The following is a 64,659-nucleotide window of genomic DNA, read 5'->3' on the forward strand; positions in this document are numbered from 1 at the left end:
GATCCTTGGCTGATCTGAGCACAAAGCATGGTAAGTTTCAATAGAAAATAGTCTTGTTTAAAAACTCCTGAGCAGTGTTGGAAACACAAGTTTCATGTTGACCCATGCTGAAAGTGAAAATGAATGGAAACAAAGTGAAACTAACCATTCCAGTTGTAAGAAGGTAACGAAGCAAGTCTGTGCACCTTTACCTGGGATCTCTTACCTTCCCAGTATCCCTCTTTCCTTGTCTGTTAATGACCTGGCTGAGCTCCCTTGTTAAGGCTGTTTGTGCGGGAGAGGGGAAGTTCAGGTCTTAAATCACCAAGGATGGCAGCTGCATTTTCCTCCTGCTTTTCAGGTTCTTCAGTCCATCTTTTTCGCTTCCCTTGCAGGCTGAGCAGCAGAAAAAGGCAGCTGTCATTACTGCTGAGGGGGACTCCATCGCGGCCGAGCTGGTTGCCACCTCGCTGACCGCAGCTGGTGACGGCCTGATTGAACTCCGCAAGCTGGAGGCAGCCGAAGACATTGCTTACCAGCTCTCACGGTCTCGCAACATCACCTACCTGCCATCAGGCCAGTCGGTGCTGCTCCAGCTGCCCCAATGAACGTAGCTTTGCAGCCAGTCATTACCTAATCGCCTCTAAATAATCCCTTAAACAAAAAAAATCATTGAGATTTCCTGATTGGGTAAAGCAAAGGAAACAAAATTAAATGCATCCTCAATCGAGTCCTTAATCGCATAACGCTCGGCTCTCTTTGACGAGAATACTGAGTTTCTCCAACGGCCTTGTACACTCAGTGCAGAAGCTGCAATGGTCAGTAAACTAAATGGAAGAAATTGCCCCTTTTCCAGCAGTTTGAGGAGTGCCATGAGGGGAATGTCTTGTGTTCGCTTCTTGGATGAATCCATAGAAGCCCAGGCCATTCTCTGTTGACCACAGAAATTCTGTACCAATGAGATTTCACTGTCATACTTCACAAAGCATGGTCAATACAGGCAATGGCATGCATGCCTTGGACTACTGCTGTTTGTCCCTGCTGCCTGCAGAAAGGGAATGGGAGTGCTGAGGGCTTTCTTCCTTAGTCAGCCCAGTGTTTTGCAGGTGTGAGCTGACGCTAAGAGGACGTCTGTTGTCAGGTTAGCAGCTCTGCTCTGATTGGCTTTCTGAACTGTGGCATTGTAGGCAGGAGGTGTATCCTTATGGCATGTCTGCGGGTGTCGGAGCAGCTGAGTTCCACCCCAAAAGGTGGAACTTTCCTGATGTAGAAGTGAAGCTATTTCTACTATACAGGAAACATTCCTTCTGTGCATAATTAAATAGTTCCCTCTCCGCCTCCTCCCCCTCCTTGGTGCCCCGATTCCAGTGACTCCCTGTTGTACACGAGGTTGGGTCTCTACTAAGGTTGGTAAATGTGCTTGCATTTGTGTCTACTTTGGACAAAGAAGGTCTGACTTAATGTTCCACAGTTCAGACAGTCTGATCTTGGCAATATGATTTGCTGCAGCACCAGCGCTGTGTTTTTATTTAGGGAACCTGAATTACAATGAGGATGTGAAAGATGAAATTGTACAACCCAGCCTTCAATAAATGAAACCACAACCCTGCCCAGCTCTCTCATGTTCGTTTCTTAAAAGACTGAAGTTTTGAAGAAAGGTGCTTCTTGCTGTTGCTATTTCAGGACACGAAGCAAAAAGTCCCCAGCAGCAAGATTCTCTCTGGCTCAAAAGAAGGGTGTGCCTTGAACAGAACAAATTGCTTTTGGTTAAATAAAACTTAGCTTGAGCAATGGAGTTCTTGAATTAAAACTTGAGCCATCTTCCACCAGAAAATACTAACCTTCATATATCCGTTGCTGGGCTTCCTGTTTGTACTTAGTGTGAGAATCAAAATGCCCTGAGAAGCTGGGGTGAGACTCTTCGCTGAAACCAGTGAATAGAAGACATCTTGCAAGGCTTCCGCTGCAAAGATGCACCAATGGGATTTCCAGAGGTTAGAGGACTAATGCATCTCAATTCTGGGGGTAGAGCACTGGACTGGGAATTGGACTTGGGGTCTAGTACCAGCTGTGCCATTGATCTACTGTGTAGCCTTGGGCAAGTAACTTCACCTCCCTGCACATCAGTTTGTCCATCTGTTAAGTGACTCTTATCACCTTCCTTCAGACAGTGCGTGGCAAAGCTCTAAGATCTATTAGTTGTAGGCAGCACCCAAAACTCCCAGGCCTGGACCATGCCGCCATTGTGCTAAGTGTGTACAAACCTAGAACAAAGAGACAGCCACACAGAGCTTACATATAATACACTGACTACATCTCACTCCCCAGAGTAAAAACAATTCCTGGCTGGTTGCTGGAGCTCAGAAAGGGAGAGCCCTTTCTCTTTGTATACAGTCCAGCTCAGTTCTAACCTGAGAATTTCTACAGGCCAAAAAAGGGTATTTCTGTGGCTGAATGGCTTTCTCCCAGGTGAAAACTACCCCCATGAGAGCATCACCCCACCTTCCACTCCCAACTCTTTCCTCTGAGGACAAGAGTCAATTCCACATCGGTATCAGCCTTCAAGGTGAAAGGCTTTTTAAAAAACTCATTAATTGCATGGTATCGTTTGGGCTACTGGTTACCTCACTGGCAACAAGCTCTGCAGGGTGGTACCACTTAAAGTTACTGCTCCAGATAGCTGAGACATCCTGATGGAATGGTGGCACTTGAAAAAACTAAGTTCTACAAGGCAGAACCAGCACAGAAGGGTTAAGTTTAAAATTACTTTGCCACAAGATATTGCAGTAGTAGCTCAAGAGACCCTTTCTTTTCCTCTTCCCCCACTTCTTATCTGATGTGGAGCTTGCCTTATTTGCCACCACCTCATCAGCAAAGTGTGGAGCCCTCAGACCACCCTCAAATCTGGTCAGAGAGCAGTTGTGAGTGATGTGACATTATCCGTCTTTGGCCGCAGCCACAGGTGGCATCCTTTCATTAGCCTCTAGTGTGAAGGCTAGCTGCATATAGACCCCAGCCCATTCAAAATCGGTTCAGAAGGGCCCAGGACCGGCACGGCAAATCAAAGCCAGGTACACACATGGTCAGGTCAGTTACAAGAGACTCGTTTCTGACGTCCACTACAGATTACCTCTACACTACAGAACATTCTTCTCGCTCCAGTGATATCACAGAGAAATCCGAGCAGGGCAAGTGGGCCCACAATGGGTACCTCGCTGATAAGTGCCCTCTTGGGTGGTCAAAGCAGCTTGGGTTTGCTTTGATCTTCTCAACCATTCTGGCTGTAGCATCCTCACGCCAGATGTGTGGAGGAGCGATGTTGCTTAATATGGGGAACCACGATATTCGTTTGGGTCGAATCGTGCCAGTTACAAAGCGCATGGTTGAATATAGTTGTGTGTCACCAACTTGACGTGGGATGAATGGAGCCAGACTGGAGCACCATATGCTGCTGCAGAGTATCAGGGCTAAAGCAGATGATTGGAGAGTTTGAGCGTTTGCTCCCCATAGAGCAAACCTGTTTGCTGACCAATTTGTTTAGCAGATGGTTACATGACCTCACCAGGATGCAGTTTTCCTCAGAAGGTTAAGATATGAGATCTATCTAGGGTTATTCCAAGGTAGACTGGGTGGGATGTGTTTCAAGTGATGACCATTGAGAAAGCTATTCAGTTCTTTTGCTGTTCTGGCACTGTAAAGATGAAACATACTTGAAACTGTCTTAGTCACATTTAGTTGTCAGTGCCACCAACCACGGTATTTGGCCATCTTAATCACATCAACGTTTAGAGCGTCTTCAAGTCTGGGGCATGACCGTGCTTGGATGCCAAAACAAATATCTCCCCCACTGACAGTGTCTCCTTTGTTCTAAAGGAAGCACCCATTAGGCATGAGTGAAGTACAGTCTCAATGAAATGCTTTAGCACTGGCCCCTCTCACTCCACTACGTTTCTGTGGTGGTGTAAACACCTGGCTAGTAGGACCAGATCTGAGAATGCTGCCCTGATTTAATCTGATGGCCACTTTTGATCCTTGCAGTGGAATCCGCATTAAGGTAAAAAGGCTGCCTGTCCCATCCAGTCCTCTTTCTGCTGCCAAGGTAAGATCTTTCAGTGATGAAGTGCCTGAGCTTTCAAAGTATTTTAAACATCTGAGCAGAAAGGTACATAATTCCCAAATAACTTCCAGACCTGCTTTTCCCCTCTACTGGTCCCATTCTTTAGTTCTGGGTTTTATTGCTTTAGACAGTCTTTTAAGGAAGCTTCCACTCTTCTCCCATGGCCCTCTTTAAAGACCCTTAGTGCTTCCTGCATTTCTCTAGATTAAGTTTCATGCGCCAGGTGCTGGGCTCAGAACAGTGGATCTGAAATCCCTTTCTCAGCTTCTGTTGTTCTGTGTTACTTCTTCCTCCAGTTTCATGTTTTCAGTGAAGTGGAACGCTTCCTGCTGCTTTTGCTGTTAGCCTCGCTGGAGGAGATGATTGAAGGCCCGAATGGTGGCCTCTGGGCCTTATTACTCACTATTTCCTCCACTTTTGAATGTAATTCTTTTCACAAATGTTCTCTAGCTGTTAACTGCCCTGTTACCCTACCTCCAGCTGCCTCTGGTTCTAAGCCAGAGCTGCCAGGAGCCTGAGAATTTCAAAGCTCCTCTTGAAAGCTGCATCTGTCCCACCACGTGCAGGGAGAATCTCTTGGCTATCCCGTGCCTACAGTAGTTTCCCAGGTTGGTAGAACATGTGGCATCATGTCTCCTGGCCAAGCTCCAGCAGTGGGCAATGACCCCAAAATCAGGGACATGAGAAAAATAGCAGCATAGAAAGCTTGAAATGAGGGCTGGGTAAGTGGGTGGCTTGGGGGATCAGGGTAGGATACAGAGCCTCTATGCTGATGGATGCTGCTTTGATTGAGTTCAGCTGTAACAAAGCCATGGGCATCTTGTGGGCTATGAAACCAAGCTTGGAGCTGTCAGCCCAGTTCTGTGTACAGTTGTCCATGTCACCCCAAAACACCACCCTAATTAGCAGCCTCCCTGACAGTCTCAGCAGAGAACTCCAGGCCTGAATTGAGCCAAAGACTGATCTTCACTCCTCTCTTCGCTTCCCCACCCCCCGAGGCTGGGAGCTTCTATAACCAAGGTTAAGATGCTGGCAGGGCAGGCTGGAGGACACTTGCAGTGCCATGACCCATTCTGTACTTGGCCTGAGGGGTTTAGAGAAGACTTCAGGCTCAGGTTGCATCAAGCCAGCAACTCCCAGCAGAATTCTTGTAAAAATCAGCAGCCCAATACCCTCTTGAAGAATGTGGCTTTCTCTTGGTTCAGCATTTATGATGTAAATAACAAATAATAAAAGTGAAACACCAGCAAGGACTAAGATGCAAGAAAGTCAAAAAATGGGGACAGGTTAGAAGCATGTACATCTTGAGCTTCTCAGTGCAACGTGGGTTATTTTGTTACCCCGATCTCCAGTTAAAGCACACTGTTTCTTATTCCCCTCTCTTCTTTCTGTTAACACCCTCCTCCAGCTACTGAGGAGTCTTATGGGAGCCCCCCCTAGGCTTACTTTGGCTTGAGTTGCTAGACCCACCTGTCTCTACCCTTTCCTACCTAAGAAAGGGATTCTGTATTAGTGGAGAGACAGCCATAGCAGAGTGCATGCAATCATTGGGAAGTTATGAAAGAAGAACTGACTCAGTGGTAGTTAGAGGTGCTGGACTGGCACCCTTGAAGGAGGCAGTCCGATCTCTACTAACTAGCAGAACTGGTGCAACCTGGAAAGTCGCAGCACTAGCTTCCTCCATCTTGCCTCACCAACATGCTTGAAGCCTGTTCCTGAGAGATCAGCCTTACGCAGCGAGGAAACAATGGTACTTGCCTATCATCCAAAGGTGCCAAGCATGGAGGTAATTTTGTGCTAGAATCCAACATGAGTAAGTGGTGACCAAAGATGGATGGTGGTTGGGTGAGCTAGCTGAAATGAAGTTGAAAGACCTCTAGTTAATTCTCAGTAGATAAGGTGTCTGCAATCAAAAACCACTATCACCACTAATGGGCATCCTTCTCAGAAAAGGGGATTGACCGAACCATGAAGACTCAACTCCCTTCTCCCTGCCATATTTGGTCTCTCCACCAGGTATGTGTCCACCTCACATCAGTGCATCTGTTCTGTGAATGTTGGAGGGAACTCCAGGCACGTCACTATCGCTAAAAATATACTAGAAACAAAAACGGAAGTTGCTCAAAGCAATGCCCAGTCCAGAATCTTTCCTGTTTATTGTTCCATACCAACAACAAAAAATGCCTCTCTGTTTCTCCAAAGTCTCCCTGTAGCTACCTACCCCACTGACTGACACGGATAGCGACATCGTGTTCGGACAAAATCCATGGCTCCTCCAGTTTCTTACGGGTATCTGTGAAGATAGTTTAGATGGTGAAAGTCAGGGGGGCTCTTTCACCAGATGGGAAATGAGGGCTGCAGCCTCCAGCCAGGACAGGCCATTTCATTCACCGAAAAGCACAGATCTACAGAGGGAACAATACGTTTTTCACAGACCCGCACTGTGTTGGTAGAGCAGGGGCGGCAGTCATGATCAGGCCTTGTCCTTTTAGCACCACTAGATGGCAGCAATAAATCTTAGGAGCAGAGCAGAACTTGTGGCCAGGGAAGGAAAAGAAAAGAAAGAAGGTGTATCCCTTGCAATCAGGGCAGGTGAGTAAATAGGTCAAGGTACCCTCAGAGGAGAAAGGTTCTTCCCAGACCTTGAGGGCAAACACAATACTGAGAAAGTGCTGGGCCAGCACTAAACATGCAAACCACTGGTGTGAAATCTGTCACACGGTCATGTACAAACAAAGTTTGGGTGCTCAGCTGCCTGTTTAACCCCTTCTGTGCCAGGCTATCCCATTAAACTCGTGATACCAGACGCCTTGCCAGGGCAGGCTTTTCCATACCAGTCTCCCTTGCTCATTTCACTGGTTTACTGCTACTCTACTAAGGCGTCTCATTCAAGCTATGCTGCCCTTTTCCCTGTTTAATACATCTCGTGCCACGCTTTTGGTAGCTACAACAGTTGTATCTTTCAGAGTAACAGCCGTGTTAGTCTGTATTTGCAAAAAGAACAGGAGGACTTGTGGCACCTTAGAGACTAACCAATTTATTTGAGCATAAGCTTTCGTGAGCTACATCCGATGAAGTGAGCTGTAGCTCACGAAAGCTTATGCTCAAATAAACTGGTTAGTCTCTGAGGTGCCACAAGTCCTCCTTTTCTAGTTGTATCTTTGGTCACATCTACACAGCACAGAGAACCCGCGCCTGGGCACTCGCACGTGAAACCTGTACTTGCCAAGCATATTGCATTGGTACGTCCTCCACTACCAGAGTAGCTGCATCTACTCTGGAAGTGCAGGCTCCTGTCTGATGCTCGGGCTCCTGCGGACATACATGTGGCAGGGTTCTTCACGCCTCACTAGCAGGTGCCATTCTAGGATTTGTTTATGGATTGTGGGAGACCTTGTCTGTCCTGCCTGTGTGGAACTGTTCTCAGCTCTCCAAAACCGTCAATAGCCAGCTCCTTGTTTAATCCTCCTTTCCCCTGCCAATTTCCATGCCCGACATGGCAGCATCCCCTGTGCACGCTGATTCTGGAGATACAATATTTCTCACAACAGCTGCCTCACACCTTATCCCTAGTGGTGAATTCAGTTGCAGGAAGTTTCTTGCACCCAGTGTCCAGGAGCAAATCCAGCTGCAAGATTTTTGCCTGATGGTGAATCCACAAGCAGGAAGAAAAGAGGTGGTGTTGAAAGCATGTTGTTCTTGCACGTCCAATGCAGCACCTCTCATTCCACAGTAGACTGTGGCTTGGAATCTACGTGGGATCTTCTCACAGCTGCTCCATAGAGGGATAGAAATGATAAAACCAAGAGCTGGAGAGGAGAAATTTTAAGCTGTGCAGGGATTACACCAATCCTGTTGTGCTGGAGTCCTGCTGCCTACAGTTAATTTATCAGCGGCAGAGGAATCCACCAGGACCCAGTACTCTCATTTATTTGATCCGTTCTACACAATTTGTTTAAATGAATGTAGAACTGGTAGACAGTGCTAGCCTGGAAGCCTTTAAGACCAGGGGTTTCAAACACGCAGTGTTATTTCCTGTGGCCCGCCATAGGCGCCGACTCCACCAGCAGCCAAGCTCCCCTCACCCCCAGCCCCCCCTCCTCCACCCCCCCAAGCATGCCGCGTCCCCGCTCCTCCGCCTACCTCCCAGTGCTTCCCGCCGCCAAACAGCTGTTTGGCAGTGCTTAGCATTTTCCGGGGGGGGAGGAGCAGGGATGTAGCAAGCTCAGGGGAAGAAGAGGTAGGGCTGGGGTGGGGATCTGGGGAAGGGGTTGGAATAGGGGCAGGGAGGGGGCAGAGTTTGGGCGGGGACTTTGGGACAGGGGTTGGAATGGGGATGACCACAGGGTGGGAAGTGGCGGGACAGGGGTGGGGCCTCATGGACTAGACGAGCAGTCTGAGATACAAAGTTCAGCATGTATGATTCTTTGCTGTGAGTAGTTGGGAAGATGTTTGTTAAAAGTGGCAATGTATTTTGTACGAATAGTTACTTTAAAAAGTTCCTGCCATTACAGCGATGTTGATAGACTGTTAGTGTAGATCATCATCAGTGTTACTGACCACATAAGGAATAGTTACAGATGTTTATATTTTATTAAAACCCCTCTTCACATTACAGTTTTAAAAAAGTGAATACATTGACTTTTAATAACATACTATATTACTCTTCATTTTTTTCATTTTTGACTATACTTTTGTATCGCTGTGTGAAAAGGTTTCAGTGATGCGGCCCTCAGGCCAATGTACTAGTCCTCGTGTGGCCTTCGTGGTGATTTGAGTTTGAAATCCCTGGTCTGGGGGTTAAAGAACAAGGTGGACCTCGAGATCCAGAGCTATTCCACTGACCTTAGGTATTGGTTTCCATCTTCCCATTTTTAATGATGTTGACCAAACTAATGAGGGGACTGTGAGAATTCATTAGTTTATGCCTGCATATGAGATTCTTGGGGTGGGGGGGAGTGCTAGCTAAGACAATGTATTAGGTTCACTGTTCTTGCCACTGGGTGACCTCAATAAAAATGTGGTCCACTTACAAGCCAAAAAAATGATACACATCAGTTCTCCTGCGATTTGAAAGTCCATCTGGGTTCTTTCTGCCCCAGACAGCCTTGCCAGTAATAACAATCCTGCACTCAGAGCACAGATGATGCATGAAGTGAAATGAAACCTACCTCATTCTCCTGTAGCCAGTTGGGGTCTGAGCCAATCAGGAAGGAGGGACAGACGTTGTGTGGCATTCGTATCTATTGTAGCCAATCAGGATCGAGGATTTAGGATGGAGGATTTATGGCTAATTGGAATTTGGTTTTCAAAACATGCTGGTGTATGAGGCATGTGGACAATGGAGCCTCTCTCTCTGAGAATTTCTCTCTTAGGCCCCCTATTAGGAAGCTAGTTATCCTAGCAGGACTGGTCTACAAGCACAGTTGCACCACCAGGTGTGACTCAAACACTGGTGCAACATTGGGCACAGACGCTCATATCAGTTTAAACCTGGCTTACAGCAGTTTAGCTCGTGTCTGTAAGCATGAGTGTCCACACACCAAGTTGCATCGGTTTAGCTTAAATCGGTTTTTAAACCAATTTAAGTTAAGTCAGGGCAACTTCTGTGGGTAGGCAAGCCCTTAGTGCTACGCCAACTATTTACTTTAAGACCAAGGTCCTGTATTTATTTAGCCACAGAACAGGGACAGCAGTGTATGCTTAATCCCAGCATTTTGCCACCAACATCTCTCAGGCCTGAGCTGGATGCCCCATATCTTGGGCCAGCGGAGACTTCCAACAAGAGACAACTGGGGCCAAGTGCACTGGGGCTTTTCCAAGGAGGAATTAGACTGAGAACTGCCAAACTTATTTCACAAAAGCTGCCTGTGGGCAATCATCTGGTCACTGGCTCCAGTCACTGCTGACCTAGGATGGGTGCAAGCTAAGGTGAAGGTCCCCATCCCTTCTCTCCCTTGTTTTAAGTGTCCCAAGATGATTTGATGGTTGAGATTTTTCATATGGAAGAAGATTTCAGTCTGCATCTTTATAATTTCTCTGATTAATGTTAATATGTTAATTTGCATAGCTGTGCTCTAGTCTCTTGAAGGCTGCTCGCAGGCTCACTTATCACTCAGAACAACCAAACACACTTTTGTTCAGCACAAACAAACAGGAAACTGCCTGATTTCCTCTCTGCCTCACCTCCCCTCCCGCCCCCCCTGATTTTTTAAAATAGATAACCAGTTCACCTGATTTGTGAAGAGAAGACCATGCGTAACCATACAGCCAGACATCATCAGAGCGGTTGTAACTTGGAACTTAGCCGTCAGACAGAAAACATGCTTCTTCTCTGTTGCAGCAGCTGCCAGAGCTGAACTCTATCCAGGTAAGGATGTTCCCTGGGTTTGCTGTACCGTGTATCATAGAGCACAGCTGAAGGGTATGTTTTATAGCCATTAGGGCTGGGGACTGTAAGGCAAGACCTAGGGTCTGGTTCATCGTTGCTTTGTAGCTGGTGGAGTAGTTCACAGTGGCAGTATAAAACACCACCACGCTGAGGTGCAGAGAGTGAGAAATACACTGCACTGGAAAAGTGGGGGAGAAGGGAGTGAGCAAAGCTCTGAACCTAGCTGTAACCAAATCTAACCTGGGGTGGCTAGATCTGAAGATCTTAAATTCTTGGGGCCTAATTCTGCATAGTCACACCAGTGTCAGTCAGGATTAACTCCACTGAAGTCTGATCCTAACTCCATCGATAGAACAGGCCTTGACTTTCCTACCACAACCGTTTTACAACAGCGTAACTCCACTGAGGTCAATGGAGCTACTCCTGATTTACGCCATGGAAAACAAAACTCAGGACTATCAGCCTTCCTGAGTGACCACATCTTTGCCTCAGTTTCCTAATCTGTAAAATGGAGGATCACTTTATTCTAGAGCGGTCGAGCAGGGTGTTAATGTTATTGATGGAGGGGCCAAAGCCTTCTCAGTCAATGAGATCTGGATGAAACCTGAATAGGAGATGACACGATCCTAGCAGACTGTAAGCCCCTTGGAGCAGAGACTGTTTGTGTGTTCTGTGTTTGTTTGTACAGCACCTAGCACAACGGGGTCCTGGTCTCTGACTGAAGCTCCTAGGTCAGTGGTCCCCAAACTTTTCAGGGCCGTGCCCCCCCCTTCCCCTATCTGCTCTCCCCAGAGCTGGCAGCAGCGCTGTGGCTCCCGGGGGAAAGGTGGGGGGAACCACAAACAGGAGTAAGGGTTGCATATGGGGCCAGGAGCATAGCTGAGAATGGAGCCTCTGCCAGGGGCTGAGGGTGGTTGCATGGCCAGGTGTGGAGCTGCTGCCAGGCTCCCTCCCCACCGCTGTGGGGGCTAGCTCAGGCCCTGCCACACACCCCTGAATGTTCAGGAGTGCGTCCCACACTTTGGGGACCTCTGCCCTAGGCTCTATGGTGATACAAACAGTAAACAGTAATCTGATCATCTTTAGAAAATACTGCAAAATCTTCCTCTTCAAGAAAGCCTTTTAACCATAGCACAAATGACTCTCACACCACTGACACCCACATCTACTCAGCCTAAAACAACCCAGATGGAAACAAAGGAAAACACCCCGCCCCAAGCAGAGCTCACACCCCCAAAAGGGAGAGGAGTCATTCCACTAGAGCCTTCGCTACTGATTTTTGGTCTGCCTTTGCTGCAGAGGGGACTCACGGGGGTTGCTCCTCTCGAGCTAGCCAAGCTCAAGCGAGAACAGCCCCACTGAGCGATAACCCTGGAGCGGCTGTCTCCACACTGACGCGGCACTCACTCGTGTCGGGCCCCTCATGTGAGGACACATCCCTGGGTTCTTTGTACGGCAATAAGCTGAACCACTCTATGAATTCTTTCCCAGTGACTTGGGGGATAACGTGTCTGTCCTTTCTGGGCACACAGGGGGAATTGTGGGAAGGCATAGGAGAACTAGCAGCGCTCCAGCAAAGCTAAGCTGCATCCACACTCCAGAGCAGTCGGGGGAGCAGCTGTCAAGTTGTGCTGACGGAACCTACACCCCTGGCAGGCCAGCCTTCTTGAGTGGAAAAGCACCCCTACCCTCCGGTGAAAGGATTTTGTGTGTGGACTGACTCAAGTTAGGGGCAACACTCAAATTAGTTCTAGCTCTTTACGTGGAAGAAGCCCAGACACTGCAGTGATGGGTGACAGCATAAAACCCAAAGATATAGAAAAAGTGCCATGATGAAGAACAAAGTAAAAATGCCACTGATGTGTTGTCATCCCATGAAATCAAAACCAGAGCTGTAAAGGATGGGCGCTGCAGGATGATAGAAGACACTTCACCCCAACGTGGGAGACAGTGTCACCAGATTGATAGAGGAAATTAATTAAAAAAAAACCTTTCCACTGACGAGGCAGCTTTTCATCTCTAGATGTAGAGGTACTCTGCAAGGCAAGCCTCACTATCCCCATTTGACACAGCTGTGAAATACTTGCTCAAGGTCACAGAAATGGCGAAGTCGAAAGGACACCCATGGTGGTGCAGCAAGACGAACAGAGAATGCCTAAGGTCACACAGCAAGACATCAGTAGAGAAGGTCTCATTACCCAAGGAGACCTGACTCTCAGCTCCATGGGTAGCAGCCGTAATAAGGAACAAGCTCCCTCCAGTCTCCTAGGAACTGCCCCAGAGTCCATCAGGAGCAGAGGGGAGCTATGGATGTTCAGGAGGGTTATGCGGAAGACTCAGGGTCCATGTACCACTGGCTAGATGCAAAATTTGTCCTCTCAGTTATAACTAAACTGGAGGGCAAAGAGTGGTGGCTGCAACAGGAAGGGTGGGACAAGGCTGGACAGAAGAGCACTCAACATGCCACCAAAGTACTAGGTTAAAAATACTCTTGTGTTCAAGAGAGGCAAGAACAGGAAGGAAGCAGGGGTTAAGTCTAAGCAAAATGAGCAAGTCCAAGAGAGATTAATTCAAACAAGTTCTTTGGAGGGGACAGGACTCCAGAGGCTAATTCTATACGGTGGGGAGCAAGAACCTATGGATTCTTTGTATTCCTCTTACCCCAAAAACTCCACCCTGGATTGGAGCCATTGGGTTAGGTGCTTTACAAACTCTTAGGTGCCTAAATACCTTGCGGAATCTGGGCCAAACTCCCATTAAAATCAATAGGAGTTAGGCATCTAAATACCTTGGAGGATCTGGGCCTTAGGGCTTGTCTAACCAGGGAAGTTATACTGGTATAAGGTAGGATGTGATTTTAAAGCACTGTAGTTATAGCAGTATAACCCCCGTGTGGACACTTATTCCAGTATAAGCAGGCTTGGTTTTGGTTTAGCTTGTTACTTGGGAAGGGGTTTAAGCTTACCCCTCTCCCCCAAAAGCCACTTAAATCAGAAAAAAAATGTGTCCGTGTGTGGAGTCATACCAGTACATCAGGTTAACTACATTGGTATAATTATACTGGTATAACTGGTCAAAACTTTAGAAGAGTTCATCCCTGCCCTGAAGTGCTTACAGTAAGGATAAGACAGACAGATACAAAAAACCAACATATTAACAAAGAGTCAACAGAAGAGAATTTGTAAGTTACAATTCCCCCCAACCCCTGCCAGATTCCCTTTCACACAATAGCTCTCCCATTCCCAGCCCTGTCCAGCTGCCACAGTCCCAGACTCATTAGCTTACTTTCAAGTGTTTAAAAGTGATATTAGACCAAAGATCCACACACGGACCCCCAGGGAATAACTGTTCATTTTCTGAGCATCACTACTGTGTCCAGCGCGGTGCAAACATATATGATAAGACACACTTTGCCCCAGTGAATTTACAGTTTAATTACCATGTGCTGATCCATTAGAGCTTCCATTATTATACTGGGTCTGTAGCTTCTTCCTCTCCCAAAGTGACAGCCAGCAAGGATGGCTTAGCAGTCTAAGCATTAGGTTTGAGACACCTGGGCTCCTTGACACCATCAGTTCTGATCCCAGCAGAGCTGACCTCAACCTTTTTTCCTTCCTAGGTAGATATAAAGTGTAGACCATTTAGTTTACTGGGTCATGGTAGGTGTCAAAACTGAGACCCTGCCTATGCCACAGGGATGTTTACGATCCCATTGCACTTCTTGTAAAAGTAGGAGCTTACCTCAGCGTGCTTGGCTTTCCCTTCCCACGCTGTTCTGCAGTATACTGCGTGGTGTTTGGTCACTGCTTTCCACCCCAGAGCCAGCTGCACCTCTGTGCTGCTGCTATAATTTGTTAAGTTTTGTAAAGCTCTTCAGGATTCTTTAATTTAAAAAAATGCTTCATATATAATAAATGTATGATAATATTAAAAATCCCAGGGCGTGTTTAATGATGCTAGCCTAATAATTACTTACATTTTTATAGCACCTTTCATCCCATGAGATCCCAAGGTGCTTTGCAGATTTAATGAGCTGATCAACAAACTATGCACAGGAAGCACTTCATCTACCACTGAAATGCAGCTACCTCTGGGGTGAGATAGAGCAGCTGTTTGGGAACCTTACACAACAGTCTAGGGCAGAACTATGTCATATCCATCTGAAACCATAGGGGGAATGTAGAAGATAATTACCCACACTGGAATTGCCCCAGGATATCTTGAGCCGTGCCACAGGATCTTCAGTGAGCACGTGGTCGGGGCTTATGATTTATATCCTTTCGGAGGACTGCGGGGGTTGCAGTACGGGTTACATACTGCTAGAGGTTGTACAATGAATGATGTGAAGGGAGACTGTAGAGGGAAGAGGACAATGAGGAAATCAGAGGGCTGATAAGGATCTGAGGCTGATTGGCAAGCATGCAGCTCCATGTGTTGAAGAAGCTCATATGGAGGCAGAGGTGTGGGTTTGGTTGTTTTTTTTTCCTTCCCCTGGCTGACATGTCTTTTCATGTCAAAACTTGGATCAAAGAGAAAAACAGAAGTAGCCAAAACAGAGTCCTTTGTGGGAATAGGAACTGAGTTTGGCAGCCAATGTCTCTGAGATATTCTTACTGGGGAAACTGAGAACCGTCAATGGGATTGGTCAATCACTAACAAAGAGAGTGTCCCGCAAGGCACTCGGGGCCTGCAGGAGATGTACAGGAGAGGGGCCCAAGGCTAGGAGAAAAGTCAAACTGCTCTAGAATGGTATCTTCTATAGGGCACCATTCAGCCTTTGTGGTACAGATAAGATGTTTGGGAAAGTATTTCATTCTCTTGAGAAACAGGCCTGAACTGGAAGACCAGATCAGAAACCCTTCCTTCCCTGAGATACCAAATCCAGTAGGCAGATCTCTTTGCTCATAGCCATCTCAATCATCCTGCTCTCTAAGCTGCAGGTTCCTACATTTTTGCATTTCAGTTGTAATTTTGGAGCACACACTGAGTTTATTTATAATTGAATTAATTCACACAGGCAGGTATTGCTCTTGCAAAGACAGACCACCCTTCACCTGAGCCGCCTTCTCCCTGTGGTCAAAAGAGGCAGCCCTGATTCTATTAGGCTGAGATTCTTCCCTGGCCACAGCAAGGGCTCCCTGACTCTCAAGTTAGGTCTACCTCAGCCTCAGTATAGATTAGAACAGCCTGGGGACAGCTCTGAACTGAGCCAGCTGGTAGGTTATGACTTCCAGGAACCGATGGGAGCAAAGATACTGCAGCCATGTCCCTATAGTGAGTGCAGTAGGCGGTGAGACACAAAAGTCAGCTATGCTGGCTGTATGCCACGGGGGGCTCTCCAACTTACTTGTCCCTTTTATTTGAGGTTTTAATTCAGTGATACTCAGACTGAGGCTCACGAGCCGCAAGGGGCTCTTTAATGCGTCTCCTGCAGCACATGCTATTAAAGCACTGTGTGATTTAATTATTAACCGATCAGGATGCTTTAACTATGCTATTCACCAACTGTAATTGATTAAAATAATAATACTTGGTCAGTCATTTTGCTGTGAGAACTTTGTATATTTATTAATATTTCCACGTCATACCATTTAAATATGAATATATAGTACTATAGTAAATGAAACAATTAATTCACACTTCTGTGGCTCTTTTGGATAATGCTGATCGCTAATTCGGCTCCTGAGCCACTGAGCTCTGAGTATCACTGTTGTAAATGAAAGATCTCAGGAGAGCTTTATTGTAACCCTGTATTAAAGCTCTGAGTCATTTTCATGCTGTACTAATTGTGACCAGGTCAAATCTGTTTGTAGGTAATTTACATACAAAAAGAATTGCTTAGAGAACCTCCCACCAAACTTCACCTGCTGTGCACAACAGACAAGGCAATACAAGAAACAACCCCAAGGACCAGAGGATACATGGTCAGAGGCGACACTCACTGTGGGTCACAACCCAACTGCTGAACCACAGGGAAAATGCTACCAGGAACCAGCTCAGGTTAATCATTTTGAACCCTCCCCTTTCCAGTTGCTCCCACTCCCTTGTCCTACCCTCTTTTACCCCCTAACCTGGTCACAGTGGAATTCTTGCCCCTCCTACACTGTGTTCCACTCTGGGGCAAGGGAAGTCATGTGTCTAAAGGCCATGGGAAAGGCTTCACAGCCTCTCAAAGCAGGGCCTCCCCGAGCACCGGGAGATGCAGGAGCAGGAAGAAAACAGCTCCACAGCAATCCAGCATCCTCTTCCAGCCCTATATCTCCCACCAGCCACCTGTAGTCAGCAGCCACCCACCCACCCACCCAGCAATAGCCCCACCAGCACCAAAGAGCCACCCCTTAGTTTCCTGCAGTGACCCTGTTCCCGCAAAGCACTGGGAAATTCAGGACACAGTAAGAAGCCATGGAAGAGTGCTATAAAGAATACATAGCTGTTATCTAGTGCTGCTCACCAGTAGAGCTTAAAGCACTTTACAAAGGAGGTCAGTATCATTATCTTCATTTTACCTGTGGGGAAACTGAGGCACAGCAAGGTCAAGTGACTTGTCCAAGAGCACCAAGAAGGCCAGGGGCAGAGCCAGGAATAGAACACAGGTCCCTGGGGTTGCAGTCCAGTGTGCTATCCACTAGAGGCAGAATTCTGCGGGGAGGAGGTTCTAGGTGGAAAAAGATTGAGAAACTTGGAGGTAGGGTTTGGAGCAGCAGACTGCAAATCAAGACTACTGTTTTTTCTTGCTGACTGCCAATGACATGGGTAAATCATAGAATCTCTCTCTGTCTCAATTACAAACCTAAAAAGTTTTACAATGCCTCTGTGAGAGAGATAAATACTTGTACTTTCATAGCGGCCTTCACAATACAATATGTTGCCCTTTTATAGCACTTTTCATCTGAGAATGTCAATGCACATTACAATATTAACTTAGCCTCACAACATCCCAGTAAGTTAAACGTTATTACCATTTTACCAACAGGGAAACTGAGGCAGAGCAAGGTTAGGTGATTTGGCCAAGGTTACACAGCAAACTGGTGGCAGAGATGTAACTAGAACAGAGTCTCCTGACTCCCAATCTGCTGTTATAACCACTAGGTGCTTTTCCAGCTGAGCTGCAACCAAATCTAACCTGGAGGCAGCTAGATCTGAAGATCTTAAATTCTTGGGGCCTAATTCTACGTAGTCACACCAGTGTCAAACTGGATTAACTCCACTGAAGTCTGATCCTAACTGCATTGACACAACAGGCCCTGACTTTCCTACCACAACTGTTTTACATCAGCGTAACTCCACTGAGGTCAATGCAGCTACTCCTGATTTACACCAAGGAAAACAAAACTCAGGACCATCAGCCTTCCTGAGTGACCACATCTTTGCCTCAGTTTCCCAATCTGTAAAATGGAGGATCACTTTATTCTAGAGAGGTCGAGCAGGGTGTTATTGTTATTGATGGAGGGGCCAAAGCCTTCTCAGTCAATGAAATCTGAACCAAACCTTGCAGGGGTAGAGTGCTACATGAACATAGAGCGGGACAAGGTGGATGAGGTAATATTTTTTAATTGGACCAACTTTTGTTGAGGAGGGAGACAAGCGGTCTTTCAGGACCTGAAGAACAGCTCTGTGTAAGCTTGCAAGTTTGTCTCTCTCACCAACAGCAGCTGGTCAAGTAAAAGATATTACCTCACCCACCTCTAATATCCTGGGACCAACACAGCTACAACACCACTGGAAACAATCAGAACACTTACTAATATTTGGCACTTGCCTTCAAAGCACATTAAAAGCATTCTTCTTCATAAGCCCTCTGGAATGTAGGTAATATATTACTATCTCCATTGTAGAGATGGGAAAACAGATACAGAAAGATCAAATGACTTGGCCAGTGCCATACAATGAGTCAGTAGCAGAGCTAGGAGAAAACTCAGGAGAGCTTCCGGTTCCCAGCCCTGTAACCAGACCACATCTCTCTCTACATGTACCTTTATGCTTCATATATTCCGTATCAATGTTAGGACACTTAAGTGCAACAAGCCCTTATTAAATGAAAATTGGGCAGCATTTGCATTATGCTAGAGGTTCATGCTTCCATGCACCTTTCAGTGAAGCTGACAGACAGGGGTCACTGCTGTTTCGAATATAAACCCTCATGCTGCTGAAGAGCAACTAAGCCCAGGATCCAGTCACTTTTACTCAGAGCCAAAAGACAATCTATGCGTGGGTTGGTGTTAGCCACAGTTCCTCAAAGCTCTCAGAGCATTGCCACAGCTCGCCCAGCTCAGATGACTTTAATTAAGTGAAATCTCACTGTAATTACCTAGCTGAGGACAATAGAGTAACGGTTGGTTTAGGCAGCCTGGGATCATTTACACGACTGCTTTATCCGTGCTGCAATCAGTCAGCATTAGCCTCTTTCTCCAACATAAGAGGTTCGAGGATGTGTAGGCATGCCAATACTAAGAAGGAACTGGGGGGATGGGGGCACAGAAATGCATGCATAGAGAGAAAGCATTTGAAAGTATTTTTTAATCTTGCTGCAGGAGAGACTGCGCACGCAGGTGCCAGCAGTGTGTCTGACTCTGTTCTTATTAGGAGTACTTGTGGCACCTTAGAGACTAACCAATTTATTTGAGCATGAGCTTTCCTGAGCTACAGCTCACTTCATCGTAGCTCACGAAAGCTTATGTTTAAATAAACTGGTTAGTCTGTAAGGTACCACAAGTCCTCCTTTTCTTTTTGCGAGTACAGACTCACACGGCTGTTACTCTGAAATCTGTTCTTATTGGAGTTTTGCCATAGCCCCCCTGGTTGCAGGATTCCATGCAGCAACAGAGGGATCCCAGAAAAATGAAATCACATATGCCTGCAAACAGTGCTGCGTTTGCAACAATTGCATGCAACACTTTTGCAATTTTGTGGCTTCTGTCTTTAGTGCTTGCCCTTATTAACCATGCTACAGGATTCTGTGGTCTCAGTGGCCCAGATTTTACGATGGCAAGACTTGCAGGTTTTTGCATCTTTGCGGTAGTTGTATAGTACAGTAGCTTTAGGTTTCTTAAGAGTGCAAAGAGTATTAATCATTAGCAATAATCATTAGCCCACCAACCCTCCTCCACAGCCAGGCAATCACTCCAGACTACGGAGCTCAGCACCTACCCCCCTGAACCCTACACTCATCCCCCTTCCATGCCTGGCACCCACTCCAACCCCCTGAGTATGGCACCCATCCCCCTTCAAAGCCTGGCGCCCCCCCCCAGCATAACCCCACTCCACTCCTGACCCCCCCCTTCACCCTGCTGAGCTCAGTATCCACCCCCTTCTCTGAGCACTGACTTCTACCCCTCTCCAACACCCAGCTTGCCCCCAGGGCGAGCCTCTCACGTGTGCACCGAACCCCCCTGCGCCCGCTTCCTCCCCTCCTGCTGGACTTCACTTGCTGGCAGAGGTGAGCACCGGGCCGCCCTACGGCGCATGCGCCAACTCCATCCTCCCCCCCGCCGCCGCCGCGCCTATGGGGCTGCGCGCGCGACAGGCTGAAAAGGCGGCGCGAGGCGCCTCGCGCGCGCTCCCTTTCACTCCCTTTTTCCCCCCCCCTCTCCCCTCCCTCCCCCCTCATCGCTCGCGCTCGAGCCTGAGTCGCGAGACTGGCTGCGGCGGCCACGTAGCGCTGCGGCGGCGGCGGCTGAGGGGAGCGGGAGCCGCGTCCGGCGGCGGCGGCGGGGCCTGGGCCTGAGGCGGCAGCTACGCGAGCGCCGCGGCGGCTTCGGGGGCTGAGCGGGAGGGAGGGCCCCTGGCGCCCGCCCCCCTCCCTCCCCTCTCCTCCCCTCCACCGCCCGGCATGGACGGCGGCGGAGGTGGCCCAGAGGGGCTCGGCCTGGGTGAGTACGGGCCGCCCGCCCGGCAGGGGACCCCGGCCGGGCCTGGGGGGCAGCCGGCTGGCAGCGCTAGGCCCGGCCTCGGTGGGGGGCGGGGGAAGGAACTTGGGCAGAGTCGGGAGGCGGCAGCAGCTGAAGCCCCCCCCCGGGGGGGCACCCTAGGGTGCGCGGGGCGTGCACCGGCTGCTGCACCTTGGGGGCGGAGGGGTGGTACGGGCGGGAGGGGGGGGGGGTTGCACCGGCTGTTTGCAGCCCGGGCAGGTGGGGGGCTGGGCTGCCCGAAGCAGGTAAACCTTCTCGTGCTGCCTCTTGCGTTGAGCAAGGGGGAGGGGGGGGTTACATTTCCGCACATCCCCTCCCTTCGCTCGGTGATGGGCCCGGGTCTCGCCGTCCTCCTTCCCGCGAGCGGCGGCATTGCGTGTGGGGCAATAGAGAGATCAGGTGCAACCTCTTCCCCGCTGTCACCTGCGGGCTGTGCATCCGCCACCCACTGGGTGTGCATGCCCCCCACCTCGGCTGGGATGCGTGGGGGCTGCTACTATGCATCCCCTTCCCTCCTCTGCTGCTGGCTCTGGAGTTGTTATGCGGGGAGGGGAAAATGTATTCACCCCCTCTTTCTCCCCCTGGTGATTCCTACTCTCGGGCTGTGGGCCATGTTTTCTAGTTTCTTCAATCACTCCATAAGGCACACTGCCTTGATGATCCCAGGACAAATCGTGCAGTGTGCATGCTTCCGTTTGCGTGGAGCTGTCTTGTGTGCAGCTCAGGGGTCTGTGAATGTCTTGGTACCTGCATTGTAAGAATGAAATGGTTAAGCATAACAGTATTCTAGGTGCACTCTTTCTTATATATTGTGCCTGAGGTTTTGGGTCTGGGTGTAGTAGAAGTGATCTAAGGAAGAGTGGGGGAGGTAGTGTGTGCACTGAGGGTATGAGGGGTGTGCATTTTTTCAGAGGATGACCTGAGCCTTATTGTTCTGGGAATGACAACTGGCACATGCTTTGTTGACAGTGGTGTATGCGCGATGAATCAGGAGAATGATGCTGGGGTGTGTGTATTCACTGAATAGAGGAGATGCTCTAATGTGCAAGCATTGATTTGTGAAAGATGGTCTGATGCACCTTGATTTGTCATGGCATTGACTGCCTGCCTTGTTTGTTCACGTGATCTTAATGTGGAGTTAGCCTTGTGCGTCCACTGGGTTGAGCTCTGTAACCCTGTTATGCATTGGTATGGGTTCTGGGCTCATAGAGTATGCTATGGGAAAAGGATTGGGTGGGTTGGAATGTTTAAAAAGTTTAGTATCTTTAATGACATTTTATGGACTGTGTTTTGTTTTTTAAAAAAAAATCATCCCTTTCCACTTTAAACACCTGATGTGGTTTAGTATAACCAGTGGTACCTTGTTTCTAGAGTCTTTTCCCTCCCCTTTTCGCTTAAGATACTCTGTCTATTTTACGGTGATTAATCAAGCACCTACAGTGTGTCTGTGCTGTATGAAAAAAGAACCCAATCCCTTCCATAGACAGTTTACGCTCATATCCTGATATTGACAACATAAGTCAGGGGTGGTGCAGATGTTGGATAGGACGCTTCTCGGAAGTGTACAATTGAGAGATCATAAAATATAAAATCATTAGATAGTTTATATTGACTTTGTAACTATGCAGTTTTTCAGTGCTGGGGAGAGGTGTTTTATGCATTTATTATTGTAAAATTTTTAGTGAGCTGTGTTCTCAGTTTTTTTCGGAATTGTATCTAGTGATTTGGGTTTCTCCAGCTACCAACTTCAGAACTGATGTGCAAGAAACTAGATCTGGTTTATTTGTGAAGGTCAGTTCAGAATGAAAATAAAGCTATAGTATGAAGTAGCTTGTGTAATCATTTAGCTTTATAATGTGGACTTATGTCATTTACACTAGCAGAAGCTATTCGGCTTGCACTTTTAAGCTAGTACTGTATCACTGGCCTATTTTAAATGATCTGATGGGTTAAGTGGTACTGCTTTTTTGTTTGACGCAAATGTGAAAATACAGAGGTTCAGTTTTTCCTATGAGAGTACATCTTTCATGAGGAGATCTCTAGTTTAGTAACAAGTTAGCTAGATTTTAAGGGTAGTATATCAATTTGGACTTTTAGGATGCTGGGAGAATCTGCTTTTGTTGCCTGAGTGTTAGGGTTAGGGAATGTGAGAATATCATAGTATAATTAGAGTTGAGTAATTGCATATAAAGGGGAAAACTCTGTGTATACATATAGGAAGTTTATTCCCCATTTATAGCTAGGGGAGCTTATGTAGTGTTAGCCTCAGGAAGAGCTGGTGAAAAAAATCCTTTAAACTCATGCAGCTAAACTTGGATAGACCTCAGTAAACAAGAGAACATCTTTCATCCTTAGTATCATGTTTTATATATGAATGTTTAATTGAAGAGTAGCGTGCAGACAGCATATTTCTGAGACAGCGATAGAAATGTTTTTGGTGATTCCAAAACTGCATGCCAGAAATGACTTACGTTTATTTAGCACTCTATATATACTAGTGCCATAATATGCCTGTGCAAAAAGCAAGCCTATTGTTCCTGTTATGTTAAATTTCTTTTGTAGGGGCAAAGAAGTGGCAACCTGTTGAGAAGATAATCTCTTCTGAAAACCTGCTTCTTTGGGTCAATATTACAGAACTTTTTCTAACCATTTACTTACTTAAATTCCTACAACACAGAGCAGCTAGTCATGTAATGTGTTCTGCTATGAGAACTGCTCTCTTCCTGTGAGATTCAGCGCTTGGCTTGTACTGGAAGACAAACTAGATAAAATCATAATTTTAAAAAAACCCTAAAATTTTTAAAAAATACTTGTGCTGCTAGTTCTTTACATTCTTCCCATTTTACAATCTTAAATTACTAAAGTAGATTATTGTATGTTTCTTTAACTTCCTAATTGTTAGTAGAATTTCAGATTTTACATGGAAATTTTGTCCATTAAGAAGTTTCATATTTAAAATGTTCATCTATACTGAAAAAGATAAGTCCAGGGCATTGTTAACATCTTTACTGTAAGAACACACATTCAGTCACAGAATTGATAAGCAAATACCCCATACTGTAATTGCAGCCTATGCCATCTTTGGTTATATTGAACTTTTATAAGTCAGGAATGCTAAAATATTTCAACCACGCTAATACTTCTCCATCAGGGTTTTAAGTCAATGGGATTTATATTCCTGAATTACATACGTGCTTTAGAATATCCTACCCTTAAATGCCTTAAATATGGGTTTAGGAGCCTAACTTTAGATTTTTTTTATTTGTGTGTATATATATATATAAAAAGCTCATATTAACTTTATTGTATTGTAAGTCTAAATAACTTTTCATTATTAACATTGATGCTATTGTTTGTTTTGAAGTAACAAATTTTATACCTCTAATAATACAAATACAGTTTTTGTCTCATACTGCAAATACTTGTGTACGTGCTTAACTTTAAGTGAGTTCATGTCAGTAAAGTTACTTATCTCCTTAAGTATTTGCAGGATCAAGTTCTGCAATTTTGTAAAATTCAAATAAATTACCCTAACAGTAATGTTATTTTTAAAAAGAAAACCTTTGTAATTTAGTTCATTATAAATTTTAATCTTCTAAATGTGCAATAGTACAAATGTTCAAATTGTTTTGAGGCTTCATAAAACTGAGTGATTTATATCACTCCACTCTGCTGGAGGACAGTTGCAGAGGGAGTGAAACTCTTGAGGTAGCTGTGGTGCCAGCAGCTCAAACTCATTAGTACAAACAGCTTGCATTAGTTTCCTTGACACTTTCAGACACTCTTCCCTAAGGAGGTTTCAGAGTAACAGCCGTGTTAGTCTGTATTCGCAAAAAGAAAAGGAGTACTTGTGGCACCTTAGAGACTAACCAATTTATTTGGATGCATTCGATGAAATGAGCTGTAGCTCACGAAAGCTTATGCTCAAATAAATTGGTTAGTCTCTAAGGTGCCACAAGTACTCCTTTTCTTTTTCCCTAAGGAGGTTTCAGACCAGTAGTTTTCTCTCAGGAGAAGCACTCTGATTTTAGCCATCCTAAGCTTTGCAAACTGCTGCAACCAGAGCTACCTTCAGAGTTTCTGGAGTTCTTGCTTGCAGTTTTACTCCTAAATTTGGAAATTTGATTATTTTTGTGGGAAAGTGTGTTAAAAATGGAATATAGGAAGGAGTTCAGTAGTGGGCTTGCTTCTTGTTGCTGCAGTGCAAAAAAATGGTTTAGTACTAAATTAACATTCAGTTATGAAGCTTCAAAAAAGTTTTCTCAATATAGTTGCAAAAACATCTAAAAGCACTCTTGCTCTTATCTGTGCTGAATGTTTGAGAGGCTGCCAAAAAGTGTATTTTAAAAAATGTACTATAAGCCTTTAGAATTGAGGATGACTACTATACTTTCCTTGACAAGGAGATTTGAGTTCTTGTGTCAACAGTATTGGGCTCCTCGCTGTCAGCTGATATTAAACCTGTCGAGCAATTTCATTCTTTTCCAAATACTGAAAACTTCTTTAGTCTGTTATTTCTAAAGGAATGTCTGAGGTGGTAACCAAGCTAGAGAGACATAATGGACACAGGTAATCAAGTAGTATAAGAGTACAGATCTGCTTAACTTTTTTCAGGCTGTAGGTTTTATGGTTGAAAATTTATGGGCTAGCGTTCTATGATCTGCATACCTTCATTTCTTTGAATGTTGTACACAATAAGATGGAAATATTTAACTTGGAACATAGCTGAATCTTGCAGATGCAGAGGGCTTATTGGAACTTTGGTTGCACTGTGGCTGGCTGGTTTTGATGAAGACAATAAAAAATCTGCTCCAAATGCTACACTTACTCAGAAGCATTGCTTATTTAAACCTGCTCAGAGTTTGTGGTGAAAGGGACGTTGTAAGACTTTAATGTCTCAATGAATGCTGTGTCTGAAGTCAAATCACATGGCAGGCCTAGTGTGAATTTTAGTGGTTAATGTAGGCAGCAGATAAATCAGCAGAGAGATTGGACATTTACTGTATGTTAATCTGATTGCTAAAGGCTGACAGTCCTGATAGCATCACTAGAGTTGTGTTCGACATCTACAGAATACTCATATTTAGGATTTCAGCTAAAGTGAATGTTCTTTGCAACTTACATTTTAAAAAAAATCAAGCAAGCTGAGGTTTTTTAAGCAGTAACTTTAATAACTCTCCTTCCTACACATTTTGTTTTTTGTTTGTTCCTTGCAAGTTAGATCCTTTCATAAAATACGAAATGGAATTTGTATCCCTGACTCCAACTAATTCCTCTTGTTTTTCTGTCTTAGTGGATCGAGGGGTGCAGCTACAGTTAACTCAGTGAAGGAACCTTATTTAATTAGGATTTCTTATAGATTTCTTGATGGGATCAGTTTACTATCATTATGTCCTCTCTGGGTTCCCTATTCTTTCACTGTGACCAAATCTGTGAACATATCTGGGTTTCCTAAAGATTTACACTGGGAAAGGATTGGCACATGGATAATACGGTTGGTTGCAACCTCAATTCACAATAGGATGGCATCTGCTACCAGGAATGCACCTAGATTTCCTGTAATATAGCATTGCACTTGGATCCAGATCACTGTTAATAATACTTCTTCTTTCTGGAGACATGCACTAGAATGGGATTGGCCTTCAATGAACATGACTTTCAGTAAACTTATGCTGTGAAAAGACAAGCTCTTGTTCAGAGAAGTGATTTTTTGGAGTTTGAGACAGGGACCAAATTACATAGCAATAACTCTTCCTCACCCATGTCATGTAGTGGCAAAACTGGCTGCTATGGCCCTCTAGTTCAGGACTCTCAACTTTTCCACATGATTGTATCCCAAGGTTCACCTCCCTTAAAAACTACTTGCTTACAAAATCAGGCATAAAAATACAAAAATGTCACAGCACACCAGTAACGAAAAATTGCTTTTTCTCATTTTTACCATATAATTATAAAATCGACTGGTAAATATTGTACTTGCGTTTCGGTGTATGGAACAGTATAAACAAGTCACTGTATGAAATTTTAGTTTGTATTGACTTTGCTAGTGCTTTTTATGTAGCCTCTTGTAAAACTAGGCAAATATCTAGATGAGAACCACTGCTCTAGTTTGTCTCGTTTTTGAAATGTGCAGGCCTTCAATCTAGTGGAAGGATTAAACCTAGTCGGTAAAAAACCCCACCTCTGCTATCATGCTATGCCTATCTGCCAGTAAGCCATGGCTCCTGCATTTTAAAGATGTGGAACAAATTGTGTGCTATTAATTGTAACTTCTTATCTTTGTTTTCTTGAAATGTACCTCAGTCATGTCTGAGATCTTTGTTTTGCATGCCCTTATATCTGTTTTCTTTCTCTACTTCTCTACATCCTTCTCTATTTTTCCATTTCTCCTACTTCTCCCCTAAATCAGTCTTTTTCTCTTCCTTCTTTTCTAACTTTTACCTTTCTTTGAAGATAGGTTCCTGATCTTATGTATCTTCTGTAAACTTAGCCAATTTATGGGTGATTTAAAATAATTAAAAATAATCTCTCCCACAGACATCCATTTGTGCATTTAGCCACTCGCGCATCCTCACTTCTATTCATCCTCCCATCCAAACTTGTAAAATCCAAAGAACTAGATGAAGTTAAAGTTCCCCACTGTCTCTCAGCCATCCCTCCTCATCCACAAACCTCTGACTATTGGGAAAGGGGAGAATACTGGGATTGCTCTTATTGGCAGTTTATCAGTTTAACGTTCTCTAACCTTTTTCTGTTCCACTAGTCTCACACTAGTCATCCTGGGCTATTGCAAGGCTGGTATTTCCAATGTAGCCATCGTCAACCCTCTGATTTGGGTCCATGTCCCCAGTAAATATCTCTTCAGCCCACCTCTACAGCTATTCATAGCTTTTCCAAGATGTGAATTTGACCTGAATTTTGATACTTCCATTGCTACCTGCAGTTTCACTCTGGGTTTGCCAAAGCTATGAATAGTAGCTGAAGGTTGTTTTTGCAATTATAAGAGCTTGAAATATATTACTTTAAAATGAAGGCATAGGTTATGCATAAGCTGGTGGCATTTGTCTGAGAGAGATTCCTATTTGCCCCAGACAGATGAATTTTTCAGGCTCTGGCAAAAGTGTGTTTCTCCGCTTCAGCTCTCATGAAGCATCTTAGGACTTGTTAAGTCACTACTTCTCTCTCCTTGCCATCTCATTGGAGATTGTAGGGTCTGGTTACACCCACCTAAGCAAATCGGTCATTTTAGGAGATCACATCTTTTTATTATATGGGCTTCCAGAACCAGTAACAGGAGTACTGTTTGCTCATACAGGTGCTTTATGAGTCCAATTATGTGAAGGCACTTTGCAAACATGAACGTAAGCCTCCTCACCCCATGAGTTAGGTTTGCAGTACTACAATGATGGAAAACCTTAGGTGTGTGCTATCCTTATCTTGCACAGAGGGGAGGTGAGTTGTCCAGCCTCACGGCATGAGTTAGTGGAAGAACTGGGAATAGAATCCAAGAACCCTGTATAGCAGTGTCTCTTGTGTCAGTCCAACAAAAGAAGGTTGACATGAACTATTTTAATGGTACAGTGTGTCTGCACTGGCCATCGTGGCTGATGTAGACCTGTTTAGCATGTCCAGATATAGCACTCACTCCAACCGCTGCAGTACTAATGCATTCTGAGTACCTAACCCATAGTTTCCGGCACAGGTTTGAAAGTAAGGTTTTGTAGGAATGGCATTACGTGGCTGGAGAGGTGTTGTACCAAAAAAATTTTGAGATGTGAACTGTATAACATTTTTACTATATAAAATGTGTTTTGTCAGAGTAAATGTTCGAAGTATTGCCTAAACATGTTTTTTATTTGTTGAAACAAGAAAAGCCTTCAGTTTACGTGCATTTCACCTTGTAAAGCAAACTTGGTATGCATAAAATTACAGAAGCTTCAGTAGGTCAAAACAAAGTACAGTAGTTAGGAATATAGGAGATCATTGAAAGCTTGCAGGAGCATTGAGAGACTGTGCAAGCAGACCCAGTTGAGGCAGTAGCATCAGCACATTTAGAACTTGTCAACTCTAAACTTCCTTTCTTAAAAACTTCCCACCATTGCTCTTGTGGCTGCAGTTCCACAGGTGATAGTGATAGCATAGAGACACAGCCACTGAAATCTTAACCGCCATGTTGGCTAGACTTGCCCTGAGCAGGGTTCGGGGACCTAATGGTTTAAATGCTGGCAGCAGATCTAAACTGAAACTCCAAACTGGTGTAATCTATATTGGTGGTGGCAATGGAAGGGGATTTTTAAGAGAATTAATTGCAGGCAAAGCCTTTTTCTACACTATTACTATAGTGGTGCAGAGTTGACTCAGTATAAGATTCATGATAGTGAGTTACGTTCCAAGCAAATGTGGTTCCAACTGGGCATAAAACAGTTATGCACCCATTGCAAGCAATTTTGCATGTGGATATGAGGTGTGTGATGAGCTTATTATTGTATAAGGCTCTTTTGAACAGGGGAGCACACTTAACACCATGATCTGTGGGCATATTTCAAAATTCTAAAGCAATAAATTTAAAAAATAAAGTTGGTTTTAAATGCACGCTTCCACAAAGCTCAGAAAGAGCTTCATATTTTAGTGCAAACTTTTACCTTTTATTGCCCTCAGCAAATCTGAAATGTTTAATTTATTAAAACATTTTAATTTATAAAACCAGTTAATAGGCTGGAAGTGAGTCAAAATGTCTTTAAAAAAACAAAAAGAGTCTGATAGTTTTCTCAACCTAGGAGGGCTGAGTTAAGACAAATGCTCAGGTGGCGTGAGTCCTCATCATAGTGGACTCACAGTAAAGATTTTGATTTAAGTTGTGATGGTGGATGGTTGGTATTGGGGCACGTTACCTGCTAGGATGAATAATTTAGGATAATTGACAAAATTTTATAGTCAAACAACAAAACTCTTGTTAACATTTTAATTAAGGTGACTCCTAGGAGAGCATTTATAGAAAGTAAGTCCTTCCAAATGAAACCATCCCCATTCTGGCCCACCATGTGGTGTTAAAGGCCTATCCATCTTAGGGCTGTCTGCATGGGGAAACTAAGGGCTTGTCTACACTGGCACTTTACAGCGCTGCAACTTTCTCGCTTGGGGTGTGAAAAACACACACACCCACACACACACCCCGAACGCAGCAAGTTTCAGTGCTGTAAAGCACCAGTATAGACAGTGCGCTGGTAGCTGTGCCCCTTGTGGAGGTGGTGTTTTTAGAGTGCTGGGAGAGTTCTTGTTATGGGAGAGTGCTGGGAGAGTTCTCTCCCAGCGCTCTGCCGCTACTACTCAAGCCACGTTAAAGCTCTTCAACATCAGATTCATTCAGGAGCAGTCAGTGTTTGTGACACTTCATAAATGGCAAATATCAATCGATAGTTTTGTTGTAAAAACAGCGGAAAGGCAGAAACTTGATAAAGTTGCAACCTTCTATGCTAGTAGATGTTGCTTTCAGCGTAGCACAAAATGAGTATTTTAAAGAAATAATTGAAGCACTTTGCTCAGGATATACTCTTGAGAAATGACCCAGTAAATGAGTAGAAGCAGCCATAGAGGGGAGAAATGTGCACATACACAGTGCTATTAATTCTATATCTGAAAACAATATTGTGTCCAAGTTGCTCACAATAGCATCCAAAATTTCAGAGAAAAGTATGAAAAAGGAGGTATGTGACATTTTCTTATATAAAAGCATTGCAATGAAGAAGACAGTCTTCTCAGGAGCACTTCTCTTAGCTGTCTGATGTTTCAGTTTTCAGAGTGGTAGCCATGTTAGTCTGTATCAGCAAAAACAACTAGGAGTACTTGTGGCACCTTAGAGACTAACAGATTTATTTGGGCATAAGCTTTTGTGGGCTAAAACCCATTTCATCAGATGTGTTTCAGTGTTCAGTATGCTCTTTAAGCCCTGTGGATGAAGTAATACTAATACAGACCTGAAACACATTGTGGAAACTCAAAAAAAAAAAAAAAAAAAAAGAAGCAATGAAATGATCTTTAGGCCCATGAGTGGTTGAGAAAATTTTTTTATGTCCCATTTTTTGGTGAAATCTAAGGAATACTGTGTGTTTGTATCCAGCTGCCATAAGAGTGTTGAAGAGGACTTTGGTCAAAATATAGCATCTATTTTATATAACAAGGGACTACAGAGAAGCACTAAACTTACACTGGGTGAGGTTTCAGTGGGACGTGATAAATTATAGCCTGATAACACTTCTTTCTCAGTCTCGGTGGAAATCTGGAAATCTAATTAATGGCAAAGAACTGGAACCATACAAGAAGAAAAGAAGGTATGGTCCTTCTTTATTATTTAGCTAACGTGATTGATCCCAAAGACAAAAGTCATAGTTGGGGCCCAGGAAAAGAAGAAGAGTCTGAAATGTGATTAGAACAAAATCTTAAATTCTCTACTCTTTTTTTGCATTTAAAGTTGAAAATCCACATTTCTATCTCCAATCTGCTTTTGAAGGAGATTGTCATTGTTTATTCTATTAAATAGTGGGAAATTGTAGAAGTAAAATCGCAAGACAGGACAGTTTAATTCAGAATTTTTTCAATGTTTAGAAGACTTCCACTCTTGTCCAATAAGCTCAACATCTGTTGAGTGTATTTTAACACAATTGGTTTGGGTGAAACTTCATTATAGGCTAGGTCAGCGGTTCCCAAATTTTTTCCTGAAGTGACCCACTAACTGCATTTTCTTTTTAGTGACCCACTGTTACATATATGCACCTTCTGCCCTGGCACTGTAACCCGAATCCCAGCCCAGGACGGAGGGCAGTTCCTCGGAGGGGGTGTTGTCTGAGTGCAAGCATGCCTTGCATTCACCCCACACAGCAGTGGTTTCTGTCCCATGGGGCTGGGGCTGGTTCCCCACTTCAGATGTTGTGACCTGAAGCAAAGGGTCACAGCGCTACTCAAGTTTGCCCAGCTGTCCTTCCATCACGACATTAGGTATAACTAACTAATAGACTGGGAATTTGATTATGTTCAAATAAATTACAGCATTGCAAACTTTTAATTTTGGACAATGTATGTGTCTTATGTTTGAGGAATAAATATACATATGAAATGCAAGATATAGTGTGTGTGTTATCTCATTTCATAAAACCTTTGTAGGTTTTATCTATTTCACTGCTGTTTTCCATTATTTTGAGAGTTGTTTTGTTGGGCTATTAATTTATTATTCTGCACTTTCTAATGTAAAAAGTTGTTCAGCTGTAATTAATCTTCATGACCACTACAGATGTGGTTTTATGATTTTTTTTGGGGGGGAAAGGGGGTCAAAATCTGAGGTCAAGTAATATGAAGGTTATTGGAAGTAGAGATTTTTATTGAATAGTTTTAGTTCTTGCACTTTTTAAATTGTCCCAGAAACTATTGGTAAAAATATTAAAGTTGCATGATTAATTACTCAAATCATCAAATGCCAAAGTTGAGGTTACATGTGCAACTGTACCTCTGCCTTCTTGTGTGGATGCATTATGATAGTCTTTAGTTATGATCCAATGCTATTTCCCAAATACACTATATCAAATAAAATTGTAAAACTTTAGATAAGGCAATATCTTGTATTTTTTAATTTTGGTATCTTTACACTATTTTATTTGCCAAAATGATCTAGTATTTTTAGACTTCTAAAATGTTTTCTATCTTTAATGTATATGTTTTAATAATTTAATCAGCAGCCATTTACTATACCTTTTCTTTCAAACCATCAGTCTTTAGGTGCCATTTTGGAGATGAGGCAATTAGAGCAATAGTTTAGTGAAAAACTGGCTTGTATATACTAGTGTATTTCACTAGTGCTTTGTTGTAGTTACACGTTGTGTAAGAAAGTTTACTGTGTGCATGTCATAGAAATCAATTTAATCAATTCTCATGTTCAATATAGTTATACACAGTACTAGAAACTGTACATGTTCATATAATTAATATCATTAATGTATATTATTGTCGCCCCTATGAGCAGTAGTCAGGGACTAGGGCCTTTTGTGCTAGGAGCTGTACAAACGCAGAACAAAAAGACAGTCCCTTCCCCAAAGAGTTTACAAATGGATAAGGATCAGATTAAAGGTAGCATATGCAGGCATAACTGTAATTTTCTGACGTGCATGCACATCAGGGGTAACCTTAAGATTGTCAATATAATATTTGATGGAACTCCATGGATTTTAGAAGGAAAGAGAGAAAATAAATGTTATAATGTGGAAGTATGACACCATTAGAACATCCTATCCTATCCACCTGGCAAGGTCCTACTAAGAGTTAGCTCTCTGCTCTGAACATTAAAGAGTTTGCAGAGGAGAATCCATTATTTGCAAATTTTAGGTGTGCAGCTTTTATCTTAAGAGATTCATAAGGAAAGGGTCATTCCTCAATCCCTGCACATTTCATAGGATATTTAGTGGTCTGTGTTGGAAACATATACCTTTTTGTTTCCAGTTATTGATGTGCCATACTTCCACTGATTTATGTGGAAAACATTATTTGTATTATGTTAGCACCTATATGCCCCAACCTGAAATCATAGCCCCATTGTGCTAGGTACTACCCACAAAAAAAAAAAAAGTAAGACTCCCTCCCCAAAGACCTTATAATCTAAATAGAATAGGCAAAGACCTGGTCTGTACTGGGATTTCAGCCAGTGGTGCAGCTACACCAGTACGGACACCTAGAATATACACAGTTTAGACTGATGTAACACAATTTGCACTGGCTCAGTTTTCACTGTAATGACTGTAACTCTCTCAGCTGTAGAGTTGTTTGGGGAAAAAAATTGCAAGAGCATTTGGGAAATATTTTTTTTCACTCATTCTCAAAACCAGCTAATGCTTCTTTGCTAAAATAATAATAAATAGTATAATTAATCACTCTGGGGTAGGGAATGAACCTGGGACACTATCCCAAAAAGTGAGTTTCAGAAAATTTTGAGTGCCTGAAAAAGCAGGCAGAATAGAGAGTTCTGCAACTTCGCTGTAACAGCCTCTCCCACTATAACCAGCACAATTGTTTGTTATGATTGGTTAAAATCAGTTGACTCTGCAATTGGTACTAAATGGACTCGGGTTTGGTACTGCTTTAAAAGCATAAGTCTCTAAGCACAAATTTATAGTGGTTAAGGGTAATTGCATTTTTTTCTCAAGCATCTTCCATTCTTTGCTTCCTGAAAGCAACTCAAGAAGCTAATTTAATTTACAGTCTAGTGGACTTTTTTTATTTTTGAGACTTCTTAGCCAGTGCTGAAATTATAATCAAAATGCCATTGGGAAATTGCAGTTTCATTGCTGACTTTGTCTGTTTTCCAAGAATTTGGATTAGTAGAGACGTACACTAGTTGTTTAAATAGTAGTCTGATTCTACATGTGCACCTAAACTTTATGGTTTAGAATGAACTATGGTGACACTCAGAGCTCAGTGATTCAGGAGCCAAATTAGCGATCAACATTACCCAAAAGAGCCATGCAGAGTGAATTAATTGTTTCATTTACTGTTTATATAAATATAATATAAAATTCTTATAGCAAAATGACTGACCAAGCATTCTACAATTGGTAGTAAAAGCATTCTGATTGGTTAATAATTAAATCACAGTGTTTTCATATTGTGCTGCAAGGAGCTGAAGGAGACATATTAAAGAGCCACTTGTGATTTGCGAGCCTCAGTCTGAGAATCTCTGGGTTAGAACTATTTCAAGGTAATTGGGCTACAGACATAGAAAAACTATCTAAGTGTATTATTGTGTTATCTAAAAATAACCCCAAAAGCAAAGAAAATTTTGTCTACATCATACTGCAAAGACTATGGGATTATAATATTTTAAAGAATCCTGCCAGAACATCCTCTTCAACTTTCTTCCATGTGAATTTATTGCTTGCAAAAAATTCCAGATCCATAGATTTGGAGATTCCCTTTAGTTACAGATCTGTAAGACGTTGTCCCCCAATTCTGACCTGAAGGTATAATATAAGATCCTGACTTAATTAATGGAGAAGGCCTCCAGGTTTGCCAGTCTTGTTTGTAGACTCCAGTTGCAGGACACTGATGCAAGGTATCTTTTTCTGAAATTGGAGATGTCCAGTCTGCTCCACTTTTCCATGGGAATATTAAATATTTGCAGGCAAATGGCCAACTCCACATAGCGAATATGTTGCTTGCCAAATTGATTAAATAGGTGTCTGAGAGTTTTTAAGTATTGTCAAAAAGAAATAATGTGGAACCATTAGAGAGATGGCTGGAGACCTGAATCTTCACATTTGCTGTTGTAAATGTCATAATGCAAATGTTAAATTCACCTAATGGTCTTGTGTGCTAAGTCTCTGGAAGTCTTTTAGCTTCTTTAATTAAGGACAACTGCAGAGTGTGATAGTTCAGTGTTCGAAAAATCAAATTTGGAATATTTAGACTCCCTGGTTCTACAGTTTCAAATACCAGCAGATTGACTTAGTCCTTTAACATGTTGAGGTGTTTTGGATGAGGCATATTTTAAAAAAAAAAAGACATTAAATATATAACATGCCACTTTTTATAAGAGTTTTCATTTGGTTTCTTTAGCCAAAACACACTCTTCTGCCCCAATCATGGTGTATGCTATATATTTATAACCTGGGACTTAGTGCACCTGCTGATTGCCAATATAACTAAAAAGAGTTAACTGGCCACTTTACCTTGAGTAGTCCCTTGAAGTGTGAGTTAAGTACTAATGCTAAACAATCTATTCTGTCCTGTATTAAGCTGTGAGACACTGAGTAAGGCCATGTCTACACTAGTAGGCTTACAGCAGCACAGCTGGACCACTTGTGTAGCCGCGGTGTGTCGATGGGAGAGAGCTCTCCTATCCACATAAAAAAACACCTAAATCGGCGTTGACATAGTGCTGTGCACAAGAGTGCTTATGCTAGCACAACTTATGTCACTCAGGAGTGCGTTCTTTCACACCCTTGAGCGACATAAGTTTTGCCAACATAAGTGGAAGTGTAGACATGGCCTGAGTTTCCCAGACCTGAAGAAGAGCTCTGTGGAAGCTCAAAAGCTTGTCTTTCTCACTAGCAGAAGTTGGTCAAATAAAAGATATTACCTCACCCGCCTTGTCTTTCTAATATCATGAGACCACAGGGTTACAACACTGCATATTACAACTAAAAGACATTCACAATTCTTAACTGCTTCAGATTTCTAAAGCACAGGTAAAGTGGGATTGCTTAATAGTGGAATGAGGAAAAGGTAATAAGTCTTTTGAATTATACTTTCTACTGGTGTGGATTGTGAATTCTCATTGTGTGGATAAGAGATTCTCAAATGGCAAAATGCTGTTAGGAGAGGCTACTTGCTTAAAAGTCAGAGTGGAACTTCTTAACATGACAAGATATAACTTGACCATATCCATTTCAAAACTTGTTGCTCTTTCTCTGTTTTTGTTTTGTTTTGTTTTTAATTGAAGCAGTAAGGAAAAGCCTATCTTTCAGTCTGTCTGCACCAAAAATTTCTTATAGGGGGAGAGTGGGGAAAGGTTAAAAATAAAAAATTAAAATCTATTTTTACATTATCATGCTAGCGGTGAAATTTTTAGTAGGTCTCTTATTTAATGGATCACATCTGTAATCTGCATGTATCCCTTTAAAGTAGGCTGCTTGCATCAACTAGGGCTTTTTATTCTGCATTGTAAGCAAAATTTAGATTGCTTACTTTATAAATTCCATAACAAGGAAGCAGTTTTTTAAGTTTTATTTGTTCTGTGGGCCTATATGTAAAACTAATTCCTAATGTTTGTGTACTGTTAGTATGCACTTTTCTGTAAAATCAGTTTTGGCCTGGGTTTTTGTGACCTTTTATTATTAAAGTTGGGGGCACTTATGCCACATTGGTGGAAGTGAAGTCCAACACAAATGAGGTTTAAAATAGACAAATTTAGTTTATTCTACTTCCAACTCTGGAATACTGTTTGCCAGCGTAAGACATTTTAATGAATAGTTTCTGAATCAAAGTACGTACTGAGTTTAAAGACTAAGGCCTAGTCTACACTTAAAACTTGTACCATCATAGCTGTGTCAGTAAGAGGTATGAAAAAACATCTGCTTGTGATATCTGTGCTGACAAAACTCTGTGAGATACAACTACGCCAACAAAAGAGAGTTTCTGTCGGCATAGCTAATGCCATTTGCAGAGGTGCTGGTCCTATACCACAGAACTCCTTTCTGTTGCATATATTGTGTCTACACTAGGGGGCTACGTTGGCATAGGCTCTGCAGTATAGACATAGCCTGAGAGTCGGCTACTGGAGTCTTTCTTTCTCTGTCTCTCTTTCTTTGAATCAGTCCTCAAAACTGTGTGATGGAAGTTGGAGAGCTCCTGCAAGGAGTGTAGAGAATAGGACTTGAAAACTTCACTCTTCCTTATGGTGAGTACAGAGCTTTCCCAAGCAAATGCCACCAATTGTATACAATCTAAACTTTCATTTTAAAAAAGTAAGTTTCTAGCCTTCATGGTTGCAAAAATAATCTTCCAAGTGATAACTAAGTATAAACTCAGTGCAGTTCTGTCTTTCTATGTCTGCAGAGACCACTGCAATGACTCTCTATAAATGCTTGTAGGTTTGCAAAGCTACAGCAAAGTGAAAGCCCACCAATATCTTTGGCAGTTAATCACTGCTGATATTGGGAACCCTATGCATAGCAGCACAACTGGTAAGAATTAGGTCAATGTCACTCCTGCCCCGGAGAGCTTCCCCCAGTGCTGTAAGTGGTTGTGGAGTGACGTAAAATGCGTCATCTTCCTGTCTTCCATGGGAGCCACGAGAAGTAATTCAGCGCACTTGTGTAGTAGGCACGTAGTTGTTCACAGTGTATGTCAGTAGCTACACAACTATGTGGTGCATGGAGAACCATGCTAAGCAGGAATAATTTTCATCTGTAGATCACAAAATGTGTTACAAATGGGATAAGCATTATCTCCATTTTACAGATAGGGAAATTTGGCACAAAGGTAGGGTCACGTGGTGAGTCAGTGGCAGAGTTAAGAATAAAAGCCAGGTTTTCTCACTCTGTCTGGTCACTATTAACCACACTACTCTGAGGAGATGTAATTTAAAATCTATAGTCAGTAGCACTCTGTACATCCGACTCAGACTGGTCTTGATTTAAAACAGCTGATATTGAATCAAAGTTAGAACAAATAATTGTTTGAGTTCATTGCTGGGTAGATTTTTCTATTTTTAGCTGGCAGATAACATGAAGAAATGTGGTTTTTCATTAGAAGTAGCAAAGGCATTGTGTGAAATGCTGCTCCCACATAGATGCTTCCTCCACCTACACATTTGTCTGCAAGTCAAGATTTGGTGCACTTTTTGCTTCTGGGCTTTATGCCTCTAACTCTTGTAACCTCACTTTTTAGGTTTTTCCAGTGTAGTCTCTGAATACAAATTTCCTGCAGGTGCCTCATAACTATTCATTTTATATTCATAATAAAACTACTTCTGAGTTTGAATTCGGATGTACTTCCTTTAAAGAGAGCCTGTGTTTCTCCCATCTGATAGGAAAAGCATTCTTTCAGAGTCTGAACAATTCATCAAGATATGAGACAGACTCTCGCTCATTAAGAATTCATTAAGAAGAATAGATTTTTTTCTTGTCTTTTTTGTATTTTCAGAATTAAGATTTGTATATTGTGTCAGAAATTGCTAGTAAAAGTTATACTTCAGCACTATTTTATTTCAAACTTTTTAATCTTCTGATGCAATGCATTGTTTGTATTGAGAATGTATTAAGTGTCCCTCTCTTTACCATCTCTGTGGCAGTTAATGACATTTTGTTAGAAAGTTGTGGGTCCCTTGAGGATTGCAAATATTATATTCAAAGTGAAACTAGGTTACTGTTTCTGCAAAGTGCAGTGGTTTAAGACCAAACAGCTTTTGATACGTTCAGAATGTGTCCTTTTGCTTTTGAAGTGGTAATACATTCATGTAGAGTGGTTTTATTTTATAGAATGTTCCTAAAATGAGCAGAGGTGAAACAATTCTAATAAATATGAAGACAAAAATTCAATGAAAAGGTGATTTTGTTTTTTTTCTTGTTCACAGCAGCATGTTAAGCTATTTCAGGTGTTATATTATCAGTGATTATACACACTTCTAGTGTTAGCCATGTAACTTAGATCTGTTCAATGAGCTTACAAAATAACTAGGTATAGTTTTCTATATGGCATAAACACTGTTTGCTAGGTTTTATGACTAATTTTTAAAATTCTGTTGAGGGGAGAGACATAATGGTGGAATTAACACTTTGTTGTGTAGACCACTTTGTAAGTACCTCTTTGGGTCCATATTGCTTTGCAGTCTCTCATCTCCCTACACTATCTGTAGAATGCTTGTTTTTTATTCTGCAGATCATTGGTAATTGGTACCCTAGGAGAAGCACCACTGGTTTAATGAATTTGTTTACCATAAAAACTATTACTGAAGTCGTCCTTTTTCAAACACCTTAATTGAACTCTTTTTAAGGTTGTCGAATAGAGAAATGCAACATATACTTCCTTCTTTATATAAATTGCATTCAGCTGTGTCTGGAATGAAGTTGTCATATTTGTGGTTTGGAGAATGTTTTTATTAGTAACTCACAGTGCTAAGTGGAAAGAAGTGTGTAATGTACAGCTGTAATATACTATTCTTCCTACTTAAGTCATGTGTAGTTTTTTCTTATTGAAGTCAATTTAGTGCATGTGAATGGTGCTGAATTGTACCCAGAGGTGCTTTACTCTGTTGATGGGATGAGTATTGTATAGGAATAGCAACATAAGTCTCACTACACAGTGTTGTTAAATCAAAGGTGCCTCAACTCTGAACTGGTGGAACAAACTTTAGAGATGGACAGTTATGTACTAATATTCCCATAGAGGAAGTTCCTTCTTAACCCCAACAGTTTAGTGGTTGGCTTTTCTGGTTCTCCTAGCTCTCTGATTGCTGCTTCAAACTCTCTTGTTTGGTGATCTGTCATCCTCCCTTCTCCTTCCTGTGTGCTTCGCCCAGGCCTCTATCCTTGGTTCCCTCCTTCTGCACCCTCTCTAGGTACTGTTGTCTGCAGGCATGACTTTTTGACTATCCCACATTTATGCTGATGGCTCAGATATACCCCTCTATCTCATCCATTCAATCCAGATTCTTGGTTTGTCTTTCCAATATTGTGCTGCTTGAAATGTCATTTCCTGAATGGGAAAAAAATCTTGAGGTTCTGATTACTAGTGGTAGAGATCACGTGGTATTTTTTGCAGGAGGAAGTAGGAGCTTTAACCCTGGTGTACTGGTCAAACTCCAACTTTGATAACTGCAGGTAAAATTTAGATGGATAGAAAGGGTTATTGTTTGGCTACTAGATTGGGGAGTGAGTAACCGTGGGACAGGGCACAAGCTGAGATAGAAGAGAATAGGTCCCTTAAATCAAGTAGAGATTGTATGAACAATCTGTGAGGTGGAAACACAAACAACTGGACACACAATATCTTCCACTCTAATTTACTGCTGCAAGATGAAAATGTTTCACTGAGACTCTTCATGCACATGTACATTAATACAATGTCCTTTGGCACATAATCAGTTCCAGTTTGCATGCTACTACAACCTGGAGGGTAGAACAGGGAGGAGGCAGTTTAGAGATGCTTTCTCAGTTGTTCTACAGAACTTTCCTGTCTGGTTACCCATCTCATCCAGGCTGGCACATGTACAGAATTTTTCATGGCCTTTTTGATCTGAGGTTTTCTTGTTCTGATGTAACTTTTTTTGCAGCACAGTGAAATTGTGTCCTTGGTGCTACTGGGAACCACAGTGCGTTTGTTGATTTACTTAAAAGTGACCTGTGAAAAGGAGAAAGAGGGTCTGTGCCTCTTTTTTGCTGCTTTATGATATATAGAGAAGATTTGAAAAGATCTGCCCTCCTCCCCATCAAAAATACTTCGTATTTATCCTTGATATATCAGGAATATTAAGTCTGCTATTCTCAGGTTTACAGGAAACTTTGTTTGCGAGTAGTCGTCTCAGATGAGTATTGCAAGACTTCTCAGCCCTTAATTGTGTGCTGAATCTTTAACAAAACTATATTGGAATGAAAATCACTTCTTTCTCAAGTAATGAGGTTTAATAACCAGAGATATGCCATACTATCAGTTCTCTACCTTTCCATAGATCATCAGAAAACAGGGTAGAGCAGACTTCAATTTGTAATGTAAAAGATTTAAAAAAAACAAAATTTGGGAGGGATTTTTAGGAAGGATATCATTCAGGATGCTTTTAGACATAAGTTTAATTAAAAAAAAAAAAAAGATGGTGGGCACCCTTTTTTTTTCTTTGCACCTGGCCTTTATCCCACATTATCCACTATAAGCTGGACCTACTAGTATGGTCCATTTTCATATTTTACAGTTTGATAATCTCTTATCTCTCCCAGAGGGTCTGTTGAGATCTGCACCGTTGCCAATAATCAGTGGAAATAAGATTTTTTTTGTTTGGCAATTTGAAGAATAGACCACTAAGCATAATGAATAATTAATAATTGGTATGGTAGATCTTGCTGGGCTCTGCCTAAATTGTACACCTGGAAAGAAAACAAGGAGCTTGGGGGATATATTTCTTCAATTATTTTTAAGAAACTGACTTAATTTTCTCTGTTCTTCTTTGTAGATAAAATGTTTGAAGATTGGTTGGTCGCTTTCTTCAGAAGAGTATTTACTACAGCTCTGCTCTTGCCATAATACCAGAATTCTGTGATCCACACTTCAGTGCTAAACACCAGGAGAGAGTCGTATTTTAGTCATTCTGTCTTGATGGAACAGGCATCATCTTGAAAGCCCATCATATTTCACAGCAGCTTATTTGATTTTTCTGGGATCAAAGGTGCTCAATGAATCAGGGCCCCTCCCCCCAATGAGTCAGACAGCCAATTCTGACCAACAGCTGGTTGAAAACAGTGCCGTGCATGTAGCAGGGATGGCGCAAGAGGAAAACCGTCGTGGTCAAGTGCCACCCACGTTTTATCATGCTTCCAGTCAGGAACTTGATCTGTCCACCAAAGTGTACAAAAGAGAGTCAGGAAGCCCTTACTCTGTGTTGGTGGACAGCAAAATGAGTAAACCACATCTCCATGAAAGAGAGGAGCAGCCATATTTCAGGGAGAACAGATCAGTGGGAGAGGTCCGGGCTGTGAAAGAAGATAGAGAGAACTCTGACAACTCTGAGGAGGAAGAAGAGGAGGAAGATGAAGTGACTTACAAAAGGGAGCAGATTATAGTGGAGGTAAACCTTAACAACCAAACATTAAATGTATCAAAAGGGGAAAAGGGTGTCCCCTCCCAGTCCAAAGAGACTGCTGTTCTTAAGAGCAGCAGTGAGGAAGAGGAGGGTGACAGTGGGGAAGAGGCCACTGAAGACAGTAATGATGATGAGGAAAATGAGAGGCAGAAGAAAAAAGAGAAAAGAGTGGAAAAAGTTAGTGTTACCCAAAGGAGAACAAGGAGAGCTGCATCTGCTGCAGCAGCCACAACTTCTCCTTCACCCAGAACTACAAGGGGCCGTAGAAAGAGTGTGGAGCCCCCCAAGCGTAAGAAGAAAGCTGCAAAGGAGCCCAAGGCACCTGTGCAGAAATCAAAGTGTGAAGAAAAGGAGACTTTGACCTGTGAAAAGTGCCCCAGGGTGTTTAACACACGCTGGTACCTGGAGAAGCACATGAACGTCACTCACAGGCGTATGCAGATCTGCGACAAGTGTGGGAAGAAATTTGTTCTAGAAAGTGAGCTGTCCCTTCACCAGCAAACAGACTGTGAAAAAAACATTCAGGTAGGTTAGTTCACCTGCTTGCCAGATTTCCACACCTTTCTGTTGTGCCCTGGATACGGCTAGTGGACACCTCAGAGAGGGAATTTTTTTTATGGAGACAAGGTCCTGACCAAGATCTGCCTCTACCTGTCAGCACTTCTTGGTGTCTGCCAAAGGAAATAGGGACCAGAGGGTGCCCCGTGTGCTGTTTTAGCAGAGTTCTTGCTAGGATTAATCTACACTGTGGGAAGATGCCAGACTACTTTTTAACAAATGCCAGATACAAGAATAATGGGTTGAAAACTTGTCTGCAGTGCACCACTTTGTACAAAATAGGACCTGATTTTTCAGAGGTGCTGACCCACCTGCAGCTTCCAGTAGCTTCAGTCAAAGTTTTGAATGTTTGGCACCCTAGAAAATCAGGGACATAATGTGTAAAGGTAAGATTTTGAGGGGAGAACAAAATGGTAACAAGTGTCAGGGAATCAGCAATGTGTAGAATGTTGGCTGACTAAAGTGACCTAGAAAAATTGTAACACCTGCAAGATGTGAAAAGTGTTAATTTGTCATCTTTGCTTTCTGGATCACATTAAGATGATTCAAATTCTCTTGACATATTATTTACAATGGTGTTTGTATACATGTACGTAGATATGTGGAAATCCTTCTAATAATGCAAAAGGTGAACCTGATCATAAACCTGCCCATTTCTGCAGTGCTGCAAAATCTGAATAAATAATAGATTAGCCTTTTGAATTTGCTGTTAGTAGGGAGATTTTTGTTGGACTGCATCTCACCAGAAGGTTTGTCACTTTTAGTTATATACACAACAGTGGAAATCTTTGCCATGAAAGAATCATTTTAAATAATTTAAATTATGGAATACAATTTCTGAGCTTTTAACTTATCTGTGACTTGTTTTCTGCTCTTCGGTATATATGTTATCTCATAACCATGGGCATTGTTGTTTTATCTGGTGATTTAGTCTTGCTTTGTTAAAGAAAATTTAACACAGTGCTGCATCCTAGTGGTGAAATAGGCCCACTGCCCCTTGAATTCCATTTTAATTTAGTTGAAATGTTAAAAGGCAGAAGGGCAGTAAATTATTCCCACGCAATGAGTATCACCAAAAGAGGGCACTTTTTGAAAAGAATACGTACATTTGACTGAAACGTGACATAAGAACAGCCATACTGGGTCAGACCAAAGGTCCATCTAGCCCTATATCCCGTCTTCCGACAGTCAAGCAGAAGGCCCCATTTCAGCCCAGAACATTAAAACCTTTGGTTTCAGAGTAGCAGCCGTGTTAGTCTGTATCCGCAAAAAGAAAAGGAGTACTTGTGGCACCTTAGAGACTAACAAATTTATTTGAGCATAAACTTTCGTGAGCTTCAGTGAAGTGAGCTGTAGCTCACGAAAGCTTATGCTCAAATAAATTTGTTAGTCTAAGGTGCCACAAGTACTCCTTTTGTCTTTGTCTTCCAACAGTGGCCAATGCCAGGTGCCCCATAGGGAATGAATTATCAAGTGATCCATTCCCTGTCGCTCATTCCCAGCTTCTAGCAAACAGAAGCTAGGGACATCATCCCTGCCCATCCTGGCTAATAGCCATTGATGGACCTATCCTCCATGAATTTATCTAGTTCTTTTTTGAACCCTGTTCAAGTCTTGGTCTTCACAACATCCTCTGGCAAAGAGTTCCACAGATTGACTGTGCATTGTGTGAAGAAATACTTCCTTTTGTTTGTTTTAAACCTGCTGCCTATTATTGTCATTTAGTGACCCCCTAGTTCTTGTATTATGAGAAGGAGTAAATAACAATTCCTTATTTACTTTCTCCACATCAGTCATGATATTATAGATCTCTGTCATATCCCCACTTAATAGTCTCTTTTCCAAGCTAAAAAGTCCCAGTCTTATTAATCTCTCCTCATACGGAAGCCATTCCATACCCCTAATCATTTTTGTTGCCTGTTTCTGAACAAGTTACTGGACTGCTCCAGTATTCTGAAAATAATCCTAGCCATGAAGCTTGGATTCTTACCTAAAGTGGATCTTAACTTTTTGGTACAGCAGCCAATAATTTTTGACCTTACTTAGAATTTGCTTATGAAGTCTCTGAACAGCTTTCCCTTTTATTTTAAATTGCATTTCTGGACCTGTACTGATATGCAGTTTACAGTGTTAGTAAACAACAATACAAAACACTGAATATATATAGGAAAAAAGTAACAATTTTTAAATAAATGCAGACTTCCCAATTTTGTAGAAGTACATTTCAAGTGACATTTCTGACTGAACTGTTTTACCTTATGTTCCAGCTCATAAGAGGGAGATGAAAGGAAGGATAAATTATTATTTATTATTACTACCTAGCTCTTATTGAGCACTTCAGTAGATCTCAAGCACTTTACAAAAAAGATCAGCATCGTTATTTCCATTTTACAAATGAGGAAACTGAGGCAGAGAGGTGAAGTGACTTGCCCAAGGTCACTTAGCGGCCCAGTGTCAAAGCCAGAAGGAAAATCCAGGTTTCCTGGAACCCAGTCCAGTGTTCTGTCCATTAGGCCACACTGGGCTTTAAAAATTGAGGTTACAATGGGTTAGGCTTTGGACCACACAAACTCCAGAATGGTTTTCACTGCCAAGTTGAGACCATATCTATGCTTAGGAATACCCCTGACTCAGCCATTGGTGCTGACTCTTAAATATAGGCAAGGCAAGCCTGGATTTTCCCCAATACAAACATGGGTAAACCTCAGTTGGTGCAAACCCACCTGTATCTCCTTGTCTACAAATAAGGGTCAGGATTGATGCAGCTACACTGATTGGTGGCCATTCCTGGCCTAGTGAGAACTATTTCTAAGAGCAGACAAGGCTTGAGAATGGATACAAAGTAGAATCTGGAGCTAGAATTGCAGTAAAACAGTTGGGCACGGTCTGTTAATGACAAGCCAATGTATATAACCATATATCCAGGAGACAGCCATGTAATGAAGTGGCCTAGTATAAAGCCATTTTATACCTGGGCATTTTGGTGTTTAAAAATAATAATCCAGCAGTGCTACAATGAATTCAGTTACATTTGGTGTTAACATCAGTTGAAGACCTAGTGTACACAAGACAGCAGCAGCTTCTGGTATTTTTACCACTGTCAAATAAACCTGCTTCTCAAGAAGTTTAACTGACATGGTAATAAAAGCTTTGTAACCCACTGGAGCCTTGTTTACACTAAGACTTTTACTGATGCTAACACCAGGTGCAGTTGAACCAGTGACAGCACCAGTAGGATTTTTTTCCTAAAATTCCTCAAGGCAGACAATAGTCTAGGAGAAGTTAGACCTATTGGTTTACCTGTAATAGATCAGAAAGAAAAAAGCCGATAAATATTTGTATAAAATTAATTTGAGGTATCTGTAACCTCAATTAGTGCATAGTAGACTATGGATGCACTATAAATGCCCCTTATGTCATCTAAGTAGAAATGTAAACATCATTGCCGTTGTGTGTGTGTGTAAAAATTAAACATTCTGCTGCATCCTCATGACTATCAATGAATTGAAAAAATCCTTGCACTTCTTAAATGAAACATTTCTAAAGCTTGTAGTGTAGCAGAGACCACTTAAGTATAAATTTACAGGATGGTATAGTCATTTAGGTGACTCAGCTCACAGCAAATAATCTTTTAGAACTGTCAGTGGGATTATATAAATAGTTAACCTATGGTATATAGGGGACTCTGGGGACATTGAACAGAAGTATTTGTCAGGACACTTACCACACTTGAAAGGCATCATTGGTACAATAAGTTAGTCTCTTGACCATTGTTAGTATGCAGTATATTGAGTAAAAATGGATTAGAAACTTAAGTCACACATTCAAAAGTGATTGAGGCACTTAGGAGTTGACTTTCAATGAGATTTAGGCTCCTAAGTGACTGAGTCACTTATGAAATGAGAATTAAGCTCCTAAGTCTTTAAGTGCTTATGAAAATTTTATCCAAGACCTATTTCAAATTCAGCAAAATTTTATCTTTGCCTTTATATAATATATTATCATAATATAATATGTAAACTGTAGGACCCAGGGGCTAGTAGGTGCTATTATGCAGCCACATAAATGGCTGCATCTTGTGCTCCAGAATCTAAGCGTTCATTTAAAAGTCTCGCCCTTATTGGTTACACAGATAACTTTTTAAATGTGAGCCAAACATAAGGCCTTGTTCATGCTGATTTTTAGCCACTGGTATAGCTATTGTAGTGCCAAATTCCTAACATAGACATGACTTATGTTAGTGCAAGGCATTTTGCACTACTGTACCCAGGATAAGTCAGCCCACCTATAAAACCTGCTTTATTCCAGTGCAGAATATCTGTGTTGGGAGTTTGCGATGGTTTAGCTGTATTGGTGTATCTACACTAATGCAAAAATCTCTCATGTAGGCAATACCTTAGGCACTTCTGCGTCTGCCCAAAAGGGAGAGGGAAAGAGGAGAATATATTCCCTCTCCCGTATCAAAAGCCTCAGAACCCAAAAACTTTCTCCCAAAACTTCATGGGTGCCTGACTATCTTCTTCAGATTCCCCTGTAAACATCTATTATGCAATTATACCTTGTCAGTACTAAAACTTGCAGCATGTTAAAAATGAAAATTTGGGAGCAGCTTTTTAAAAAATTAATTTGATTGGGAAGGCAGTGAAGAGGTGGGGGGAGAGTTGCGTAATATAGTTCTAATATGCCAAGTAAGACATGGAGCCTTGTCTCGAACAAATCCCATGTGGCTTGATTACATAAGTGCCAGTTGGACTGATGATAATGGCTGTTCAGTCATGTGTAAACCTAAATATAGCTCTATATGATGGATTGTAGCCATTCCAAAAGAGCCTTTGTATTCTGTTGGACAAGTACCTTTTCAAAATTAGTGCCTTTACAAAGGTTTTTATTGTTGTGTTAGGCTTTTTCCAGACATTAAATTGGTGTATCCCGATTACTTGCTGCTGTTCGCTCATGGAAATGCTAGATTTCCATATCCCGATGGCTGAACTTTGTGTTAAATCAAATGATCACTTTTTAGCACTGCTTTACTCTCCAGGGTTTTTCCACCATCGACTGCAGTTTGTTCCTGACATCTCCAAGTAGGTCCTTTGAAAGGAGAAGGCTCTTCCTGGTGGCAGTGTGGTATGCAAACTCCCAGGCCAGCAAAGGTTGGGTGCACTGTGAAGGCAGTATGACTTGCCCATGAGGGGGGAAGAACACCTCATGTTGACAGGAGTGGCACTGTCTGTCTCCTTAAAAAACTGCATCCAGCTCACTTTGAGCATGAGCAGGATGACATGAGCAGCATGAATGACAGCCAGGAAAGATTAAAATTTCTAGAGAACTCCTTCCCTTTCCCTTCAAAGATAAAAAATGTTTCGTATCTTCATATATTGCTCCATTTACAACTGTTGTTCTGAAATGTATAAAATTGTACAAAGATTTTTAAATGTGTTTATCATTAATGTTCTTTTGAAAATGGGGGTGTACATGAGATGCTGGTCCTTGATCCTTGTCTGGAGATTTCATGGTAATGCTGGGGTTGGGGTTTGGGGTTGAATTGAGAGGTCATGTACTGCATATTTCCCAATATAAAATGGTCCTGAAGGCAAGGCAAACAAGGTTCTTGGGTTAGAAGTAGTTTGTCTACGTGAGTTAGTGTATTAGGCTTTCACCTCTGTAGAACTGGGTTTAAATTCTTGCTTAGTATACTTGTATAGTGCTTTCCTTCTTGAAAGTGAAATAAAGAATGTAACTGTTCCTCAACACCCCTGCAGGTTATATCCTCATTTTGCAGAGGGAGAAAGTAAGACACAAAGAAGTTGTGTGATTTGTCCAAGATCACACAGTGTCATTGTACAGGCCAGGGTTAGAACTCATGACTATCTGGCATCCAGCCGTCTGGATTAGGTAATTAGTGAAAATGACTTCAGTGTGACTTTACGCCTTACTTATCCACCACATAAAACCACCACACAGTTGACTGTCCCTGTTCAATTAAGGATCAAGATTAGAATAGCAGTGTCCAGAAGTGCACCAGGTCAGTATTAAGATGGTTGCATAGTGCCTTCTGACCTTACAATTTTCAGGACCCTAAAGTTCCAGAAACGGGGAAATCTGGCCATGTATTGCTGTCTCCTTTGGGCTTGTTGCTGGAGTTTGAGCTCTGGCATTAAGATGTTTCTTCCTATGTAGTCCTGCTGCCAAGAAAAGTAAAGAGCCATGCCAAGAGTTATGCAAAGCCTGCAAGTTTTCTTGCTTTCTGGCGCTGAACAAGGACCCTGATATGGACATTCTAAACCTCTCCTTCCAATACTAGAATCTGACTGGACAGTCCAACCTAACATGAGCTGACACTATAGATCCCACTGGGTTTTGGAAACAGGATACTGTAATATAGTAGCTGCACTGCTCTTGAGACGTCAGCAGATGGCACCAAACTGCAAGTGTGTTAACCTCTGTTCCCTCATTCCACTCTTCCTTGTTCTGTACTCCTTGTAAGTGTATCTAAATTTTCCAAATTCTTAAAAACAGTGAATATGAGCTGAAGTACATGTTGGGATTCTTACTGCCTTCCTTGCTTTGGGGACATTCTTCCTTGATCAAGTTGATATGTGACTTGTGGCTTTGAAACTCTTTGTGAATTAAGCTTCCTTGTTTGTCCCATTCATTCAGTGTGTTTCCTGTAAGAAATCATTCAAGAAGCTCTGGTCTCTCCATGAACACATCAAGATTGTTCATGGATATGCAGAGAAAAAGTTCTCCTGTGAGATCTGCGAAAAGAAGTTCTACACAATGGCCCATGTGCGGAAGCACATGGTTGGTGAGTGTTCTTGCTGCTTATATTTGCTGAGCCTGATAGCTTGTTGTCTTCCTGGTCTTAACTGTTTTTAATATATAACCTATAATGCAAGTAACCTAACTTCCTTAGCTTAATCTGTTAGAGGGAAACTAAAAATGTACGTCCGTAGTACTGGGAACACCAGATAGTATTCACCTCTATAGTACCAGTCTTTCTCCTCAGGAGTCCAGAATGAGAGATTTTGAGTGAAGTAATGTGTTTGTTGCATTTTTAGTAACCTTTTTTCATAATGTGTTATATATATGTTGCAGCACATACAAAGGATATGCCATTTACATGTGAAACCTGTGGAAAATCATTCAAACGCAGTATGTCGCTCAAAGTGCATTCCCTACAGCATTCTGGAGAGAAACCTTTCAGATGTGAGGTGAGGCAGCCACTTTAATGATGTGTTGACAGGGTATGAGGCATATGCATCTAGTAGCTACAAATGTGAAAATGTCTTATCTATGTAATGAGATGCAGTTGTATTAAGGCTTTGGGAAAAAATGTACTCTCTGGGGAGAGCAGAGCATAAGTGCAGATAGGAGTAATGCAAAACTGTCAAGAAATCTGGGTTGGTTCAATGCTGCAGTGGAAGTAGCCAATTACGGTGTGTCATTTTTTCCTTTACTGGGAATACTATGGGGGCAGAAAAGGGGTATTGGTTTGGGGGGTGAGAGGGTAAAGCGGGTAAGAAGCTCTCCCTTTCTTTCCAAAACCAGGAATGAAGGAGGGTAGGAAGAAATCTTTAGACCAATTATCCAGATCTCTCTTCCTAGCACCTTCAGGAAAAGTGGAGGAAAACAAAGCTTGCCATCACTTTCATCAGTGTTGGGGAGGATGAAGAAACAAAACATCCCTTTCTGTCCTAGCTTTGGAGGGGTGGGTGTAGCTCTAAACTTACCAGGCATCTACATGCCAAACTACAATAGGACTCAACAGAATCCAGAGAAAGTGCTGTTGGAAGAGTCCATTCTTTTCCCTCTTCAGCAGTGCAAGGAATACACTGAGCTTTCTAATGAGACAGCCTGTTAGTAAAATGAAGAGTCATTTTTCATATTACTTGTGGCCATTAGGTATCCAATGAGCAGTTTCAAAGCCCTGATTTTTCATAAATCTCTTTAAGGCTGTACCTCCTGGGTACACAAGATAATGCTCCTAATAATGGAACCCCCCCCCAAAAAAAACAAAACTGTGGGTATCAATAGTGTGTGTGTGTTTCATATATGCATTTTTAACTAGATGCCCTGCTGTTGTAAAATCATCTCTTCACTGTATGTTTTCTTGGTGCGTGTACTGCTTTGGGGTGGTCTTCTGGATTTCTATATATGCAACAGTAGAACACCCTTCTGCAACTTCATTGCTTTCTTTCCTGAGATGCCTGAAAGTCAAGGTCTGTGTCTGTTGCAGAACTGTGATGAAAGGTTTCAGTACAAATACCAGCTGCGTTCCCACATGAGCATCCACATTGGGCACAAACAGTTCATGTGCCAGTGGTGTGGCAAAGACTTCAACATGAAACAGTACTTCGATGAGCACATGAAAACACACACTGGTAAGAACATATCTAAGAGAAATGCACGCACCTCCAAGGCATAAACATGCCAAGTCTTCCATGTGTATCGGTCCCACCAAACTTATGCCTAAAGCCAGATTCAACCCAGATCCATCCAGTAGCTTAGTGACACCTGACCTCCTCTCCCACTGCACTGTGTACTGTATTTTAACTGCAAAAATGAGTGGTTGTGCATGTTTCTGTTCATGTTACTGTGGTTTGAAGAAGCCCGTTACCTAGCCTTTTTAGAGGTCTCCTCATGCACCATACTATGAAGCTGGGAGAGGAGCTCACAAAGATTGAGGGCTTTTTTGGGAAAGCAGTGTCGTCTGTGATTTTATTTTGGCCGTAAGTAGGGAAAAGTGTAGTCTGTGGAATATACAACTCGTTGACCGCTTATAGCTGAAGTAAATTGTTAGCAGAAGCTTTCAGCCTAACTGGCTGCTGTGTTTGTCTTATAGGAGAGAAGCCTTTTATCTGTGAAATCTGTGGCAAAAGCTTCACCAGCCGCCCAAACATGAAGAGACACCGCAGAACTCACACAGGGGAGAAGCCTTACCCATGTGATGTGTGTGGCCAGCGATTTCGCTTCTCCAACATGCTCAAGGCGCACAAGGAGAAGTGTTTCCGAGTCACAAGCCCCGTTAACGTGCTACCTGCTGTTCAGATCCCACTTACCACAACTTCTCCTGCTTCCGCAGTCCTTTCTGTAGCAACCACACCCACCTCCCCAACTCCACCCATTAACCTGAACCCAGTGAACACGCTCCCGCCACGTCCCATCCCGCATCCATATTCACACCTTCATCTCCACCCTCACCCACACCATCCACACCATCTCCCGGTCCCCCCTGTCCCTCATTTACCCCCACCTCCAGCCCTTTTTAAGAGTGAGCCTCTAAATCATAGAGGCCAGAGTGAGGACAACTTTCTGCGACACCTGGCAGAAAAAAACATTTCAGCACAACACCACTAACACCTTTGCCTCCTGCCAGCTGTTTTTCCTGTTTTATGCACATGGAAACGTGCCCTCCTGGAAATTGCAGAGGGAGAGCTCGTGAAGATCTTTCAATCTCTCCTGGTACTCCCATGAATCAGTTAACGAACAAGAAAATTCTATTGGATCAGCAGTGATCATTTGAACCAGGGGAACCAAAGGGACTGAAACCCAATTTGCTTGCGTTCTACTGATGACTTTTATAAATTTCAAATACTGAGACTTGTGGAATTTTATAATTTCATATCAGCTGATGAGGTATGCTTGCTTTTATATCCTGGACTTCTCCTCAAAGAGGGGATGGGCCTGGTTTCCTTTGTACTAATCGGAAAGGCTGTGAGATTAATACAGAGCATTAATTGTATCACTGTGTATCGTAATGAATTCTTTTCAGCTTTTGGCGCTGGCTACAGAGTGAGCCAGCCACGTATCACAGTATATCAAGCATTATAGAGAAAGACAAAAAAATTTGTTTGTGTAGCTCTCCTAACGCACTCTTTATTTTACTACAGAAATTATTTTAGAGTTTTTTGTATAGACCTATTTAGTAGTCTGTTTCTAAAATGAAATGTATTTCAATAAGCGGTGTAATTTTTTCAGTGTAGCTGGACCTATGTTGTATAATAGATAAAATTTTATAATCATCAAAACGTGATTCTAAAAAGATGCAAATAGCTTCTATAGTTAAAGTTATTCTTACATCCATACAACTCAAAAGGTGCTTCAGAGAAGAGAGGGACCCAAGAGGTCTCTGGCAAGGCTGCCTCAGAAGTGGTGTTGATTTCAGAACTTTTATGTAATTTATTTAGTAGTTTTTAAACCTTACCTTTCCCCTTCCACAATGTCTCTTAGGCTTATTGAACAAAGACATTGAGTTACCATACTCCTGCTCTAGAAGTTTCACTTAGTTCAGTTAGATGGAAGTGTGGAATGGGTTAGAAAGGGACACACCTGTTGGGTGAAGAGACTCAACAGCTCATGAGTTATGAAGTCACAGGTGAGTGAGATATCTGACTTAGGAGAGGGAAATAAACTATTTCAAGTCAGCCAAGCATATCTTCTTTGATATAGGAAGGCCTGGTTTTAATGTTTGTTTATGGTATGATTTTAATTTTGGGATCATATCAAATGCTGCTCATTCAGATTGCTATTTTTAAATTCCTGGATTTAGGAGAGGGGAATTAAATTAGATTCACAAATGTGGTGTTTGGTTGATTGTAAGAATGAGAAGAGGAGAAATTTGAATGGGAAAATGGTGTTTAAGTAGACACATTGCTGAGAAAATGCAGTATGTATCCACAGTATGGAGCTCTGTCTCATAAACGTGACACATTCAGACAATATGGGATGATGCTGAGGGGTTCATAGTCCCCTTTTTTGGGCAAATCGGAGTTTGACAGTTGTAGGTTAGAAACCTTTGAATTTAGACAAGTCACTGTTTCATAATCTTGTGAGGCACTGAGTGAGTGGCAAATGACAAGTTTGGTGCAGAGGTGGTGGGCTTGGAAGGCCAAATGTATCTGTTTTAATCAGTGAGTGGTGGTTTTTCAGGTCTGTATTTTTGTTTAAATGACATTGAATATAGCAGCATTATGCAATCTAGGTAATTGTTGCCACCTTCAATGAAGACACAGAGGCCCATGGCCATTGTACTGTAAGTTTCAAAAATGTTTCCTACTATTTTATGCTGCTTTGTAAAATGAATCCCACCCAAACTCTATCTCCAAAGACCCCAATAGACTGCCATTTTAGTTAATGGACTGGGCTTTTGTGGCTGATCGATACCTTCAAAGTAGCAGAAATGGTGGGAATTCTTCCTAACATTATTTCTTCAAGTTTAATGCTGTTCACTATTTTTTTGAAACACCACATTTTCCGTCTTTTGGGAATTAACTCCTTAGTTGATATTTTACAAACTTTCTGCCATCTAATCGTTAATGCTTTCTTTTTTCATAGGAAATTTTAGGAACAGGAATTAGGCCCTTTTGGGCCAACATACTCATTTTTGACTGAACTGAACGTACCCCCCATTTCTGAAAAATAAAAGAATGCGGGTTTTTTAAGTTTCTCTACAATATTTATATACACCCTTTATCTTCTAGGTGATAAAGCCACTCATGATTATGACTGTTGTATTTACTGTGGCATGTCCGCCCAGGAAAGTTCTATGCATTCCATGTCACATTTACACCCTACGTTTCTGTTGTGCCACGATTTTGTGGTCAGGCCTGTTATTAAATGGTTTTTAAATGCTAAAACAAAATCTTGGTAAATGAATTGTAATCCGGTTTTTAAAAATGATTTTCTTCTCAATAAATTTACAGTATTAGGCTGCTATTCAAAATTTGAGAATCTGAGACCGTTTTTCTCTTCTATGGTACACAGTAATTGTACATCTTGGATTTCAGCTGATTTTGCCGCTGAGATATAGGAACTTCTACCATTCTGCAGAAGAAAGTGAAATTGGGCTAGGAAAAATTAACTTAATAGTCACATGTTTAATAAATGTCATGGCACAAAATGATGTGGAGACAAATTCTCTGTAAGCATCTGGGGACAAACTTAAAATGGAATCTGACATGCTTGTCTAAAAGTGCTGCAATATTGTACCATAAAACTACAAACTGCAGTAACCGAGGGTAGGTGAAAATTCAAAGGAGAGATTTGCCATGGCTACTGGCATATTCTTAACATGGCATATGCCCTAAATTATATTAACATGGGCTTCATTTACAGGGTTCACGCAATACTGGAAAATATGACAAGAATTTGTCTAACACTTTACCATTGTTGTGAAGGGGAAAAAATATGCATGAGTTTTGTGTTAGCTTTATTGTGTGTGTATTTTATTGGCCTAAAGAGTTTTTTAGGTTATATTAAGTGTTTTGTTTGTTACTCAATTTTCTGGTGACAGCAAGGTATTAAAATTCAACAAAGTTCCAGCCTAGAGAAAATTCCAGCCCAGATGCTAATCCAGGAGTGAAAAGGATTTCGATACTTTTTGAGTTAAACTATATAACAAACATGGAAATGTGGATTCACAAGATGCTTTCTCTTCATTTGTAGAGCTCTGACTCCTTTCCAAATTTGGAAGCTTTTAGCCAGTGTAGGCTAGTTGATTTCCTGTTTAAAGCTTATTTTTACCTACTTTGTCTTTAAAATACGTGTGGCAGTGCTTAGTACCTCCAAGGAGCAGACCCTCAGGTGGCGTGTATCCCATAGCTCTGTTGAAGTAAATGCAGCAAAGGCAGTTTACACTAGCTGAGGATTTGCCTCCAAGTTTTGCGCGCTTCTGTCATCCAGACTCAGCTGTTGAAGTCTGACGCACTGAATTCTGACCTGTCCAAAATTTTCTAGAACCTAACTCAGATTTTATTTTTTGAACTTTTTAAATGCATTTTTAAAGGAGAAATTTCAGCAAAATTGACCAACGCTAGTTGTCACACGCAAAATTAACTTAGTTAGGAGTCAGACAGCAGCAGTAGTGGGACAGCTGCCCTCTCTCCCCCCCCCCCCTTCAGTGAATTTAGTGCTTATGATAGATACAAAACTGCTAGTCTTGGAGAGAGAAGTCATTTATTTTCAGAAAAGGCAGTGGCAATGCAAGCTTCCCTATACAGTGTGTATCTCAGATTGACCTGAAAGGAAACCAGTCTTTCAAGATGAGAGAGCAGTTCTGTGTCTATGCCTGCCTACACAATGGTTGTCTTTGCTGATACTGCTAACAATAGGAATGTTTAGCGTCAGTCTAATTCTTAATGGATAGATGTCCACTTAAAAAACCACCATTTCAACTAATACTAACACTGTTAATGAATTATGAAACAGTTGTTGGGGTATGATGATTTTAGATTTAGTATCTTGAGCCAGATTCAAGCCTAAACGGGGAAAGACTCTATATCTCACCAGTTAAATCCACGATAGGTGGGATTCTTCTCTGTTTTCCTGGAGCTTCCTATGCACCTTACCCTGAACTGTGAATTTCTTTGGTTTGCTCTTGTAATCTGTTGATCTTGTAATGATTATTGGTGGTGGTTGCTCTTTGATGGAGGAAGGAAGGAGGTAAAACTGAAGTGATATCATCTGAAACACAAGCGCTTCCATATGTCATTTTCACTTCTGTTTTTAACCAAGTAGGTGAGCAACAAAATGTAACTCTCCCACCTAAGAGTTACTTGAATTACTGCCTACCCCTTTGCAGTACAGAGAGAACGATTAATGGTGCAACTACGAACAATATTTGTATGAGAGGCATTTTAGAAGTATTTTTCAGAGTGATATGTCATATTATCTAGTGATGTTTGGACTCTGAGACAAATGTTTGTGCACTGAAAGTTTTGATTTTATGATTGTGCATATGGATTGTATTTGTATATGTACATGCTCTTGATTTGAAAGTGGTTGAGGGACCTCGTGATAGAACACCATGTGACTTGTAGTGAGGCCCATGAGTGTACTAAGTCAGTAATGCCAAACTTCCTAGCTCGTGGGAATTTAGCCCAAACGCTCATAAAAATATTTAAATGTTTTATGGTTTAATTTCCATTGACTAATAATAAAAAGGAAAAAAACCACATAATTATAGACCTGAACTGTGCAATTTTACCCATTGAGATAGAACATCTTGTCTGTAAATAGAGGCTTAATTAAACTGTGTCTTTAAAAAGCTGCTTTGAGGGGAAATAATACCCAAGACACACATTTACCTGAGAGATCATTGAGATCATTTAAGTAAATACATGAGGCAGTTTCCATAACAAATATTGGGTACTTGATAGACCAGTAATAGCATTCTTGAAGCTTTTCCAGTCTATTGTGTAATACAATATACTTTTTTTTTTAAATGGGGGGGGGAGGGAGAACGGAAAAATTGTACTACCCATGCACATTAACCCATTTCTGAACTTTTGAGTTCTACCATTTTTCAGTCATGACTATTCAATTCCTCTCTATCTCAGGCTCTTCTCTCTCTCTCTTTCCCTCTCCCAATCTTATGATTTTAAAGTGGGCAAATGGATTTTGGTTTTCAAAATTGGTTTTAAAAAATTGCTGTTGAGCTGAAAACTTGCATACTACATTTGAGACTGGGGTGACATATTACATTCCGATTTGAAAAATGTGTGTGTTATAACGGAGAATAGTTAAACCTTATTAAGGATGCGAGTGTTATCTTTATTATGCAATGTAACGTATGATTATTGATAACCATCTTGCACTGGACACTACCTCAACAAATCAGAGGTGCTCTTGACATTTTAGACCTTAAAGGCCATTAGCCAAAAACTTGTCAGTTTTCACTATTGATAAACACTTTAACATTCAAGTCTAGACTCTCTGATTTTTTTTCCAGGTACATCATCCAAAATTGTAACAGTTGAAGAAAGCAAAATTCCACATTTATGAATATGTAATAGTTTAACTCTTCTAAGAATTAAATAGGGAAGCTCTTGTCACAAAATCTTGCCATTTCTGAAATACTCATTAAGATTTAAATATCCTTTTATGCAACATCATTCGCTAACCTACATCTAAAGAGTTCACCTTACTACACTCTAATTTACTCATTTTGCTCACTACTTGATTCCACAATTTTGTGGAATTATTTGTTGATTTGTGTATAGGTGTCTTTACTAGTAGTTGACACTTACTTTGTCCCCTTTAAGAAAAGGGACATGTTTAGCTGCTTTATATCAAGCACCTTCATGTGTACATAGATAAAACCTGATTTTTCTGCCATGATCTCAGGACACACAAAATCTAAAAACTCAGACTAGTAAAATTTAATGTAGTTTTGATGCACTTTTCAGACAAAGGACCAGCTATGAATTTCACGTAATAGAATCACCTATTTGGTGCTAACCTCTGTGTGTCTTACCATCAATTCTACCCTATCTCCGTACAACATCAGCACTACCCTTCTGTCCTTCAGTGTCTTGATTGAGGAAACCAGGTTTCCAAAACACATCCCAGTTCAAAATCTTCCTTTAATTTCTGATGGGGTGGCTTCCTCTTTGTCCCTTTCCACTGAGTGCCTCGGGGCTGTTTTTAGCTTTCTTCTGTCCTCCTCTCTCTCTTTCATAGTTTCATCTTTGAATATCATTTACATGTGAACATCACCCTGCTCCACATCTCAACACTTTGATCCCGCTTATCTTATCTCTCTTCCCTTCTGACTCTTGGATAGTGATTATGCTGCAACTTTCTAGTACAGAATATTTAAAAACTATAGATCTGGTTTAAAGTCCTTTTCCCATGACTCCAACTCCTGTATCACTCTTCCTAGCTTTCCTCTTATAGTCAGAAATCTAGTTTTCCTTGACCTCCAATCACTTTTCAGTAACCTTCTGTGTAATTTATTAACACTTCTGCAGAAATCTTAATCCTTTCCTATATTTCCTATTTCAGTTCTTCCTAGATCCGGTCCTTCTCACTAATGTTCAAGGAGACCAGAATGCTGCTACTAGGCAATTTGTTCTTGTTCCAGGAAGTAAGCTCACATCATCTCCTGTCCTATTTCACTAGCTTCAAAGTATCTTCAGATGCAGTCCTAAATTTTCCTTTATTTTCAGAAGTATTTGCTCACTCAACCGTTTACTCCTCTGTCCATTCACTTGATTCTAGCCCCTCCACATGGCTGCAAAAAGCTGAAAGTTTGATGTTCACTTTATGCAGCTGTCTTTCTGCACTTCCCCCAATCCTCCCCAATATCTTCTAGTCACTCTTTTTAATTCTCTGAATAAACCACCTTTCTTTTCTACCCTGATTTTGTACAATAGAAGCTGCCTTTATTATAAGTGGTATAATATATTGTTCACACATCAGGTTCAGCTTCCTACATAATAACAAAACCACCATTTTTTTTTTTGGCTGCTGCAGCTGGGGTTTGCACAGTGAACAGCTCTCTTCCATTCCCTTCACCCCTGTGTTGTCTGAAACCAAACAAAAGGACTCATCTTAGTTGCTTTTGAAAAGGGGAATAAAGACTGAAAACTGGGTTAGTTGGATGGGTAAATTAGACCACTGAGAATAGTCTAGCCTTAAGGTTTATCAATTCCATCTGAATTCATTCTTCTACCATTTGCTTTCCTTGACATAAACACCTAATTTAGTTTTTGCAAGGCAAACCAAACTCCTAAGAGTTTGGCAGATAAAAGTTGGAGAGAGGAATAATTTTTGAATTATTAATCGCAGGTTAGACTAGATACTGATGGTCCCGTCTGGCCTTAAAATCTATAAATCTACTAGTCCTTTCATTTAGGTCCATGGTGGATTGTTACTGATATCACAAGGAGAGACTTGAAAATTTAAGGCAAATACTGTATAAAATGATGGGACTGGTTGAAGGCTTAATTTCTCTGAAGGAAAGATGAGCTAAAAATAAAGGATAAAACAATTTTCTGCATTTTCCACTCAGTAGTGAGTTGCCTTTTGGGCAGAGAACTCTCTATAAAATTTCCTTCCGGTTTAAGGTTCAGAAACACACTCATGATTTTGCTCCTGGTAACAATCAGATAATTTTGTGATTGCTAATCTTTAATATGATTGAGTAAAAAGTGGTGAGAATTATGTTAATTTCATGGCTCTCCCCAGGAATTTCTGCTTGAGCCCACCTAGTCATTTATTCTGGTGCTTCATGAGGAAGCCATTTGTGGGCAGCAGGGGGCACCCTTTGCATTTGGAAAAGTAACCACAAAGCTCTCTGTAGACAATGTTGGATTATTCCGTTTGGTAGCTGAGCCTTTTCAAGGAGTATAGGAATTTAAGAGGGGTTTGGTGATTTTTATTCTCCTAAACTTTAGAATAATGGCCTGTCCATTTTTTTTCTTGTGAACAACTCTTTGACACTGCCTCCTGATCATTATAACCACTTATTCTGCTGCCCTTTTCACTGACTTAAAATGCCAAGGAAGTAGGAAATTGCTTCTGGTTATGAAATTCTTCAGAAATGTTTCATCATTCTTCTCTCACTGTGTCGGGTATTGGGAGTGACAGCCTTTTCACAAGGGCTGTGCCCCATATGTGTGGTGAACAGACTACATTTGGCTGTATATGACCGTATATAGGTGTTTCTTGACACAGTAACACCAATGTAAAACAATTTTTGTACACAGCTTCCCTAGCTGCACGAGGCTGGGTTAGAAAACTAATCATTTAGAAGTTTGGAAACTGTCCTTTTACTTTATACTATTAACATTTTTTTCAAACAGCTCGTCCATTGTCTCCCACTCACCCTCTACTAATTTAGCATAAGAACCAGTATCTGTGTTGACCTGTCTAAAGTGTTCTCATACTGTTGACTACAGTAAGCTAGGGTACTTCACCATGTACTTTAATATGAAGATTTTAAATGCCCAGTTTGGATTATTCTGAACTATTGGAAATGCTTTCACATTTCCAGTCCAAAAAGAAACATTGCTCTTGTTCAATTTCTTTCCCTTTCAACTAAGCTTGGAGAACTTGCAAGCTCTTCAAAAGAAGCCCTCTGATCCAGCCCCCTTTTGAGATGCTATACTGATGTTAATATGACTCGGAGGATACTGAGCAGTGTTTACCCTTCTCTCTAGTCAAGGATGATTAGAGGATTTTGTCTTGCATTATTTCTCTAATTCCACCTCTATAGTAAAATCTACAATTAACAAGAATACTAAAACTGTGATCAGCTTGTATATAGTAGGATTGATTTGTTGATATAGTACAGAAATTCCTTGGACTTCTCTGACATGTTAAGAAAAACATCCAGTGAATCATTTAAAGCTAGATCTAAGCAATAAGCTAGACTGTTTAGTGATAACATCACTAAACAGATGGCATCTAAAGAGAAGCTAGCTAAAGGTAAACTGTAGTTGTTGGGGACACATCTCCCACTGATTCCACTGGATGTTCAGGATTGAACCCTTTGTCATATGAATTAGTCACTTGATCATACTAGCAAGAAAACAAAGATGGCCAGTTGGAGCTTATACCAGGATGAGGTGTTTGGCAGTAACCCTCGCCCTGTGGAAAATACAAGGGGCTTTTGGTGTTCAGATGGTTGCAAATGAATGAGACTATATACTCCTCTCTTTGGATTGATGCCATGATGGGGTGGAGAGGTGTCCACTCTGGTTTATGGTGCACCAGTGGCATTGTTGGGTCACCAGTTCATTATATGCAAGTTCCCACATTTCCTCTTCTGTAGTCTCAGACTAGCTCACAAGGCTCAATTTTTCTTCCTCCGAATGCTCTGACGTCTGCATCTGGACGAATCCAGTCAGACTGGAGTTTTTTCTTTTTATATTTATTCAGTTGCTAAGTTTCATTAGCAAGAGAGTGCACTTCCCCCAACTCAAGCATGGCTCTGAAAAATAAAGTTTATAACAGTTACACATTGTAAAAACTACTGTTTTATTAGCCCATCATTGTTGCATTGTATATTTTATTCTTGAGAGTCTCTGCTACCAGGTGTGCCATTTCGCAATGTTTGACGTGCTGAGCCTTTGGATGTGTACAATAACCAACATTTTGCGAATGTTCAAAGTAAAAAGAAATGTCTGTCTTTACTGTGTATGTTGCACTAACCCTTCTTACAAAATCAGTTGAGGGAAGGTTTATTGGGCCCTTTTGTACAATATCAATTAATTTAATTTGTGTAATATCTTGAACACCAAAGGAAGGTTCCCAAATTGCAGGTCCAATAAAATAAGTCATACTATAAATAACATCATGTAGACTACAGAAAGAGAAGCAAAGTAACTACATTTCCATGTCGGAGAAGTTACTCAACATCTAGAGCTAGGATTCTTTTAAGAATTTAGGGGAGATGAGATTTTTCCCACTTTTTCTCCTCACCCTTACAGATAACTCTATCATTGCACTTGGGAGCTGGTGCCAGTAAGCAATAAAAAGAAAGAGGTCAGAAGTAACCAGTGGAGAAGCTGCAGTATAGACACTGACTAATCAGAATACTGATAAGAGCCCCTGCTGTTTCTAATATTGAACTAAAAAATTAAAACCGTAAGGATCCATCAAACATAATTACTTTTCCTTATTTCAGTCTTGACTGTATGGAAAATCAATTTAGGTTCTTAACTGTGAGCTGCTGTGACTGTTGATGTCCTAATTTCACAGTTTCGTCTTCAGGTTGACCATAGCTGAGAGAGATGTGGTTGGGGCAGGAGATGACTGGAGTTCGGAACTGCTTTTATAAAATATTGTAGTTCTGTTTTTGTCACCTATGCTGGTACAGAAAGAGCAGTTCAGATTCTTGCATATGTTACAGCCAGGAAAGTGCTGTACCGATGTCTGCATATGTGTGGGCTTGAACACACTTTACACAACAATCCAGAAATCTCACAGGATACGCACGCTAGAAAACTTGCAAAATTAGGAGCTCATGAGGCAGCAGGTTACAATATAGACTCTGCTGTTCAACTTTCCAACAGGAATTCAGCCTTTTTTTTTGCCTTCGTAACTCAACACAGGATAATGAATTGAAGCAGTGTGTGCATCCCCTGTCCAGTGAGACACCTAGATTTGTAGGCTTCCATATACTTGTTTGTTTAAAAGTTCTCCCTTTCGCCCTTCAGAGAGAGAAATATCTGGTGTCAGACTTTGCCAGCTAGACACCTTTCTCCATAAACGTGAGAAAAACAAGGAAGTTCATTAGAAAGCACTGCTGTGGCAGACAATCTCTGCCTGCATTACAGGGTTTTCTATGATGCTCAGTATTCTAGTATTTGAGCAGCTCATGTATGTATTCATCGTCACAGCACTCTTGGGTGGAAGACATTATCCCCATTTTTATAGATGGGAAAACAGTATGACTTGCCTGAGTGAGTGGTAAAGCTGGGAACTAGACCCCAGATATCTTGAATCCCAATCCCATGTTCTAATCACAAGAACACAGATTTTTCTCTTCAGTTTCTTGTATGATCCTCTCTCTGTAAGGTTTCTCTAACAATGGATTGTATACAGTATAGTCAGGTGGTAGATACTATCAGTGTACCTCAGTGTGAGGTTCCACTTAAACTGATATGTGAAGGCAAAAGCCATAGACAAAAGGGATGACGCATTTTAATTTATGACCCGGAACCATATCCACTTCAAGCTCTGTTTCAGGTTTAGTAAGTTCAGAGCTGCTGATGGTGCCCTCTATCAGATAAGCCTAAATACCAAATACCATCTGTAGCCATAAAGATCCTATGGCAGTTTTCATATGATACGAGTTACTGTGTCCTGGTCAAATTCCAGTTTTTATAACTCTTCTGTCTCGTTACATGGGCCTTGTGATTTAAATTAGGTATGTTATCCTATACTTCCTGTTCTATCTGGACTGTTTATATTGCTGGATGCCTTGGCAATATGAGGGCATCTTCAGTGTGGCTACTGAAGAAGCCTATTTATCTGACCAGTTTAGTTGCAAATTTGTAACTGAAAATGATACAATCACCAAGAAAGAAAGGGACTGTATATTATAATATGCCAGTAACCCTATAATTAGAGTTGAGACTTTTTTTGTTTTAGAAATAAGCATGTATAAATCTTCTTGTTTTGAGGTGATTACAGCATCTGAAGGAAAATACCTACTGGAGCTGAAACTGCTCATAATTGTGAAGTTGTATGGAAAGTCGGATATATTTGTTGGACCTTTTTATGTTACAGAATATAACTCTCTACATCTTGCACACTCATACAGCTTCGTGTATATTTGTTCACCTTGATTTTAAGCATGATTTGTATGACTTATCATAGTTAGTCCTCTGCGCCTTTTGACATGTTCAAAGAAATTTGATTTAGAACTAAACGAAGTGTTTAAAAAATACTATACTCTGCATGCAAAGTACATTATGCAATGTGCAGGGCTGAGATATACATGTGAGCAGGTAGCCATTGATACCAAGTACTTCATTACAGACCATTCTTAATAAAAATATATTGTGTATATACCCTGTATTTGAATGTGTACTGGTTGAAATAAATAGTTGATTACATGTTCAAATAATAGTTATATCTTGTGATATATAATTTGTGTAATCTGTCAAGTAAACACAATGGCTTTATATCAATAAGTACACATTCAAAGAAATGTTGGACTATTTCTGGATATTTTCCTAGACTCAGCAGACTAAACAGTCGCAAATGATGTAGTATGCAGTCATATGTACTAATTGTGACCTTCCACATTTGTATACAAGTTATTTGTATAAATGGAATGTAATACATTCCACATAACTGCTTTTAAATGGAAGTAATTCTAGCTAGATAGAATCCCTGCTAGATGGAAACCTTAGGTCCAGTTCCACTGCAGGTATCTAGTATGTATTCCAATGCTTGTTAGCGTTTTAAATTATTTTAAAGTTTAAAATTAAAACCCCCTCATTTTCTGAATACAGGTGCAATCAGAATTCCTCCGTATGTAAACTCCAAGTGATTTAGTGGGATTGCACTACAAACTTTGGATTCTAAATCTGTAGATACTGCTGGGAAAGCGAGTACAAATCTCTAGTTTAATCTCTGTATAATCGGAGTACAGACATCCTTGGTTGATTGCCCTCCCCATCTCTAGTGAAATGAACATTGGATCGCCATGGAGAGTGTGATTTAGGCTGGTTTAACTGTGGAGACTGACTGACTTAATGTGAGTTGCATTAACTCCTCATTTGCTATTACCATTGTACTTCATGGTTTCTCCCAAGTCCTAGTGATTGGGGAAAGCATCCAACAGGGGATTAGGATTTGGGATCCACTTTTGAACTGGAGGAGAGAGAGCAAGCAGTAGGAATAAGTTCTGGAGCGATAGATAGAAGATGGTAGTGGGTGGAGTTGATCCACACCTACTGCTGACCCTAAAACAAGCAAACTAAGGAGACAAAATGAGGATACACATTGCTTTGGTGTTGATGTTGTAGAACCCCTGTGTGAAGGAACATACTGGTTTAGTAGAGCTCTACTGTTTGGGCTTCGTTCTCTCAAAATAATTATCACATACTAATCCCACTAAACTTTCATTGCTTCCTAAATT

General features: G+C 41.6%; 2 protein-coding genes and 1 long non-coding RNA gene across 3 annotated transcripts in view; 2 read left to right on the forward strand and 1 right to left on the reverse strand.

Annotated features, from left to right (window-relative positions):
- The window catches only part of PHB1 (prohibitin 1), an 8,306-nt gene extending 6,718 nt beyond the window's left edge, over window positions 1–1,588 (forward strand). Inside the window, exon 7 of the mRNA XM_084615605.1 lies at window positions 375–1,588. Within this exon, the coding sequence (XP_084471731.1) occupies window positions 375–587 (213 nt within the window). The 3' untranslated portion in view covers window positions 588–1,588. The remainder of the gene's footprint in view (window positions 1–374) is intronic.
- Window positions 1,589–13,830: 12,242 nt separating this feature from the next.
- LOC311513819 lies at window positions 13,831–19,986 on the reverse strand. The gene is made up of 3 exons (XR_014709785.1): window positions 19,860–19,986; window positions 16,994–17,142; window positions 13,831–14,102 (listed from the first exon to the last, which is right to left on the reverse strand). It is a non-coding gene; the product is annotated as an uncharacterized lncRNA (long non-coding RNA).
- Window positions 19,987–20,204: 218 nt separating this feature from the next.
- On the forward strand, window positions 20,205–52,023 carry ZNF652 (zinc finger protein 652). Its single transcript, XM_084615932.1, has 6 exons — window positions 20,205–20,356; window positions 41,097–42,248; window positions 48,939–49,086; window positions 49,377–49,492; window positions 50,518–50,662; window positions 51,124–52,023. Exons 2-6 carry the CDS (start codon window positions 41,340–41,342, stop codon window positions 51,636–51,638), a joined length of 1,833 nt encoding a protein of 610 aa, XP_084472058.1. The 5' UTR covers window positions 20,205–20,356; window positions 41,097–41,339; the 3' UTR covers window positions 51,639–52,023.
- Window positions 52,024–64,659: the final 12,636 nt, after the last annotated feature.

This window comes from Lepidochelys olivacea (genome assembly GCF_965140295.1).
Source record: "Lepidochelys olivacea isolate rLepOli2 genome assembly, chromosome: 27".
Taxonomy (NCBI): domain Eukaryota; kingdom Metazoa; phylum Chordata; order Testudines; family Cheloniidae; genus Lepidochelys; species Lepidochelys olivacea.

Excerpts from the sequence above, each read along its gene's own strand:
- ZNF652 (XM_084615932.1), top strand. The coding sequence starts at position 41,340 with ATGAGTCAGACAGCCAATTCTGACCAACAGCTGGTTGAAAACAGTGCC. Across the intron at positions 42,249-48,938 it reads ACTGTGAAAAAAACATTCAG|TGTGTTTCCTGTAAGAAATC; the intron begins GTAGGTTAGTTC and ends CCATTCATTCAG. Across the intron at positions 49,493-50,517 it reads AGAAACCTTTCAGATGTGAG|AACTGTGATGAAAGGTTTCA; the intron begins GTGAGGCAGCCA and ends TGTCTGTTGCAG.